Below are 72,089 nucleotides of genomic sequence, written 5' to 3'. Positions count from 1 at the left end.
CTCTTGTACTTAAGTCGGCATTGTGCCTTTTGCATTAAATTCGGATGCAATTTCTGTGCTTCATCGTCAATAAGAATGTCCAAGGGATTAAGGAAACCTGAAGTGAAGCATCGGAATCTGACACTGGACTCACAGGAGAGTTTCAAATCATAGAAAGTTAGAGTGCCTGTCCTCTTGTACTTCAGTCGGCATTGTGCCATTTGTTTTAAATTCGGATGCTATTTCGGTGTTTCATCGTCAATAACAAGGTCCAAGGGATACAGTAAACTTCAAGTGAAGCTTCGGAATCTAAAACTGGACTCACAGGAGAGGTTCAAATCATAGAAAGTGAGAGTGTCAGTCCTCTTGTACTTAAGTCGGCATTTTGCCTTTTGTATTAAATTCGGATGCAATTTCTGTGTTTCATCGTCAATAAGAAGTCCAAGGGATACAGTAAACGTGAAGTGAAGCATCGGAATCTAAAACTGGACTCACAGGAGAGGTTCACATCATAGAAAGTGAGAGTGTCAGTCGTCTTGTACTTAAGTCGGCATTGTGCTTTTTGTATTAAATTCGGATGCAATTTCTGTGTCTCATCGTCAATAGGAAGGTCGAAGGTATACAGTAAACCTGAACTGAAGCATCGGAAATTTAAAACTGGGCTCACAGGAGAGGTTCAAATCATAGCAAGTTATAGTGTCAGTCGTCTTGTACTTAAGTCGGCATTGTGCCTTTTGTATTATATTCCGATGCAATTTCTGTGTCTCATCGTCAATACGAAGGTACAAGGGATACAGTAAACCTGAAGTGAAGCATCGGAATCTAAAAGTGGACTCACAGGAGAGGTTCAAATCATAGAACGTGAGAGTGTCAGTCCTCTTGTACTTAAGTCGGCATTGTGCCTTTTGTATTAGATTCGGATGCAATTTCTGTGTTTCATCGTCAATAAGAAGGTCCAAGGGATACAGTAAACTTGAAGTGAAGCATCGGAATCTAAAACTGGACTCACAGGAGAGGTTCATATCATAGAAAGTGAGAGTGTCAGTCGTCTTGTAGTTTAGTCGGCATTGTGCCTTTCGTATTAAATTCGGATGCAATTTCTGTGTTTCATCGTCAATAAGAAGGTCCAAGGGATTAAGGAAACCTGAAGTAAAGCATCGGAATCTAAAACTCCACTCACAGGAAAGGTTCATATCATAGAAAGTGAGAATGTCAGTCCTCTTGTACTTAAGTCGGCATTGTGCCTTTTGTATTAAATTCCGATGCAATTTCTGTGTCTCATCGTCAATACGAATGTCCAAGGTATACAGTAAACCTGAAGTGAAGCATCGGAATCTAAAACTGGACTCACAGAAGAGGTTCAAATCATAGAAAGTATGAGTGTCAGTCCTGTTGTATTTAAGTCGGCATTGTTTCTTTTGAATTTAATTCCGATGCAATTTCTGTGTTTTATCGTCAATAAGAAGGTATAAGGTATACAGTAAAGCTGAAGTGAAGCATCGGAATATAAAACTGGACTCACAGGAGAGGTTCAAATCATAGAAATTTAGAGTGTCTGTCCTCTTATACTTAAGTCGGCATTGTGCCATTTGTATTAAATTCGGATGCAATTTCTTTGTCTCATCGTCAATAAGAAGGTCCAAGGGATACAGTAAACCTGAAGTGAAGCATCGAAATCTAAAACTGGACTCAAAGGAGAGGATCAAATTATAGAAAGTGAGAGTAACAGTCGTCTTGAACTTAAGTCGGCATTCTGCCTTTTGTATTAAATTCGGATGCAATTTCTGTGTTTCATCGTCAATAGGAAGGTCGAAGGTATACAAAAAACCTGAAGTGAAGCATCGGAATCTAAATCTGGACTCACAGGAGAGGTTCAAATCAGAGAAAGTTAGAGTGTCAGTCATCTTGTACTTAGGTCGGCATTGTTTCTTTTGAATTTAATTCCGATGCAATTTCTGTGTTTCATCGTCGATAAGAAGGTCCAAGGTATACAGTAAAGCTGAAGTGAAGCATCGGAATATAAAACTGGACTCGCAGGAGAGGTTCAAATCATAGAACGTTAGAGTGTCAGTCCTCTTGTACCTAAGTCGGCATTGTGCCTTTTGTATTGAATTCGGATGCAATTCCTTTGTTTCATCGTCAATAAGAAGGTACAAGGGATACAGTAACCCTGAAGTGAAGCATCGGAATCTAAAACTGGACTCACAGGAGAGGTTCAAATCATAGAAAGTGAGAGTGTCAGTCCTCTCGTACTTAAGTCGGCATTCTTCCTTTTGTATTAAATTCGGATGCAATTTCTGTGTTTCATCGTCAATAGGAAGGTCCAAGGTATACAGTAAACTTGAAGTGAAGCATCGGAATCTAATACTGGACTCACAGGAATGGTTCAAATCATAGAAAGTTGGTCAGTCTTCATGTACTTAAGTCGGCATTGTGCTTTTTGAATTCAATTGCGATGCAATTTCTGTGCCTCATCGTCAATTAGAAGGTCCAAGGTACACAGTAAACATGAAGTGAAGCATCGGAATCTAAAACTGGACTCACGTGAGAGGTTCAAATCGTAGAAAGTTAGAGTGTCAGTCCTCTTGTACTTAGGTCGGCATTGTTTCTTTTGAATTTAATTCCGATGCAATTTCTGTGTTTCATCGTCGATAAGAAGGTCCAAGGTATACAGTAAAGCTGAAGTGAAGCATCGGAATATAAAACTGGACTCGCAGGAGAGGTTCAAATCATAGAACGTTAGAGTGTCAGTCCTCTTGTACCTAAGTCGGCATTGTGCCTTTTGTATTGAATTCGGATGCAATTCCTTTGTTTCATCGTCAATAAGAAGGTACAAGGGATACAGTAACCCTGAAGTGAAGCATCGGAATCTAAAACTGGACTCACAGGAGAGGTTCAAATCATAGAAAGTGAGAGTGTCAGTCCTCTCGTACTTAAGTCGGCATTGTGCCTTTTGTATTAAATTCGGATGCAATTTCTGTGTTTCATCGTCAATTAGAAGGTCCAAGGGATACAGTAAACCAGAAGTGAACCATCGGAATCTAAAACTGGACTCACGGGATGGGTTCAAATCATAGAAAGATAAAGTGTCAGTCCTCTTGTACTTAAGTCGGCATTGTGCCTTTTGTATTAAATTCGGATGCAACTTCTGTGCTTCATCGTCAATAAGAAGGTCCAAGGGATTAAGGAAACCTGAAGTGAAGCATCGGAATCTGACACTGGACTCACAGGAGAGGTTCAAATCATAGAAAGTTAGAATGTCAGGCCTCTTATACTTAAGTCGGCATTGTGCCATTTGTATTAAATTCGGATGCAATTTCTGTGTTTCATCGTCAATCAGATAGTCCAAGGGTTACAGTAAACCAAGAAGTGAAGCATCGGAATCTAAAACTGGACTCAAAGGAGAGGATCAAATTATAGAATGTGAGAGTGTCAGTCGTCTTGAACTTAAGTCGGCATTGTGCCTTTTGTATTAAATTCGGATGCAATTTCTGTGTTTCATCGTCAATAGGAAGGTCGAAGGTATACAGTAAACCTGAAGTGAAGCATCGGAATCTAAATCTGGACTCACAGGAGAGGTTCAAATCATAGAAAGTTAGAGTGTCAGTCCTCTTGTACTTCAGTCGGCATTGTGCCTTTTGGATTAAATTCCGATGCAATTTCTGTGTTTCATCGTCAATAAGAAGGTCCAAGGTATACAGTAAACCTGAAGTGAAGCATCGAAATCTAAAACTGGACTCACAGGAGAGGTTCAAATAATAGAAACTGAGAGTGTCAGTCCTCTTGTACTTCAGTCGGCATTGTGCCTTTTGTAATAAATTCGGATGCAATTTCTGTGTTTCATCGTCAATAAGAAGGTGCAAGGGATACAGTAAACCTGAAGTGAAGCATCGGTATCTAAGACTGGACTCACAGGAGAGGTTCAAAACAAAAAAGTGAGAGTGTCAGTCCTCTTGTACATAAGTCGGCATTGTGCCTTTTGAATTAAATTCGGATATAATTTCTATGTTTCATCGTCAACAAGAAGGTCCAAGGGATACAGTAAACATGAAGTGAAGCATCTGAATTTAAAACTGCACTCACAGGAGAGGTTCAACTCATAGAAAATTAGAGTGTCAGTCCTCTTGTACTTAAGTCGGTATTGTGCCTTTTGTATTAAATTCGGATGCAATTTCTGTGCTTCATCGTCAATAAGAAGGTCCAAGGGATTAAGGAAACCCGAAGTAAAGCATCGGATTCTGACACTGGACTCACAGGAGAGGTTCAAATCATAGAAAGTGAGAGTGTCAGTCCTCTTGTACTTAAGTCGGCATTGTGCATTTTGTATTAAATTCGGATGCAATTTCTGTGTTTCATCGTCAATAGGAAATTCGAAGGTATACAGTAAACCTGAACTGAAGCATCGGAATATAAAACTGGGCTCACAGGAGAGGTTCAAATCATAGAAAGTTATAGTGTCAGTCCTCTTTTACGTAAGTCGGCATTGTGCCTTTTGTATTAAATTCCGATGCACTTTCTGTGTCTCATCGTCAATACGAAGGTCCAAGGTATTCAGTAAACCTGAAGTGAAGCATCGGAATCTAAAACTGGACTCACAGGAGAGGTTCAAATCATGGAAAGTGAGAGTGTCAGTAATCTTGTACTTAAGTCAGCATTGTGCCTTTTGTATTAAATTCGGATGCAATTTCTGTGTTTCATCGTCAATAAGAAGGTACAAGGGATAGAGTAAACCTGAAGTGAAGCATCGGAATCTAAAAGTGGACTCACAGGAGAGGTTCAAATCATAGGAAGTGAGAGTGTCAGTCCTCTTGTACTTATGTCGGCATTGTGCCTTTTGTATTAAATTCGGATGCAAATTCTGTGTTTCATCGTCAATAAGAAGGTCCAAGGGATACAGTAAACTTGAAGTGAAGCATCGGAATCTAAAACTGGACTCACAGGAGAGGTTCATATCATAGAAAGTGAGAGTGTCAGTCGTCTTGTAGTTTAGTCGGCATTGTGCCTTTCGTATTAAATTCGGATGCAATTTCTGTGTTTCATCGTCAATAGGAAGGTCGAAGGTATACAGTAAACCTGAACTGAAGCAACGGAATCTAAAACTGGACTCACAGGAGAGGTTCAAATCATTGAAAGTTATTGTGTCAGTCCTCTTGTACTTAAGTCGGCATTGTGCCTTTTGTATTAAATTCCGATGCAATTTCTGTGTCTCACGTCAATACGAAGGTCCAAGGTATACAGTAAACCTGAAGTGAAGCATCGGAATCTATAACTGGACTAACTGGAGAGGTTCAAATCATAGAAAGTGAGAGTGTCAGTCCTCTTGTACTTCAGTCGGCATTGTTTCTTTTGTATTAAATTGGGATGCAATATCTGTCTTTCATCGTCAATAAGATGGTCCAAGGGATACAGTAAACATCAAGTGAAGCATCGGAATCTAAAACTTGACTCACAGGAAAGGTTCATATCATAGAAAGTGAGAGTGTCAGTCGTCTTGTACTTAAGTAGGCATTGTGCCTTTTGTATTAAATTCGGATGCAATTTCTGTGTTTCATCGTCAATAAGAAGGTACAAGGCATACAGTAAACCTGAAGTGAAGCATCGGAATCCAAAACTGGACTCACAGGAGAGGTTCAAATCATAGAAAGTTAGAGTGTCAGTCCTCTTGTACTTAAGTCGGCATTGTTTCTTTTGAATTTAATTCCGATGCAATTTCTGTGTTTCATCGTCAACAAGAAGGTCCAAGGTATACAGTAAAGCTGAAGTGAAGCATCGGAATATAAAACTGGACTCACAGGAGAGGTTCAAATCATAGAACGTTAGAGTGTCAGTCCTCTTGTACTTAAGTCGGCATTGTGCCTTTTGTATTACATTCGGATGCAATTTCTTTGTTTCATCGTCAATAAGAAGGTACAAGGGATACAGTAACCCTGAAGTGAAGCATCGGAATCTAAAACTGGACTCACAGGAGAGGTTCAAATCATAGAAAGTGAGAGTGTCAGTCCTCTTGTACTTAAGTCGGCATTTTGCCTTTTGTATTAAATTCGGATGAAATTTCTGTGTTTCATCGTCAATTAGAAGGTCCAAGGGATACAGTAAACCTGAAGTGAAGCATCGGAATCTAAAACTGGACTCACGGGAGATGTTCATATAATGGAAAGTGAGAGTGTCAGTCCTCTTGTACTTAAGTCGGCATTGTGCCTTTTGTATTAAATTCGGATGCAATTTCTGTGTTTCATCGTCAATAAGAAGGTGCAAGGGATACAGTAAACCTGAAGTGAAGCATCGGAATCTAAGACTGGACTCACAGGAGAGGTTCAAAACATAGAAAGTGAGAGTGTCAGTCCTCTTGTACTCAAGTCGGCATTGTGCCTATTGTATTAAATTCGGATGCAATTTCTGTGTTTCATCGTCAATAAGAACGTCCAAGGGATACAGTAAACCTGAAGTGAAGCGTCGGAATCTAAAACTGGACTCACGGGAGAGGTTCAAATCATAGAAAGTGAGAGTGTCAGTCCTCTTGTACATAAGTCGGCATTGTGCCTTTTGTATTACATTCGGATGCAATTTCTGTGCTTCATCGTCAATAAGAAGGTCCAAGGGATTAAGGAAACTTGAGGTGAAGCATCGCAATCTAAAACTGGACTTACAGGAGAGGTTCAAATCATAGAAAGTGAGAGTGTCAGTCCTCTTGTACTTAAGTCGTCATTGTGCTTTTTGTATTAAATTCGGATGCAATTTCGGTGTTTCATCGTCAATAACAAGGTCCAAGGGATACAGTAAACTTGAAGTTAAGCATCGCAATCTAAAACTGGACTTACAGGAGAGGTTCAAATCATAGAAAGTGATAGTGTCAGTCCTCTTGTACTTAAGTCGACATTGTGCTTTTTGTATTAAATTCGGATGCAATTTCTGTGTTTCATCGTCAATAGGAAGGTCGAAGGTATACAGTAAACCTGAACTGAAGCATCGGAATATAAAACTGGGCTCACTGGAGAGGTTCAAATCATAGGAATTTATAGTGTCAGTCCTCTTTTACTTACGTTGTCATTGTGCCTTTTGTATTAAATTCCGATGCAATTTCTGTGTCTCATCGTCAATACGAAGGTCCAAGGTATTCAGTAAACCTGAAGTGAAGCATCGGAATCTAAAACTGGACTCACAGGAGAGGTTCAAATCATGGAAAGTGAGAGTGTCAGTAATCTTGTACTTAAGTCAGCATTGTGCCTTTTGTATTAAATTCGGATGCAATTTCTGTGTTTCATCGTCAATAAGAAGGTACAAGGGATACAGTAAACCTGAAGTGAAGCATCGGAATCTAAAAGTGGACTCACAGGAGAGGTTCAAATCATAGAAAGTGAGAGTGTCAGTCCTCTTGTACTTAAGTCGGCATTGTGCCTTTTGTATTAAATTCGGATGCAAATTCTGTGTTTCATCGTCAATAAGAAGGTCCAAGGGATAAAGTAAACTTGAAGTGAAGCATCGGAATCTAAAACTGGACTCACAGGAGAGGGTCATATCATAGAAAGTGAGAGTGTCAGTCGTCTTGTAGTTTAGTCGGCATTGTGCCTTTCGTATTAAATTCGGATGCAATTTCTGTGTTTCATCATCAATAGGAAGGTCGAAGGTATACAGTAAACCTGAACTGAAGCATCGGAATCTAAAACTGGACTCACAGGAGAGGTTCAAATCATAGAAAGTTATTGTGTCAGTCCTCTTGTACTTAAGTCGGCATCGTGCCTTTTGTATTACATTCCGATGCAATTTCTGTGTCTCATCGTCAATACGAAGGTCCAAGGTATACAGTAAACCTGAAGTGAAGCATCGGAATCTAAAGCTGGACTCACAGGAGAGGTTCAAATCATAGAAAGTGAGAGTGTCAGTCCTCTTGTACTTCAGTCGGCATTGTTTCTTTTGTATTAAATTCGGGTGCAATATCTGTCTTTCATCGTCAATAAGATGGTCCAAGGGATACAGTAAACTTGAAGTGAAGCATCGGAATCTAAAACTTCACTCACAGGAAAGGTTCATATCATAGAAAGTGAGAGTGTCAGTCGTCTTGTACTTAAGTCGGCATTGTGCCTTTTGTATTAAATTCGGATGCAATTTCTTTGTTTCATCGTCAATAAGAAGGTACAAGGGATACAGTAACCCTGAAGTGAAGCATCGGAATCTAAAACTGGACTCACAGGAGAGGTTCAAATCATAGAAAGTGAGAGTGTCAGTCCTCTTGTACTTAAGTCGGCATTTTGCCTTTTGTATTAAATTCGGATGCAATTTCTGTGTTTCATCGTCAATTAGAAGGTCCAAGGGATAAAGTAAACCTGAAGTGAAGCATCGGAATCTAAAACTGGACTCACGGGATAGGTTCAAATCATAGAAAGTTAAAGTGTCAGTCCTCTTGTACTTAAGTCGGCATTGTGCCATTTGTATTAAATTCTGATGCAATTTCTGTGTTTCATCGTCAATCAGATGGTCCAAGGGTTACAGTAAACCTGAAGTGAAGGATCGGAATCTAAAACTGGACTCAAAGGAAAGGATCAAATTATAGAAAGTGAGAGTGTCAGTCGTCTTGAACTTAAGTCGGCATTGTGCCTTTTGTATTTAATTCGGATGAAATTTCTGAGTTTCACCGCCTATAAGAAGGTCCAAGGGATGCAGTAAACTTGAAGTGAAGCATCGGAATCTAAAACTGGACTCACAGGAGAGGTTCATATCATAGAAAGTGAGAGTGTCAGTCGTCTTGTACTTAAGTCGGCATTGTGCCTTTTCTATTAAATTGGGATGCAATTTCTGTGTTTCATCGTCAATAGGAAGGTCGAAGGTATACAGTAAACCTGAACTGAAGCATCGGAATCTAAAACTGGACTCACAGGAGAGGTTCAGATCATAGAAAGTTATAGTGTCAGTCCTCTTGTATTTAAGTCGGCATTCTGCCTTTTGTATTAAATTCCGATGCAATTTCTGTGACTCATCGTCAATAAGAAGGTCCAAGGTATACAGTAAACCTGAAGTGAAGAAACGGAATCTAAAACTGGACTCACAGGAGAGGTTCATATAATGGAAAGTGAGAGTGTCAGTCCTCTTGTACTTAAGTCGGCATTGTGTCTTTTGTATTAAATTCGGATGCAATTTCTGTGTTTCATCGTCAATAAGAAGGTGCAAGGGATACAGAAAACCTGAAGTGAAGCATCGGAATCTAAGACTGGACTCACAGGAGAGGTTCAAAACATAGTAAGTGAGAGTGTCAGTCCTCTTGTACTCAAGTCGGCATTGTGCCTTTTGTATTAAATTCGGATGCAATTTCTGTGTTTCATCGTCAATAAGAAGGTCCAAGGGATACAGTAAAGATGAAGTGAAGTGTCGGAATCTAAAACTGGACTCACGGGAGAGGTTCAAATCATAGAAAGTGAGAGTGTCAATCCTCTTGTACATAAGTCTGCATTGTGCCTTTTGTATTAAATTCGGATGCAATTTCTATGCTTCATCGTCAATAAGAAGGTCCGAGGGATTAAGGAAACCTGAAGTGAAGCATCGGAATCTGACACTGGACTCACAGAAAGGTTCAAATCATAGAAAGTTAGAGTGTCTGTCCTCTTATTCTTAAGACGGCATTGTGAAATTTGTATTAAATTCGGATGCAATTTCTGTGTTTCATCGTCAATAAGAAGGTCCAAGGAATACAGTAAACCTGAAGCGAAGCATCGGAATCTAAAACTGGACTCAAAGGAGAGGATCAAATTATAGAAAGTGAGAGTGTCAGTCGTCTTGAACTTAAGTCGGCATTCTGCCATTTGTATTAAATTCGGATGCAATTTCTGTGTTTCATCTTCAATAGGAAGGTCGAAGGTATACAGTAAACCTGAAGTGAAGCATCGGAATCTAAATCTGGACTAACAGGAGAGGTTCAAATCAAAGAAAGTTAGAGTGTCAGTCCTCTTGTACTTAAGTCGGCATTGTGCCTTTTGTATTAAATTCGGATGCAATTTCTGTGTTTCATCGTCAATAAGAAGGTCCAAGGTATACAGTAAGCCTGAAGTGAAGCATCGGAATCTAAAACTGGACTCACAGGAGAGGTTCAAATCATAGAAGGAGAGAGTGGCAATCCTCTTGTACTTCGGTCGACATTGTGCCTTTTGTATTAAATTCGGATGCTATTTCTGTGTTTCATCGTCAATAAGTAGGTCCAAGGGATACAGTAAACGTGAAGTGTAGCATCGGAATCTAAAACTGGACTCACAGGAGAGGTTCATATCATAGAAAGTGAGAGTGTCAGTCGTCTTGTACTTAAGTCGGCATTGTGCTTTTTGTATTAAATTCGGATGCAATTTCTGTGTTTCATCGTCAATAGGAAGGTCGAAGGTATACAGTAAACCTGAACTGAAGCATCGGAATTTAAAACTGGACTCACAATAGAGGTTCAAATCATAGAAAGTTATAGTGTCAGTCCTCTTGTACTTAAGTCGGCATTGTGCCTTTTGTATTAAATTGCGATGCAATTTCAGTGTCTCATCGTCAATACGAAGGTCCAAGGTATTCAGTAAACCTGAAGTGAAGCATCGGAATCTAAAACTGGACTCACAGGAGAGGTTCAAATCATGGAAAGTGAGAGTGTCAGTAATCTTGTACTTAAGTCGGCATTGTGCCTTTTGTATTAAATTCGGATGCAATTTCTGTGTTTCATCGTCAATTAGAAGGTACAAGGGATACAGTAAACCTGAATTGAAGCATCGGAATCTAAAAGTGGCCTCACAGGAGAGGTTCAAATCATAGAAAGTGAGAGTGTCAGTCCTCTTGTACTTAAGTCGGCATTGTGCCTTTTGTATTAAATTCGGATGCAATTTCTGTGTTTCATCGTCAATAAGAAGGTCCACGGGATACAGTAGACCTGAAGAGAAGCGTCGGAATCTAAAACTGGACTCACAGGAGAGGTTCAAATCATTGAAAGTGCGAGTGTCAGTCCTCTTGTACTTAAGGCGGCATTGTGCCTTTTGTATTAAATTCGGATGCAATTTCTGTGTTTCATCGTCAATAAGAAGGTCCAAGGGATACAGTAGACCTGAAGAGAAGCGTCGGAATCTAAAACTGGACTCACAGGAGAGGTTCAAATCATTGAAAGTGCGAGTGTCAGTCCTCTTGTACTTAAGGCGGCATTGTGCCTTTTCTATTAAATTGGGATGCAATTTCTGTGTTTCATCGTCAATAGGAAGGTCGAAGGTATACAGTAAACCTGAACTGAAGCATCGGAATCTAAAACTGGACTCACAGGAGAGGTTCAGATCATAGAAAGTTATAGTGTCAGTCCTCTTGTATTTAAGTCGGCATTCTGCCTTTTGTATTAAATTCCGATGCAATTTCTGTGACTCATCGTCAATAAGAAGGTCCAAGGTATACAGTAAACCTGAAGTGAAGAAACGGAATCTAAAACTGGACTCACAGGAGAGGTTCATATAATGGAAAGTGAGAGTGTCAGTCCTCTTGTACTTAAGTCGGCATTGTGCCTTTTGTATTAAATTCGGATGCAATTTCTGTGTTTCATCGTCAATAAGAAGGTGCAAGGGATACAGTAAACCTGAAGTGAGGCATCGGAATCTAAGACTGGACTCACAGGAGAGGTTCAAAACATAGTAAGTGAGAGTGTCAGTCCTCTTGTACTCAAGTCGGCATTGTGCCTTTTGTATTAAATTCGGATGCAATTTCTGTGTTTCATCGTCAATAAGAAGGTCCAAGGGATACAGTAAACCTGAAGTGAAGCGTCGGAATCTAAAACTGGACTCACGGGAGAGGTTCAAATCATAGAAAGTGAGAGTGTCAATCCTCTTGTACATAAGTCTGCATTGTGCCTTTTGTATTAAATTCGGATGCAATTTCTATGCTTCATCGTCAATAAGAAGGTCCAAGGGATTAATGAAACCTGAAGTGAAGCATCGGAATCTGACACTGGACTCACAGAAAGGTTCAAATCATAGAAAGTTAGAGTGTCTGTCCTCTTATTCTTAAGACGGCATTGTGAAATTTGTATTAAATTCGGATGCAATTTCTGTGTTTCATCGTCATTAAGAAGGTCCAAGGAATACAGTAAACCTGAAGCGAAGCATCGGAATCTAAAACTGGACTCAAAGGAGAGGATCAAATTATAGAAAGTGAGAGTGTCAGTCGTCTTGAACTTAAGTCGGCATTCTGCCATTTGTATTAAATTCGGATGCAATTTCTGTGTTTCATCTTCAATAGGAAGGTCGAAGGTATACAGTAAACCTGAAGTGAAGCATCGGAATCTAAATCTGGACTAACAGGAGAGGTTCAAATCATAGAAAGATAGAGTGTCAGTCCTCTTGTACTTAAATCGGCATTGTGCCTTTTGTATTAAATTCGGATGCAATTTCTGTGTTTCATCGTCAATAAGAAGGTCCAAGGTATACAGTAAGCCTGAAGTGAAGCATCGGAATCTAAAACTGGACTCACAGGAGAGGTTGAAATCATAGAAGGAGAGAGTGGCAATCCTCTTGTACTTCGGTCGACATTGTGCCTTTTGTATTAAATTCGGATGCTATTTCTGTGTTTCATCGTCAATAAGTAGGTCCAAGGGATACAGTAAACTTGAAGTGAAGCATCGGAATCTAAAACTGGACTCACAGGAGAGGTTCATATCATAGAAAGTGAGAGTGTCAGTCGTCTTGTACTTAAGTCGGCATTGTGCTTTTTGTATTAAATTCGGATGCAATTTCTGTGTTTCATCGTCAATAGGAAGGTCGAAGGTATACAGTAAACCTGAACTGAAGCATCGGAATTTAAAACTGGACTCACAATAGAGGTTCAAATAATAGAAAGTTATAGTGTCAGTCCTCTTGTACTTAAGTCGGCATTGTGCCTTTTGTATTAAATTGCGATGCAATTTCAGTGTCTCATCGTCAATACGAAGGTCCAAGGTATTCAGTAAACCTGAAGTGAAGCATCGGAATCTAAAACTGGACTCACAGGAGAGGTTCAAATCATGGAAAGTGAGAGTGTCAGTAATCTTGTACTTAAGTCGGCATTGTGCCTTTTGTATTAAATTCGGATGCAATTTCTGTGTTTCATCGTCAATTAGAAGGTACAAGGGATACAGTAAACCTGAATTGAAGCATCGGAATCTAAAAGTGGCCTCACAGGAGAGGTTCAAATCATAGAAAGTGAGAGTGTCAGTCCTCTTGTACTTAAGTCGGCATTGTGCCTTTTGTATTAAATTCGGATGCAATTTCTGTGTTTCATCGTCAATAAGAAGGTCCACGGGATACAGTAGACCTGAAGAGAAGCGTCGGAATCTAAAACTGGACTCACAGGAGAGGTTCAAATCATTGAAAGTGCGAGTGTCAGTCCTCTTGTACTTAAGGCGGCATTGTGCCTTTTGTATTAAATTCGGATGCAATTTCTGTGTTTCATCGTCAATAAGAAGGTCCAAGGGATACAGTAGACCTGAAGAGAAGCGTCGGAATCTAAAACTGGACTCACAGGAGAGGTTCAAATCATTGAAAGTGCGAGTGTCAGTCCTCTTGTACTTAAGTCGGCATTGTGCCTTTTGTATTAAATTCGGATGCAATTTCTGTGTTTCATCGTCAATAAGAAGGTCCAAGGGATACAGTAAACCTGAAGTGAAGCGTCGGAATCTAAAACTGGACTCACAGGAGAGGTTCAAATCATAGAAAGTGAGAGTGTCAGTCCTCTTGTACTTAAGTCGGCATTGTGATTTTTGTATTCAATTCGGATGCAATATCTGTGTTTCATCGTCAATAAGAAGGTCCAAGGGATACAGTAAACCTGAAGTGAAGCATCGGAATCTAACACTGGACTCACAGGAGAGGTTCAAAAATCGTACAAAGTTAGTGTCAGTCCTCTTGTACTTAAGTCGGCTATGTGCCTTTTTATTAAATTCGGATGCAGTTTCTGTGTTTCATCGTCATTAAGAAGGTCCAAGGAATACAGTAAACATGAAGCAGGAATCGGAATCTAAAACTGGTCCCACAGGAGAGGTTCAAATCATAGAAAGTTAGAGTGTCAGTCCTCTTGACTTAAGTCGGCATTGTGAATTTTGTATTAAATTCGGATGCAATTTCTTTGTTTCATCGTCAATAAGAAGGTACAAGGGATACAGTAAACCTGAAGTGAAGCATCGTAATTCAAAACTGGACTCACAGGAGAGGTTCATTTCATAGAAAGTGAGAGTGTCAGTCCTCTTTTACTTAAGTCAGCATTGTGCTTTTTGTATTAAATTAGGATGCAATTTCTGTGTTTAATCGTCAATAAGAAGGTCCAAGGGATACAGTAAACCTGAAGTGAAGCGTCGGAATCTAAAACTGGACTTACCGGAGAGGTTCAAATCATAGAAAGTGAGAGTGTCAGTCCTCTCGTACTTAAGTCGGCATTGTGCCTTTTGTATTAAATTCGGATATAATTTCTGTGTTTCATCGTCAACAAGAAGGTCCAAGGGATACAGTTAACCTAAAGTGAAGCATCGGAATTTAAAACTGGACTCACAGGAGCTATTCAAATCATAGAAAATTAGAGTGTCACTCCTCTTGTATTTAAGACGGCATTGTGCCTTTTGAATTTAATTCCGATGCAATTTCCGTGTTTCATCGTCAATAAGAAGTTCCGAGGTATACAGTAAATCTGAAGTGAAGCATCGGAAACTAAAACTGGACTCACTGGAGCGGTTCAAATCATAGAAAGCTAGAGTGTCAGTCCTCTTGACTTAAGTCGGCATTGTGAATTTTGTATTAAATTCGGATGCAATCTCTGTGTTTCATCGTCAATAAGAAGGCCCAATGGATACAGTAACCCTGAAGTGAAGCATTGGAATCTGAAACTGGACTCACAGGAGAGGTTCAAATCATAGAAAGTGAGAGTGTCAGTCCTCTTGCACTTTAGTCGGCATTGTGCCTTTTGTATTTAATTCGGATGCCATTTCTGTGTTTCATCGTCAATAAGAAGGTCCAAGGGCTACAGTAAACCTGAAGTGAAGCATCGGAATCTAAAACTGGACTCACAGGAAAGGTTCAAATCATAGAAACTTAGAGTGTCAGTCTTCTTGTACTTAAGTCGGCATTGTGCCTTTTGAATTCAATTGCGATGCAATTTCTGCGCCTCATCGTCAATAAGAAGGTCCAAGGTACACAGTAAACCCACAGTGATGCATCGGAATCTAAAACTAGTCTCAAAGGAGAGGTTCAAATCATAGAAAGTTAGAGTGTCAGTCCTCTTGTACTTAAGTCGACATTGTGTCTTTTGAATTTAATTCCGATGCAATTTCTGTGTTTCATCGTCAACAAGAAGGTCCTAGGTATACTGTAAACACGTAGTGAAGCATCGGAATCTAAAACTGGACTCACAGGAGAGGTTCATATCACAGAATGTTAGAGTGTCAGTCCTCTTGTACTTAAGTCGGCATTGTGCCTATTGTATTAAATAAGGATGCAATTTCTTTGTTTCATCGCCCGCATCTCGTGGTCGTGCGGTGGCGTTCTCGCTTCCCACACCCGGGTTCCCTGGTTCGATTCCCGGCGGGGTCAGGGATTTTCTCTGCCTCGTGATGGCTGGGGGTTGTGTGATGTCCTTAGGTTAGTTAGGTTTAAGTAGTTCTAAGTTCTAGGGGACTGATGACCACAGATGTTAAGTCGCATAGTGCTCAGAGCCATTTTTTTTTTGTTTCATCGTCAATAAGAAGGTACAAGGGACACAGTAAACCTGAAGTGAAGCATCGGATTCTAAAACTGGACTCACAGGAGAAGTTCAAATCATAGAAAGTTAGAGTGTCAGTCCTCTTGTACTTAAGTCGGCGTTGTGCCTTTTGCATTAAATTCGTATGCAATTTCTGTGTTTCTTCGTCAATAAGAAGTTCCAGGGGATACAGTAAACCTAAAGTGAAGCATCGGAATCTACAACTGGACTCACAGGAGAGGTTCAAATCATAGATAGTTAGAGTGTCGGTCCTCTTGTACTTAAGTCTGCATTGTGCTTTTTGTATTAAATTCGGATGCTTTTTCTGTGTTTCATCGTCAATAAGGTCAAAGGGATACAGTAAACCAGAAGTGAAGCATCGGAATCTAACACTGGACTCACAGGAGAGGTACAAATCATAGAAAGTTAGAGTGTCAGTCCTCTTGTACTTAAGTCGGCATTGTGCCTTTTGTATTAAATTCGGATGCAATATCTGTCTTTCATCGTCAATAAGAAGGTCCAAGGGATACAGTAAACCTGAAGTGAGGCATCGGAATCCATACTGGTCCCACAGGAGAGGTTCACATCATAGAAAGTTAGAGTGTCAGTCCTATTGTACTTAAGACGGCATTGTGAATTTTGTATTAAATTCGGATGCAATTTCTGTGTTTCATCGTCAATAAGAAGGTCCAAGGTATACAGTAAACCTGAAGTGAAGCTTCGGAATCTAAAACTGGACTCACAGAAGAGGTTCAAATCATAGAAAGTGAGAGTGTCAGTCCTCTTGTACTTAAGTCGGCATTGAGCCTCTTGTATTAAATTCGTATGCAATTTTTTTTATTCATCGTCAATAAGAAGGTCCAAGGTACACAGTAAACCTGAAGTGAAGCATCGGAATGTAAAACTGGACTCACAGGAGAGGTTCAAGTCATAGAAAGCGAGAGTGTCAGTCCACTTGTACTTAAGTCATCATTGTGCCTTTTGTATTAAATTTGGATGCAATTTCTGTGTTTCATCGTCAATAAGAAGGTCCAAGGGATACAGTAAATCGGAAGTGAAGCATCGGAATCTAAAACTGGACTCACAGGAGAGGTTCAAATCATAAACAGTTAGAGTGTCAGTCCTCTTGTACTTAAGTCGGCATTGTGCATTTTGTATTTAATTCCGACGCAATTTCTGTGTTTCATCGTCAATAAGAAGGTCCAAGGAGTACAGTAAACCTGAAGTGAAGCATCGGAATCTAACTCTGGACTCACAGGAGAGATTCAAATGATAGAAAGTTAGAGTGTCAGTACTCTTGTACTTAAGTCGGCATTGTGCCTTTTGTATTAAATTCGGATGCAATTTCTATGTTTCATCGTCAATAAAAAGGTCCAAGGTATACAGTAAACCTGAAGTGAACCATCGGAATCTAAAACTGGACTCACAGGAGAGGTTCAAATCATAGAAGGTAGAAGTGTCAGTCCTCTTGTACTTAAGTCGGCATTGTGAGTTTTGTATTACATTCGGATGCATTTTCTGTGTTTCATCGTCAATAAGAAGGTTCAAGGTATACAGTAAACCTGCTGTGAAGCATCGGAATCTAAAACTGGACTCACAGGAGAGGTCCAAATCATAGAAAGTGAGAGTGTCAGTCCTCTTGTACTTAAGTCGGCATTGTGACTTTTGTATTAAATTCGGATGCAATTTCTGTGTTTCATCGTCAATAAGAAGGTCCAAGGTATAAAGGAAACCTGAAGTGAAGCATCGGAATCTAAAACTGGACTCACAGTAGAGGTTCAAATCATAGAAAGTTAGAGTGTCAATCCTCTTGTACTTAAGTCGGCATTGTGCGTTTTGTATTATATTCGGATGCAATTTCTTTGTTTCATCGTCAATAAGAAGGTACAAGGGATACAGTAAACCTGAAGTGAAGCATCGGGATCTAAAACTTGACTCACAGGAGAGGTTCAAAGCATAGAAAGTGAGAGTGTCAGTCCTCTTGTACTTAAGTCGGCATTGTGGCTTTTGTATTAAATTCGGATGCAATTTCTGTGTTTCATCGTCAATAAGAAGGTCCAAGGGATACAGTAAACCTGAAGTGAAGCATCGGAATCTAAAACTGGACTCACAGGAGAGGTTCAAATCATAGATTGTTAGAGTGTCAGTCCTCTTGTACCTAAGTCGGCATTTTGCCTTTTGTATTAAATTCGGATGCAATTTCTGTATTTCATCGTCAATAAGAAGGTCCAAGGGATACAGTACACCTGAAGTGAAGCATCGGAATCTAAAACTGGACTCACAGGAGAGGTTCTAATCAAAAGAAAGTGAAAGGGTCAGTCCTCTTGTACTTAAGTCGGCATTGTGCCTTTTGTATTAAATTCGGATGCAATTTCTGTTTCTCATCGTCAATAAGAAGGTCCAAGTGATACAGTAAACCTGAAGTGAAGCATCGGAATCTAAAACTGGACTCACAGGTTCAAATCATAGAAAGTTAGAGTGTCAGTCCTTTTGTACTTAAGTCGGCGTTGTGCCTTTTGCATTAAATTCGGATGCAATTTCTGTGTTTCATCGTCAATAAGAAGGTCCAGGGGATACAGTAAACCTAAAGTGAAGCATCGGAATCTTAAACTGGACTCACAGGAGAGGTTCAAATCATAGAAAGTTAGAGTGTCAGTCCTCTTGTACTTAAGTCGGCATTGTGTCATTTGAATTTAATTCCGATGCCATTTCTGTGTTTCATCGTCAATAAGAAGGTCCGAGGTATACAGTAAACCTGAAGTGAAGCATCGGAATCTAAAACTGGACTCACAGGAGAGGTTCAAATCATAGAAAGTTAGAGTGTCAGTCCTCTTGTACTTAAGTCCTCATTGTGCCTTTTGTATTGAATTCGGATGCAATTTCTTTCTTTCATCGTCAATAAGAAAGTCCAAGGGATACAGAAACCTGAAGTGAAGCATCGGAATCTACCACCGGACTCACAGGAGGGGTTCAAATCATCGAAAGTTAGAGTGTCAGTCCTCTTGTACTTAAGTCGGCATTGTGCCTTTTGTATTAAATTCGGATGCAATTTCTGTGCTTCATCGTCAATAAGAAGGTCCAAGGGATACATTAAACCTGAAGTGAGGCATCGGAATCTAAAACTGGTCCCACAGGAGAGGTTCAAATCTTACAAAGTTAGAGTGTCAGTACTCTTATACTTAAGACGGCATTGTGCCTTTTGTATTAAATTCAGATATAATTTCTGTGTTTCATCATCAATAAGAAGGTCCAAGGGATACAGTAAACCTGAAGTGAAGCATCAGAATCTAAAACAGGACTCACAGGATAGGTTTAAATCTTAGAAAGTTAGATTGTCAGTCCTCTTGTACTTAAGTCGGCATTGTGCTTTTTGTAATAAATTCGGATGCAATTTCTGTGTTTCATCGACAATAACAAGGTCCAAGGTATAGAGTAAAGCTGAAGTGAAGCATCGGAATCTAAAAATGGACTCACAGGAGAGGTTCAAATCATAGGAAGTGAGAGTGTCAGTCCTCTTGTACTTAATTCGGCATTGTGCCTTTTGTATTAAATTCGCATGCATTTTCTATGTGTCATCGTCAATAAGAAGGTCCAAGGGATACAGTAAACCTGAAGTGAAGCATCGAAATCTAAAACTGGACTCACAGGAGAGGTTCAAATCATAGCGAGTGAGGGTGTCAGTCCTCTAGTACTTAAGTCGGCATTGTGCCTTTTGTATTAAATTCGGATGCAATTTTTGTTATTCATCGTCAACAAGAAGGTCCAAGGGATACAATAAACCTGAACTGAATCATTGGAATCTATAACTGGACTCACAGGAGAGGTTCAAATCATAGAAAGTTAGAGTGTCAGTCCTCTTGTACTTAAGTCGGCATTGTGCCTTTTGTATTGAATTCGGATGCAATTTCTATGTTTCATCGTCAATAAGAAGGTCCAAGGGATACATTAAACCTGAAGTGAGGCATCGGAATCTAAGACTGGTCCCACGGGAGAGGTTCAAATCATACAATGTTAGAGTGTCAGTCCTCTTATACTTAAGACGGCATTGTGCGTTTTGTATTAAATTCGGATGCAATTTCTGTGTTTCATCGTCAATAAGAAGGTCCAAGGTGTACAGTAAACCTGAAGTGAAGCATCGGAATCTAAAACTGGACTCACAGGAGAGGTTCAAATCATAGAAAGTGAGAGTGTCAGTCCGCTTGTACTTCAGTCGGCATTGTGCCATTTGTATTAAATTCCGTTGCAATTTCTGTGTTGCATCGTCAATAAGAGGGTCCAAGGGATACAGTAAACCTGAAGTGAAGCATCGGAATCTAAATCTGGACTCACAAGAGAGGTTCAATTCATAGAAAGTTAAAGTGTCAGTCCTCTTGTACTTAAGTCGGCATTGTGCCTTTTGTATTAAATTCAGATACTATTTCTGTGTTTCATCATCAATAAGAAGGTCCAAGGGATACAGTAAACCTGAAGTGAAGCATCAGAATCTAAAACAGGACTCACAGGATAGGCTTAAATCATAGAAAGTTAGATTGTCAGTCCTCTTGTACTTAAGTCGGCATTGTGCTTTTTGTAATAAATTCGGATGCAATTTCTGTGTTTCATCGTCAATAAGAAGGTCCAAGGTATAGAGTAAACCTGAAGTGAAGCATCGAAATCTAAAACTGGACTCCCAGGAGACGTTCAAATCATAGAGAGTGAGAGTATCAGTCTTCTTGTACTTACGTCGGCATTGTGCCTTTTGTATTATATTCGGATGCAATTTCTTTGTTTCATCGACATAAAAAAGTTACAAGGGACACAGTAAACCTGAAGCGAAGCATCGTAATCTAAATCTGGACTCACAGGAGAGGTTCAAATCATAGAAAGTGAGAGTGTCAGTCCGCTTGTACTTCAGTCGGCATTGTGCCATTTGTATTAAATTCCGTTGCAATTTCTGTGTTGCATCGTCAATAAGAGGGTCCAAGGGATACAGTAAACCTGAAGTGAAGCATCGGAATCTATAACTGGACTCACAGGACAGGATCAAATCATTGAAAGTTATAGTGTCAGTCCTCTAGTACTTAAGTCGGCATAGTGCCTTTTGAATTTAATTGCGATGTAATTTCTGTTTTTCATCGTCAATAAGATGTTCCGAGGTATACAGTAAACCTGAAGTGAAGCATCGGAATCTAAAATTGGACTCACAGGAAAGGTTCAAATCATAGGAAGTGAGAGTGTCAGTCCACTTGTACTTAAGTCAGCATTGTGCCTTTTGTATTAAATTCGGATGCAATTTCTGTGTTTCATCGTCAATAAGAAGGTCCATGGGAGACAGTAAACCTGAAGTGAAGCACGGAATCTAAAAGTGGACTCACAGGAGAGGTTCAAATCACAGAAAGTTAGAGTGTCAGTCCTCTTGTACTTCAGTCGGCATTATGCCTTTTGAATTTAATTCCGATGCAATTTCTGTGTTTCATCGTCAATAAGAAGTTCCGAGGTATACAGTAACCCTGAAGTGAAGCATCAAAATCTAAAACTGGACTCACAGGAGAGGTTCAAATCATAGAATGTTAGAGTGTCAGTCCTCTTGTACTTAAGTCGGCATTGTGCCTTTTGTGTTAAATACGGATACATTTTCTGTGTTTCATCGTCAATAAGAAGTTCCAAGGGATACAGTAAACCTGAAGTGAAGCATCGGAATCTAAAACTGGACTCATAGGAGAGGTTCAAATCATAGAAAGTGAGAGTGTCAGTCCTCTTGTACTTAAGTCAGCATTGTGCCTTTTGTATTAAATTCGGATGCTATTTCTGTGTTTCATCGTAAATAAGAAGGTCCAAGGGAAACAGTAAACCTGAAGTCAAGCATCGGAATCTAAAACTGGACTCACAGGAGAGGTTCAAATCATAGAAAGTTAGAGTGTCAGTCCTTTTGTACTTAAGTCGGCATTATGCCTTTTGAATTTAATTCCGATGCAATTCCTGTGTTTCATCGTCAATAAGAAGTTCCGAGGTATACAGTAACACTGAAGTGAAGCATCAAAATCTAAAACTGAACCCACAGGAGTGGTTCAACTCATAGAAAGTGAGAGTGACAGTCCTCTTGTACTTAAGTCGGCATTGTGCCCTTTGTATTAAATTCGGATGCAATTTCTGTGTTTCATCGTCAATAAGAAGGTCCAAGGGATACAGTAAACCTGAAGTGAAGCATCGGATTCTAATTCTAGACTCACAGGAGAGGTTCAAATCATAGAAAGCTAAGTGTCAGTCCTCTTGTACTTAAGTCGGCATTGTGCCTTTTGTATTAAATTCAGATACAATTTCTGTGTTTCATCGTCAATAAGAAAGTCCAAGGTATACAGTAAACCTCAAGTGAAGCATCGGAATCTAAAAATGGACTCACAGGAGAGGTTCAAATCATAGAAAGTGAGAGTGTCAGTCCTCTTGTACTTAAGTCAGCATTGTGCCTTTAGTATTAAATTCGGATGCATTTTCTTTGTTCCATCGTCAATAAGAAGGTCCAAGGGATACAGTAAACCTGAAGTGAAGCATCGAAATCTAAAACTGGACTCACAGGCGAGGTTCAAATCATAGAGAGTGAGAGTGTCAGTCCTCTTGTACTTAAGTCGGCATTGTGCCTTTTGTATTAAATTTGGATGCAATTTTTGTTATTCATCGTCAATAAGAAGTTCTGAGGTATACAGTAACCCTGAACAGAAGCATCAAAATCTAAATCTGGACTCACAGGAGAGGTTCAAATCATAGAAAGTTAGAGTTCAGTCCTCTTGTACTTAAGTCGGCATTGTGCATTTTGTATTTAATTCCGATGCAATTTCTGTGTTTCATCGTCAATAAGAAGGTCCAAGGAGTACAGTAAACCTGAAGTGAAGCATCGGAATCAAACTCTGGACTCACAGGAGAGGTTCAAATCATAGAAAGTTAGAGTGTTAGTCCTCTTGTACTAAAGACGGCATTGTGCCTTTTGTATTAAATTCGGATGCAATTTCTGTGTTTCATCGTCAATAAGAAGGTCCAAGGGATACAGTAAACCTGAAGTGAGGCATCGGAATCTAAAACTGGTCCCACAGGAGAGGTTCAAATCATAGGTGGTTAGAGTGTCAGTCCTGTTGTACTTAAGTCGGCATTGTGCCTTTTGTATTAAATTCGGATGCAATTTCTATGTTTCATCGCCAATAAAAAGGTCCAAGGTATACAGTAAACCTGAAGTGAAGCATCGGAATCTAAAACTGGACTCACAGGAGAGGTTCAAATCATAGAAAGTTAGAGTGTCAGTCCTCTTGTACTTAAGTCGGCATTGTGCCTTTTGTATTAAATTCGGATGCAATTCCTGTGTTTCATCGTCATTAAGAAGGTCCAAGGGATACAGTAAACCTGAAGTGAGGCATCGGAATCTAAAACTGGTCCCACAGGAGAGGTTCAAATCATAGGTGGTTAGAGTGTCAGTCCTGTTGTACTTAAGTCGGCATTGTGCCTTTTGTATTAAATTCGGATGCAATTTCTGTGTTTCATCGTCAATAAAAAGGTCCATGGGAGACAGTAAACCTGAAGTGAAGCACGGAATCTAAAACTGGACTCACAGGAGAGGTTCAAATCACAGAAAGTTAGAGTGTCAGTCCTCTTGTACTTAAGTCGGCATTATGCCTAATGAATTTAATTCCGATGCAATTTCTGTGTTTCATCGTCAATAAGAAGTTCCGAGGTAAACAGTAACCCTAAAGTGAAGCATCAAAATCTAAAACCGGACTCACAGGAGAGGTTCAAATCATAGAATGTTAGAGTGTCAGTCCTCTTGTACTTAAGTCGGCATTGTGCCTTTTGTGTTAAATTCGGATACATTTTCTGTGTTTCATCGTCAATAAGAAGTTCCAAGGGATACAGTAAACCTGAAGTGAAGCATCGGAATCTAAAACTGGTCTCATAGGAGAGGTTCAAATCATAGAAAGTGAGAGTGTCAGTCCACTTGTACTTAAGTCAGCATTCTGCCTTTTGTATTAAATTCGGATGCTATTTCTGTGTTTCATCGTAAATAAGAAGGTCCAAGAGAAGCAGTAAACCTGAAGTGAAGCATCGGAATCTAAAACTGGACTCACAGGAGAGGTTCAAATCATAGAAAGTTAGAGTGTCAGTCCTTTTGTACTGAAGTCGGCATTATGCCTTTTGAATTTAATTCCGATGCAATTCCTGTGTTTCATCGTCAATAAGAAGTTCCGAGGTATACAGTAACACTGAAGTGAAGCATCAAAATCTAAAACTGAACTCACAGGAGTGGTTCAACTCATAGAAAGTGAGAGTGACAGTCCTCTTGTACTTAAGTCGGCATTGTGCCCTTTGTATTAAATTCGGATGCAATTTCTGTGTTTCATCGTCAATAAGAAGGTCCAAGGGATACAGTAAACCTGAAGTGAAGCATCGAAATCTAAAACTGGACTCACAGGCGAGGTTCAAATCATAGAGAGTGAGAGTGTCAGTCCTCTTGTACTTAAGTCGGCATTGTGCCTTTTGTATTAAATTTGGATGCAATTTTTGTTATTCATCGTCAATAAGAAGTTCTGAGGTATACAGTAACCCTGAACAGAAGCATCAAAATCTAAATCTGGACTCACAGGAGAGGTTCAAATCATAGAAAGTTAGAGTTCAGTCCTCTTGTACTTAAGTCGGCATTGTGCATTTTGTATTTAATTCCGATGCAATTTCTGTGTTTCATCGTCAATAAGAAGGTCCAAGGAGTACAGTAAACCTGAAGTGAAGCATCGGAATCAAACTCTGGACTCACAGGAGAGGTTCAAATCATAGAAAGTTAGAGTGTTAGTCCTCTTGTACTAAAGACGGCATTGTGCCTTTTGTATTAAATTCGGATGCAATTTCTGTGTTTCATCGTCAATAAGAAGGTCCAAGGGATACAGTAAACCTGAAGTGAGGCATCGGAATCTAAAACTGGTCCCACAGGAGAGGTTCAAATCATAGGTGGTTAGAGTGTCAGTCCTGTTGTACTTAAGTCGGCATTGTGCCTTTTGTATTATATTCGGATGCAATTTCTATGTTTCATCGCCAATAAAAAGGTCCAAGGTATACAGTAAACCTGAAGTGAAGCATCGGAATCTAAAACTGGACTCACAGGAGAGGTTCAAATCATAGAAAGTTAGAGTGTCAGTCCTCTTGTACTTAAGTCGGCATTGTGCCTTTTGTATTAAATTCGGATGCAATTTTTGTGTTTCATCGTCAATAAGAAGGTCCAAGGGATACAGTAAACCTGAAGTGAGGCATCGGAATCTAAAACTGGTCCCACAGGAGAGGTTCAAATCATAGGTGGTTAGAGTGTCAGTCCTGTTGTACTTAAGTCGGCATTGTGCCTTTTGTATTAAATTCGGATGCAATTTCTGTGTTTCATCGTCAATAAGAAGGTCCATGGGAGACAGTAAACCTGAAGTGAAGCACGGAATCTAAAACTGGACTCACAGGAGAGGTTCAAATCACAGAAAGTTAGAGTGTCAGTCCTCTTGTACTTAAGTCGGCATTATGCCTAATGAATTTAATTCCGATGCAATTTCTGTGTTTCATCGTCAATAAGAAGTTCCGAGGTAAACAGTAACCCTAAAGTGAAGCATCAAAATCTAAAACCGGACTCACAGGAGAGGTTCAAATCATAGAATGTTAGAGTGTCAGTCCTCTTGTACTTAAGTCGGCATTGTGCCTTTTGTGTTAAATTCGGATACATTTTCTGTGTTTCATCGTCAATAAGAAGTTCCAAGGGATACAGTAAACCTGAAGTGAAGCATCGGAATCTAAAACTGGTCTCATAGGAGAGGTTCAAATCATAGAAAGTGAGAGTGTCAGTCCACTTGTACTTAAGTCAGCATTCTGCCTTTTGTATTAAATTCGGATGCTATTTCTGTGTTTCATCGTAAATAAGAAGGTCCAAGAGAAGCAGTAAACCTGAAGTGAAGCATCGGAATCTAAAACTGGACTCACAGGAGAGGTTCAAATCATAGAAAGTTAGAGTGTCAGTCCTTTTGTACTTAAGTCGGCATTATGCCTTTTGAATTTAATTCCGATGCAATTCCTGTGTTTCATCGTCAATAAGAAGTTCCGAGGTATACAGTAACACTGAAGTGAAGCATCAAAATCTAAAACTGAACTCACAGGAGTGGTTCAACTCATAGAAAGTTAGAGTGACAGTCCTCTTGTACTTAAGTCGGCATTGTGCCCTTTGTATTAAATTCGGATGCAATTTCTGTGTTTCATCGTCAATAAGAAGGTCCAAGGTATACAGTAAACCTGAAGTGAAGCATCGGAATCTAAATCTAGACTCACAGGAGAGGTTCAAATCATAGAAAGCTAAGTGTCAGTCCTCTTGTACTTAAGTCGGCATTGTGCCTTTTGTATTAAATTCAGATACAATTTCTGTGTTTCATCGTCAATAAGAAGGTCCAAGGTATACAGTAAACCTGAAGTGAAGCATCGGAATCTAAAAATGGACTCACAGGAGAGGTTCAAATCATAGAAAGTGAGAGTGTCAGTCCTCTTGTACTTAAGTCGGCATTGTGCCTTTTGTATTAAATTCGGATGCATTTTCTATGTTTCATCGTCAATAAGAAGGTCCAAGGGATACAGTAAACCTGAATCGAAAAATCGAAATCTAAAACTGGACTCACAGGAGAGGTTCAAATCATAGAGAGTGAGAGTGTCAGTCCTCTTGTACTTAAGTCGGCATTATGCCTTTTGCATCAAATGTGAATGCAATTTTTGTTATTCATCGTCAATAAGAAGTTCTGAGGTATACAGTAACCCTGAACGGAAGCATCAAAATCTAAAACTGGACTCACAGGAGAGGTTCAAATCATAGAAAGTTAGAGTGTCAGTCCTCTTGTACTTAAGTCGGCATTGTGCATTTTGTATTTAATTCCGATGCAATTTCAGTGTTTCATCGTCAATAAGAAGGTCCAAGGAGTACTGTAAACCTGAAGTGAAGCATCGGAATCTAACTCTGGACTCACAGGAGAGGTTCAAATCATAGAAAGTTAGAGTGTCAGTCCTCTTGTACTTAAGTCGGCATTGTGCCTTTTGTATTAAATTCGGATGCAATTATGTGTTTCATCGTCAATAAGAACGTCCAAGGTATACAGTAAACCTGAAGTGAGGCATCGGAATCTAAAACTGGTCCCACAGGAGAGGTTCAAATCATAGGTGGTTAGAGTGTCAGTCCTGCTGTACTTAAGTCGGCATTGTGCCTTTTGTATTAAATTCGGATGCAATTTCTATGTTTCATCGTCAATAAAAAGGTCCAAGGTATACAGTAAACCTGAAGTGAAGCATCGGAATCTAAAACCGGACTGACAGGAGAGGTTCTAATCATGGAAAGTAGGAGTGTCAGTCCTCTTGTACTTAAGTCGGCATTGTGGCTTTTGTATTAAATTCGGATGCATTTTCTGTGTTTCATCGTCAATAAGAAGGCTCAAGGTATACAGTAAACCTGAAGTGAAGCATCGGAATCTAAAACTGGACTCACAGGAGAGGTTCAAATCATAGAAAGTGAGAGTGTCAGTCCTCTTGTACTTAAGTCAGCATTGTGCCTTTTGTATTAAATTCGAATGCAATTTCTGTGTTTCATCGTCAATAAGAAGGTCCAAGGTATAAAGGAAACCTGAAGTGAAGCATCGGAATCTAAAACTGGACTCACAGTAGAGGTTCAAATCATAGAAAGTTAGAGTGTCAATCCTCTTGTACTTAAGTCGGCATTGTGCCTTCTGTATTATATTCGGATGCAATTTCTTTGTTTCATCGTCAATAAGAATGTACAAGGGATACAGTAAACCTGAAGTGAAGCATCGGAATCTAAAACTGGACTCACAGGAGAGGTTCAAAACATAGAAAGTGAGAGTGTCAGTCCTCTGGTACTTAAGTCGGATTGTGCCATTTGTATTACATTCGGATGCAATTACTGTGTTTCATCGTCAATATGGAGGTCCAAGGGATATAGTAAACCTGAAGTGAAGCATCGAAATCTATAACTGGACTCACAGGAGAGGTTCAAATCAAAGAAAGTGAGAGTGTCAGTCCTCTTGTACTTAAGTCGGCATTGTGCATTTTGTATTAAATTCGGATGCAATTTCTGTGTTTCATCGTCAATAAGAAGGTCCAAGGTGTACAGTAAACCTGAAGTGAAGCATCGGAATCTAAAACTGGACTCACAGGAGAGGTTCAAATCATAGAAAGTTAGAGTGTCAGTCCTCTTGTACTTAAGTCGGCATTGTGCCTATTGTATTAAATGCGGATGCAATTTTTGTATTTCACCGTCAATAAGAAGGTCCAAGGTACACAGTAAACCTGAAGTGAATCATCGGAATCTAAAACTGGACTCACAGGAGAGGTTCAAATCATAGTAAGTGAGAGTGTCAGTCCACTTGTACTTAAGTCAGCATTGTGCCCTTTGTATTAAATTCGGATGCATTTTCTGTGTTTCATCGTCAATAAGAAGGTCCAAGGGATACAGTAAACCTGATGTGAAGCATCGGAATCTAAAACTGGACTCACAGGAGAGGTTCAAATCATAGTAAGTTAGAGTGTCTGTCCTCTTGTACTTAAGTCAGCATTGTGCCTTTTGTATTAAATTCGGATGCTATTTCTGTGTTTCATCGTAAATAAGAAGGTCCAAGGGAAACAGTAAACCTGAAGTCAAGCATCGGAATCTAAAACTGGACTCACAGGAGAGGTTCAAATCATAGAAAGTTAGAGTGTCAGTCCTTTTGTACTTAAGTCGGCATTATGCCTTTTGAATTTAATTCCGATGCAATTCCTGTGTTTCATCGTCAATAAGAAGTTCCGAGGTATACAGTAACACTGAAGTGAAGCATCAAAATCTAAAACTGAACTCACAGGAGTGGTTCAACTCATAGAAAGTGAGAGTGACAGTCCTCTTGTACTTAAGTCGGCATTGTGCCCTTTGTATTAAATTCGGATGCAATTTCTGTGTTTCATCGTCAATAAGAAGGTCCAAGGGATACAGTAAACCTGAAGTGAAGCATCGGATTCTAATTCTAGACTCACAGGAGAGGTTCAAATCATAGAAAGCTAAGTGTCAGTCCTCTTGTACTTAAGTCGGCATTGTGCCTTTTGTATTAAATTCAGATACAATTTCTGTGTTTCATCGTCAATAAGAAAGTCCAAGGTATACAGTAAACCTCAAGTGAAGCATCGGAATCTAAAAATGGACTCACAGGAGAGGTTCAAATCATAGAAAGTGAGAGTGTCAGTCCTCTTGTACTTAAGTCAGCATTGTGCCTTTAGTATTAAATTCGGATGCATTTTCTTTGTTCCATCGTCAATAAGAAGGTCCAAGGGATACAGTAAACCTGAAGTGAAGCATCGAAATCTAAAACTGGACTCACAGGCGAGGTTCAAATCATAGAGAGTGAGAGTGTCAGTCCTCTTGTACTTAAGTCGGCATTGTGCCTTTTGTATTAAATTTGGATGCAATTTTTGTTATTCATCGTCAATAAGAAGTTCTGAGGTATACAGTAACCCTGAACAGAAGCATCAAAATCTAAATCTGGACTCACAGGAGAGGTTCAAATCATAGAAAGTTAGAGTTCAGTCCTCTTGTACTTAAGTCGGCATTGTGCATTTTGTATTTAATTCCGATGCAATTTCTGTGTTTCATCGTCAATAAGAAGGTCCAAGGAGTACAGTAAACCTGAAGTGAAGCATCGGAATCAAACTCTGGACTCACAGGAGAGGTTCAAATCATAGAAAGTTAGAGTGTTAGTCCTCTTGTACTAAAGACGGCATTGTGCCTTTTGTATTAAATTCGGATGCAATTTCTGTGTTTCATCGTCAATAAGAAGGTCCAAGGGATACAGTAAACCTGAAGTGAGGCATCGGAATCTAAAACTGGTCCCACAGGAGAGGTTCAAATCATAGGTGGTTAGAGTGTCAGTCCTGTTGTACTTAAGTCGGCATTGTGCCTTTTGTATTAAATTCGGATGCAATTTCTATGTTTGATCGCCAATAAAAAGGTCCAAGGTATACAGTAAACCTGAAGTGAAGCATCGGAATCTAAAACTGGACTCACAGGAGAGGTTCAAATCATAGAAAGTTAGAGTGTCAGTCCTCTTGTACTTAAGTCGGCATTGTGCCTTTTGTATTAAATTCGGATGCAATTCCTGTGTTTCATCGTCATTAAGAAGGTCCAAGGGATACAGTAAACCTGAAGTGAGGCATCGGAATCTAAAACTGGTCCCACAGGAGAGGTTCAAATCATAGGTGGTTAGAGTGTCAGTCCTGTTGTACTTAAGTCGGCATTGTGCCTTTTGTATTAAATTCGGATGCAATTTCTGTGTTTCATCGTCAATAAAAAGGTCCATGGGAGACAGTAAACCTGAAGTGAAGCACGGAATCTAAAACTGGACTCACAGGAGAGGTTCAAATCACAGAAAGTTAGAGTGTCAGTCCTCTTGTACTTAAGTCGGCATTATGCCTAATGAATTTAATTCCGATGCAATTTCTGTGTTTCATCGTCAATAAGAAGTTCCGAGGTAAACAGTAACCCTAAAGTGAAGCATCAAAATCTAAAACCGGACTCACAGGAGAGGTTCAAATCATAGAATGTTAGAGTGTCAGTCCTCTTGTACTTAAGTCGGCATTGTGCCTTTTGTGTTAAATTCGGATACATTTTCTGTGTTTCATCGTCAATAAGAAGTTCCAAGGGATACAGTAAACCTGAAGTGAAGCATCGGAATCTAAAACTGGTCTCATAGGAGAGGTTCAAATCATAGAAAGTGAGAGTGTCAGTCCACTTGTACTTAAGTCAGCATTCTGCCTTTTGTATTAAATTCGGATGCTATTTCTGTGTTTCATCGTAAATAAGAAGGTCCAAGAGAAGCAGTAAACCTGAAGTGAAGCATCGGAATCTAAAACTGGACTCACAGGAGAGGTTCAAATCATAGAAAGTTAGAGTGTCAGTCCTTTTGTACTGAAGTCGGCATTATGCCTTTTGAATTTAATTCCGATGCAATTCCTGTGTTTCATCGTCAATAAGAAGTTCCGAGGTATACAGTAACACTGAAGTGAAGCATCAAAATCTAAAACTGAACTCACAGGAGTGGTTCAACTCATAGTAAGTGAGAGTGACAGTCCTCTTGTACTTAAGTCGGCATTGTGCCCTTTGTATTAAATTCGGATGCAATTTCTGTGTTTCATCGTCAATAAGAAGGTCCAAGGGATACAGTAAACCTGAAGTGAAGCATCGAAATCTAAAACTGGACTCACAGGCGAGGTTCAAATCATAGAGAGTGAGAGTGTCAGTCCTCTTGTACTTAAGTCGGCATTGTGCCTTTTGTATTAAATTTGGATGCAATTTTTGTTATTCATCGTCAATAAGAAGTTCTGAGGTATACAGTAACCCTGAACAGAAGCATCAAAATCTAAATCTGGACTCACAGGAGAGGTTCAAATCATAGAAAGTTAGAGTTCAGTCCTCTTGTACTTAAGTCGGCATTGTGCATTTTGTATTTAATTCCGATGCAATTTCTGTGTTTCATCGTCAATAAGAAGGTCCAAGGAGTACAGTAAACCTGAAGTGAAGCATCGGAATCAAACTCTGGACTCACAGGAGAGGTTCAAATCATAGAAAGTTAGAGTGTTAGTCCTCTTGTACTAAAGACGGCATTGTGCCTTTTGTATTAAATTCGGATGCAATTTCTGTGTTTCATCGTCAATAAGAAGGTCCAAGGGATACAGTAAACCTGAAGTGAGGCATCGGAATCTAAAACTGGTCCCACAGGAGAGGTTCAAATCATAGGTGGTTAGAGTGTCAGTCCTGTTGTACTTAAGTCGGCATTGTGCCTTTTGTATTATATTCGGATGCAATTTCTATGTTTCATCGCCAATAAAAAGGTCCAAGGTATACAGTAAACCTGAAGTGAAGCATCGGAATCTAAAACTGGACTCACAGGAGAGGTTCAAATCATAGAAAGTTAGAGTGTCAGTCCTCTTGTACTTAAGTCGGCATTGTGCCTTTTGTATTAAATTCGGATGCAATTTCTGTGTTTCATCGTCAATAAGAAGGTCCAAGGGATACAGTAAACCTGAAGTGAGGCATCGGAATCTAAAACTGGTCCCACAGGAGAGGTTCAAATCATAGGTGGTTAGAGTGTCAGTCCTGTTGTACTTAAGTCGGCATTGTGCCTTTTGTATTAAATTCGGATGCAATTTCTGTGTTTCATCGTCAATAAGAAGGTCCATGGGAGACAGTAAACCTGAAGTGAAGCACGGAATCTAAAACTGGACTCACAGGAGAGGTTCAAATCACAGAAAGTTAGAGTGTCAGTCCTCTTGTACTTAAGTCGGCATTATGCCTAATGAATTTAATTCCGATGCAATTTCTGTGTTTCATCGTCAATAAGAAGTTCCGAGGTAAACAGTAACCCTAAAGTGAAGCATCAAAATCTAAAACCGGACTCACAGGAGAGGTTCAAATCATAGAATGTTAGAGTGTCAGTCCTCTTGTACTTAAGTCGGCATTGTGCCTTTTGTGTTAAATTCGGATACATTTTCTGTGTTTCATCGTCAATAAGAAGTTCCAAGGGATACAGTAAACCTGAAGTGAAGCATCGGAATCTAAAACTGGTCTCATAGGAGAGGTTCAAATCATAGAAAGTGAGAGTGTCAGTCCACTTGTACTTAAGTCAGCATTCTGCCTTTTGTATTAAATTCGGATGCTATTTCTGTGTTTCATCGTAAATAAGAAGGTCCAAGAGAAGCAGTAAACCTGAAGTGAAGCATCGGAATCTAAAACTGGACTCACAGGAGAGGTTCAAATCATAGAAAGTTAGAGTGTCAGTCCTTTTGTACTTAAGTCGGCATTATGCCTTTTGAATTTAATTCCGATGCAATTCCTGTGTTTCATCGTCAATAAGAAGTTCCGAGGTATACAGTAACACTGAAGTGAAGCATCAAAATCTAAAACTGAACTCACAGGAGTGGTTCAACTCATAGAAAGTTAGAGTGACAGTCCTCTTGTACTTAAGTCGGCATTGTGCCCTTTGTATTAAATTCGGATGCAATTTCTGTGTTTCATCGTCAATAAGAAGGTCCAAGGTATACAGTAAACCTGAAGTGAAGCATCGGAATCTAAATCTAGACTCACAGGAGAGGTTCAAATCATAGAAAGCTAAGTGTCAGTCCTCTTGTACTTAAGTCGGCATTGTGCCTTTTGTATTAAATTCAGATACAATTTCTGTGTTTCATCGTCAATAAGAAGGTCCAAGGTATACAGTAAACCTGAAGTGAAGCATCGGAATCTAAAAATGGACTCACAGGAGAGGTTCAAATCATAGAAAGTGAGAGTGTCAGTCCTCTTGTACTTAAGTCGGCATTGTGCCTTTTGTATTAAATTCGGATGCATTTTCTATGTTTCATCGTCAATAAGAAGGTCCAAGGGATACAGTAAACCTGAATCGAAAAATCGAAATCTAAAACTGGACTCACAGGAGAGGTTCAAATCATAGAGAGTGAGAGTGTCAGTCCTCTTGTACTTAAGTCGGCATTATGCCTTTTGCATCAAATGTGAATGCAATTTTTGTTATTCATCGTCAATAAGAAGTTCTGAGGTATACAGTAACCCTGAACGGAAGCATCAAAATCTAAAACTGGACTCACAGGAGAGGTTCAAATCATAGAAAGTTAGAGTGTCAGTCCTCTTGTACTTAAGTCGGCATTGTGCATTTTGTATTTAATTCCGATGCAATTTCAGTGTTTCATCGTCAATAAGAAGGTCCAAGGAGTACTGTAAACCTGAAGTGAAGCATCGGAATCTAACTCTGGACTCACAGGAGAGGTTCAAATCATAGAAAGTTAGAGTGTCAGTCCTCTTGTACTTAAGTCGGCATTGTGCCTTTTGTATTAAATTCGGATGCAATTATGTGTTTCATCGTCAATAAGAACGTCCAAGGTATACAGTAAACCTGAAGTGAGGCATCGGAATCTAAAACTGGTCCCACAGGAGAGGTTCAAATCATAGGTGGTTAGAGTGTCAGTCCTGCTGTACTTAAGTCGGCATTGTGCCTTTTGTATTAAATTCGGATGCAATTTCTATGTTTCATCGTCAATAAAAAGGTCCAAGGTATACAGTAAACCTGAAGTGAAGCATCGGAATCTAAAACCGGACTGACAGGAGAGGTTCTAATCATGGAAAGTAGGAGTGTCAGTCCTCTTGTACTTAAGTCGGCATTGTGGCTTTTGTATTAAATTCGGATGCATTTTCTGTGTTTCATCGTCAATAAGAAGGTTCAAGGTATACAGTAAACCTGAAGTGAAGCATCGGAATCTAAAACTGGACTCACAGGAGAGGTTCAAATCATAGAAAGTGAGAGTGTCAGTCCTCTTGTACTTAAGTCAGCATTGTGCCTTTTGTATTAAATTCGAATGCAATTTCTGTGTTTCATCGTCAATACGAAGGTCCAAGGTATAAAGGAAACCTGAAGTGAAGCATCGGAATCTAAAACTGGACTCACAGTAGAGGTTCAAATCATAGAAAGTTAGAGTGTCAATCCTCTTGTACTTAAGTCGGCATTGTGCCTTCTGTATTATATTCGGATGCAATTTCTTTGTTTCATCGTCAATAAGAATGTACAAGGGATACAGTAAACCTGAAGTGAAGCATCGGAATCTAAAACTGGACTCACAGGAGAGGTTCAAAACATAGAAAGTGAGAGTGTCAGTCCTCTGGTACTTAAGTCGGATTGTGCCATTTGTATTACATTCGGATGCAATTACTGTGTTTCATCGTCAATATGGAGGTCCAAGGGATATAGTAAACCTGAAGTGAAGCATCGAAATCTATAACTGGACTCACAGGAGAGGTTCAAATCAAAGAAAGTGAGAGTGTCAGTCCTCTTGTACTTAAGTCGGCATTGTGCATTTTGTATTAAATTCGGATGCAATTTCTGTGTTTCATCGTCAATAAGAAGGTCCAAGGTGTACAGTAAACCTGAAGTGAAGCATCGGAATCTAAAACTGGACTCACAGGAGAGGTTCAAATCATAGAAAGTTAGAGTGTCAGTCCTCTTGTACTTAAGTCGGCATTGTGCCTATTGTATTAAATGCGGATGCAATTTTTGTATTTCACCGTCAATAAGAAGGTCCAAGGTACACAGTAAACCTGAAGTGAATCATCGGAATCTAAAACTGGACTCACAGGAGAGGTTCAAATCATAGTAAGTGAGAGTGTCAGTCCACTTGTACTTAAGTCAGCATTGTGCCCTTTGTATTAAATTCGGATGCATTTTCTGTGTTTCATCGTCAATAAGAAGGTCCAAGGGATACAGTAAACCTGATGTGAAGCATCGGAATCTAAAACTGGACTCACAGGAGAGTTTCAAATCATAGTAAGTTAGAGTGTCTGTCCTCTTGTACTTAAGGTGACATTATGCCATTTGAATTTAATTCCGATGCAATTTCTGTGTTTCATCGTCAATAAGAGGTTCCGAGGTATACAGTAACCCTGAAGTGAAGCATGAAAATCTAAAACTGGACTCATAGGAGAGGTTCAAATCATAGAAAGTGAGAGTCTCAGTCCACTTGTTCTTAAGTCGGCATTGTGCCTTTTGTATTCAATTCAGATGCAATTTCTGTGTTTCATCGTCAATAAGGAGGTCCAAGGGATACAGTAACCCTGAAGTGAAGGATCGGAATCGAAATCTGGACTCACAGGAGAGGTTCAAATTATAGAAAGTTAGAGTGTCAGTCCTCTTGTACTTAAGTCGGCGTTGTGCCATTTGCATTAAATTCGGATGCAATTTCTGTGTTTCATCGTCAATAAGAAGGTCCAGGGGATACAGTAAACCTAAAGTGAAGCATCGGAATCGAAAACTGGACTCACAGGAGAGGTTCAAATCATAGAAAGTTAGAGTGTCAGTCCTCTTGTGTTTAAGTCGGCATTGTGTCATTTGAATTTAATTCTGATGCCATTTCTGTGTTTCATCGTCAATAAGTAGGTCCGAGGTATACAGTAAACCTGAAGTGAAGCATCGGAATCTAAAACTGGACTCACAGGAGAGGTTCAAATCATAGATAGTTAGAGTGTCTGTCCTCTTGTACTTAAGTCGGCATTGTGCTTTTTGTATTAAATTCGGATGCAATTTCTGTGTTTCATCATCAATAAGAAGGTCCAAGGGATACAGTAAATGTGAAGTGAAGCATCAGAATCTAAAACAGGACTCAAAGAAGGGGTTTAAGTCATAGAAAGTTAGAGTGTCAGTCCTCTTGTACTTAAGTCGGCGTTGTGCTTTATGTAATAAATTCGGATGTAATTCCTGTGTTTCATCGTCAATAAGAGGGTCCAAGGTATACAGTAAACCTGAAGTGAAGCATCGGAATCTAAAAATTGACTCACAGGAGAGGTTCAAATCATAGAAAGTGAGAGTGTCAGTCCTCTTGTACTTCAGTCGGCATTGTGCCTTTTGTATTAAATTCGGATGCATTTTCTATGATTCCCCGTCAATAAGAAGGTCCAAGGGATACAGTAAACCTGAATCGAAGCATCGAAATCTAAAACTGGACTCACAGGAGAGGTTCAAATCATAGAGAGTGAGAGTAACAGTCCTCTTGTACTTAAGTCGGCATTATGCATTTTGTATTAAATGTGAATGCAATTTTAGTTATTCATCGTCAATAAGAAGTTCTGAGGTATACAGTAACCCTGAACGGAAGCATCAAAATCTAAAACTGGACTCACAGGAGAGGTTCAAATCATAGAAAGTTATAGTGTCAGTCCTCTTGTACTTAAGTCGGCATTGTGCATTTTGTATTTAATTCCGATGCAATTTCTGTGTTTCATCGTCAATAAGAAGGTCCAAGGAGTACAGTAAACCTGAAGTGAGGCATCGGAATCTAAAACTGGTCCCACAGGAGAGGTTCAAATCATAGGTGGTTAGAGTGTCAGTCCTGTTGTACTTAAGTCGGCATTGTGCCTTTTGTATTAAATTCGGATGCAATTTCTATGTTTCATCGTCAATAAAAAGGTCCAAGGTATACAGTAAACCTGAAGTGAAGCATCGGAATCTAAAACCGGACTGACAGGAGAGGTTCAAATCATGGAAAGTAGGAGTGTCAGTCCTCTTGTACTTAAGTCGGCATTGTGCCTTTTGTATTAAATTCGGATGCATTTTCTGTGTTTCATCGTCAATAAGAAGGTTCAAGGTATACAGTAAACCTGAAGTGAAGCATCGGAATCTAAAACTGGACTCACAGGAGAGGTTCAAATCATAGAAAGTGAGAGTGTCAGTCCTCTTGTACTTAAGTCAGCATTGTGCCTTTTGTATTAAATTCGAATGCAATTTCTGTGTTTCATCGTCAATAAGAAGGTCCAAGTTATAAAGGAAACCTAAAGTGAAGCATCGGAATCTAAATCTGGACTCACAGTAGAGGTTCAAATCATAGAAAGTTAGAGTGTCAATCCTCTTGTACTTAAGTCGGCATTGTGCCTTTTGTATTATATTCGGATGCAATTTCTTTGTTTCATCGTCAATAAGAATGTACAAGGGCTACAGTAAACCTGAAGTGAAGCATCGGAATCTAAAACTGGACTCACAGGAGAGGTTCAAAACATAGAAAGTGAGAGTGTCAGTCCTCTGGTACTTAAGTCGGATTGTGCCTTTTGTATTAAATTCGAATGCAATTACTGTGTTTCATCGTCAATATGGAGGTCCAGGGGATATAGTAAACCTGAAGTGAAGCATCGAAATCTATAACTGGACTCACAGGAGAGGTTCAAATCAAAGAAAGTGAGAGTGTCAGTCCTCTTGTACTTAAGTCGGCATTGTGCATTTTGTATTAAATTCGGATGCAATTTCTGTGTTTCATCGTCAATAAGAAGGTCCAAGGGATACAGTAAACCTGAAGTGAAGCATCGGAATCTAAAACTGGACTCACAGGAGAGGTTCAAATCATTGATAGTTAGAGTGTCAGTCCTCTTGTACTTAAGTCGGCATTGTGCCTTTTGTATTAAATTCCGATGCAATTTCTATGTTTCATCGTCAATAAGAAGGTCCAAGGGATACAGTAAACCTGAAGTGAAGCATCGGAATCTAAAACTGGACTCACAGGAGAGGTTCAAATCAAAAGAAAGTGTGAGTGTCAGTCCTCTTGTACTTAAGACGGCATTGTGCCTTTTGTATTAAATTAGGATGCAATTTCTGTGTTTCATCGTCAATAAGAAGGTCCAAGGTGTACAGTAAACCTGAAGTAAAGCATCGGAATCTAAAACTGGACTCACAGGAGAGGTTCAAATCATAGAAAGTTAGAGTGTCAGTCCTCTTGTACTTAAGTCGGCATTGTGCCTATTGTATTAAATGCGGATGCAATTTTTGTATTTCATCGTCAATAAGAAGGTCCAAGGTACACAGTAAACCTGAAGTGAATCATCGGAATCTAAAACTGGACTCACAGGAGAGGTTCAAATCATAGAAAGTGAGAGTGTCAGTCCACTTGTACTTAAGTCAGCATTGTGCCCTTTGTATTAAATTCGGATGCATTTTCTGTGTTTCATCGTCAATAAGAATGTCCAAGGGATACAGTAGCCCTGATGTGAAGCATCGGAATCTAAAACTGGACTCACAGGAGAGGTTCAAATCATAGTAAGTTAGAGTGTCTGTCCTCTTGTACTTAAGTCGACATTATGCCATTTGAATTTAATTCCGATGCAATTTCTGTGTTTCATCGTCAATAAGAGGTTCCGAGGTATACAGTAACCCTGAAGTGAAGCATGAAAATCTAAAACTGGACTCATAGGAGAGGTTCAAATCATAGAAAGTGAGAGTGTCAGTCCACTTGTACTTAAGTCGGCATTGTGCCTTTTGTATTCAATTCGGATGCAATTTCTGTGTTTCATCGTCAATAAGGAGGTCCAAGGGATACAGTAAACCTGAAGTGAAGCATCGGAATCGAAATCTGGACACACAGGAGAGGTTCAAATCATAGAAAGTTAGAGTGTCAGTCCTCTTGTGTTTAAGTCGGCATTGTGTCATTTGAATTTAATTCTGATGCCATTTCTGTGTTTCATCGTCAATAAGTAGGTCCGAGGTATACAGTAAACCTGAAGTGAAGCATCGGAATCTAAAACTGGACTCACAGGAGAGGTTCAAATCAAAGATAGTTAGAGTGTCTGTCCTCTTGTACTTAAGTCGGCATTGTGCTTTTTGTATTAAATTCGGATGCAATTTCTGTGTTTCATCATCAATAAGAAGGTCCAAGGGATACAGTAAATCTGAAGAGAAGCATCAGAATCTAAAACAGGACTCAAAGAAGGGGTTTAAGTCATAGAAAGTTAGAGTGTCAGTCCTCTTGTACTTAAGTCGGCGTTGTGCTTTTTGTAATAAATTCGGATGCAATTCCTGTGTTTCATCGTCAATAAGAGGGTCCAAGGTATACAGTAAACCTGAAGTGAAGCATCGAAATCTAAAAATGGACTCACAGGAGAGGTTCAAATCATAGAAAGTGAGAGTGTCAGTCCTCTTGTACTTCAGTCGGCATTGTGCCTTTTGTATTGAATTCGGATGTATTTTCTATGTTTCATCGTCAATAAGAAGGTCCAAGGGATACAGTAAACCTGAAGTGAAGCATCGAAATCTAAAACTGGTCCCACAGGAGAGGTTCAAATCATAGATGGTTAGAGTGTCAGTCCTGTTGTACTTAAGTCGGCATTGTGCATTTTGTATTTAATTCCGATGCAATTTCTGTGTTTCATCGTCAATAAGAAGGTCCAAGGAGTACAGTAAACCTGAAGTGAAGCATCGGAATCGAAATCTGGACTCACAGGAGAGGTTCAAATCATAGAGAGTGAGAGTGTCAGTCCTCTTGTACTTAAGCCGGCATTGTGCCTTTTGTATTAAATTTGGATGCAATTTTTGTTATTCATCGTCAATAAGAAGTTCCAAGGTATACAGTAACCCTGAACAGAAGCATCAAAATCTAAAACTGGACTCACAGGAGAGGTTCAAATCATAGAAAGTTAGAGTGTCAGTCCTCTTGTACTTTAGTCGGCATTGTGCCTTTTGTATTAAATTCGGATGCAATTTCTATGTTTCATCGTCAATAAAAAGGTCCAAGGTATAAAGGAAACCTAAAGTGAAGCATCGGAATCTAAAACTGGACTCACAATAGAGGTTCAAATCATAGAAAGTTAGAGTGTCAATCCTCTTGTACTTAAGTCGGCATTGTGCCTTTTGTATTATATTCGGATGCAGTTTCTATGTTTCATCGTCAATAAGAAGGTCCAAGGGATACAGTAAACCTGAAGTGAAGCATCTTAATCTAAAACTGGACTCACAGGAGAGGTTCAAATCATTGAAAGTGAGAGTATCAGCCCTCTTGTACTTAAGTCGGCATTGTGCCTTTTGTATTAAATTCCGATGCAATTTCTGTGTTTCATCGTCAATAAGAAGGTCCAAGGGATACAGTAAACCTGAAGTGAAGCATCGGAATCTAAAACTGGACCCACAGGAGAGGTTCAAATCATAGATTGTTAGAGTGTCAGTCCTCTTATACCTAAGTCGGCACTTTGCCTTTTGTATTAAATTCGGATGCAATTTCTGTATTTCATCGTCAATAAGAAGGTCCAAGGGATACAGTACACCTGAAGTGAAGCATCGGAATCTAAAACTGGACTCACAGGAGAGGTTCAAATCAAAAGAAAGTGAGAGTGTCAGTCCTCTTGTACTTAAGTCAGCATTGTGCCATTTGTATTGAATTCGGATGCAATTCCTTTGTTTCATCGTCAATACGAAGGTCCAAGGGATACAGAAAACCTGAAGTGAAGCATCGGAATCTAACACTGGACTCACAGGAGAGGTTCAAATCATAGAAAGTTAGAGTGTCAGTACTCTCTTACTTAAGTCGGCATTGTGCCTTTTGTATTAAATTCGGATGCAATTTTTGTGCTTCATCGTCAATAAGAAGGTCCAAGGGATACATTAAACCTGAAGTGAGGCATCGGAATCGAAAACTGGTCCCACGGGAGAGGTACAAATCATACAAAGTTAGAGTGTCAGTCCTCTTGTACTTAAGACGGCATTGTGCCTTTGTATTAAATTCGGATTCAATTTCTGTGTTTCATCGTCAATAAGAAGGTCCAAGGTGTACAGTAAACCTGAAGTGAAGCATCAGAATCTAAAACTGGACTCACAGGAGATGTTCAAATCATAGAAAGTTAGAGTGTCAGTCCTCTTGTACTTAAGTCGGCATTGTGCCTTTTGTATTAAATTCGGATGCAATATTTGTATTTCATCGTCAATAAGAATGTCCAAGGTACACAGTAAACCTGAAGTGAAGCATCGGAATCTAAAACTGGACTCACAGAAGAGGTTCAAATTATAGGAAGTTAGAGTGTCTGTCCCCTTGTACTTAAGTCGGCATTATGCCATTTGAATTTAATTCCGATGCAATTACTGTGTTTCATCGTCAATAAGAAGTTCCGAGGTATACAGTAACCCTGAAGTGAAGCATGAAAATCTAAAACTGGACTCACAGGAGGGGTTCAAATCATAGAAAGTGAGAGTGTCAGTCCTCTTGTACTTAAGTCGGCATTGTGCCTTTTGTATTCAATTCGGATGCAATATCTGCGTTCCTTCGTCAATAAGGAGGTCCAAGGGATACAGTAAACCTGAAGTGAAGCATCGGAATCGAAATCTGGACTCACAGGAGAGGTTCAAATCATAGAAAGTTAGAGTGTCAGTCCTCTTGTACTTAAGTCGGCATTGTGTCATTTGAATTTAATTCCGATGCCATTTCTGTCTTTCATCGTCAATAAGAAGGTCCGAGGTATACAGTAAACCTGAAGTGAAGCATCGGAATCTAAAAATGGACTCACAGGAGAGGTTCAAATCACAACAAGTTAGAGTGTCAGTCCTCTTGTACTTAAGTCGGCGTTGTGCCTTTTGCATTAAATTCGAATGCAATTTCTGTGTTTCTTCGTCAATAAGAAGGTCCAGGGGATACAGTAAACCTAAAGTGAAGCATCGGAATCTAAAACTGGACTCACAGGAGCGGTTCAAATCATAGATAGTTAGAGTGTCTGTCCTCTTGTACTTAAGTCTGCATTGTGCTTTTTGTATTAAATTCGGATGCTTTTTCTGTGTTTCATCGTCAATAAGAAGGTCCAAGGGATACAGTAAACCTGAAGTGAAGCATCGGAATCTAACACTGGACTCACAGGAGAGGTACAAATCTTAGAAAGTTAGAGTGTCAGTCCTCTTGTACTTAAGTCGGCATTGTGCCTTTTGTATTAAATTCGGATGCAATATCTGTCTTTCATCGTCAATAAGAAGGTCCAAGGGATACAGTAAACCTGAAGTGAGGCATAGGAATCTATACTGGTCCCACAGGAGAGGTTCACATCATAGAAAGTTAGAGTGTCAGTCCTCTTGTACTTAAGACGGCATTGTGCCTTTTGTATTAAATTCGGATGCAATTTCTGTGTTTCATCGTCAATAAGAAGGTCCAAGGTATACAGTAAACCTGAAGTGAAGCATCGGAATCTAAAACTGGACTCACAGAAGAGGTTCAAATCATTGAAAGTGAGAGTGTCTGTCCTCTTGTACTTAAGTCGGCATTGAGCCTCTTGTATTAAATTCGGATGCAATTTTTGTTATTCATCGTCAATAAGAAGATCCAAGGTACACAGTAAACCTGAAGTGAAGCATCGGAATCTAAAACAGGACTCACAGGAGAGGTTCAAATCACAGAAAGCGAGAGTGTCAGTCCACTTGTACTTAATTCAGCATTGTGCCTTTTGTATTAAATTCGGATGCAATTTCTGTGTTTCATCGTCAATAAGAAGGTCCAAGGGATTCAGTAAATCGGAAGTGATGCATCGGAATCTAAAACTGGACTCACAGGAGAGGTTCAAATCATAGAAAGTTAGAGTGTCAGTCCTCTTGTACTTAAGTCGGCATTGTGCCTTTTGTATTAAATTCGGATGCATTTTCTGTGTTTCATCGTCAATACGAAGGCTCAAGGTATACAGTAAACCTGAAGTGAAGCATCGGAATCTAAAACTGGACTCACAGGAGAGGTTCAAATCATAGAAAGTGAGAGTGTCAGTCCTCTTGTACTTAAGTCGGCAATGTGCCTTTTGTATTAAATTCGGATGCAATATTTGTATTTCATCGTCAATAAGAATGTCCAAGGTACACAGTAAACCTGAAGTGAAGCATCGGAATCTAAAACTGGACTCACAGAAGAGGTTCAAATTATAGGAAGTTAGAGTGTCTGTCCCCTTGTACTTAAGTCGGCATTATGCCATTTGAATTTAATTCCGATGCAATTACTGTGTTTCATCGTCAATAAGAAGTTCCGAGGTATACAGTAACCCTGAAGTGAAGCATGAAAATCTAAAACTGGACTCACAGGAGGGGTTCAAATCATAGAAAGTGAGAGTGTCAGTCCTCTTGTACTTAAGTCGGCATTGTGCCTTTTGTATTCAATTCGGATGCAATATCTGCGTTCCTTCGTCAATAAGGAGGTCCAAGGGATACAGTAAACCTGAAGTGAAGCATCGGAATCGAAATCTGGACTCACAGGAGAGGTTCAAATCATAGAAAGTTAGAGTGTCAGTCCTCTTGTACTTAAGTCGGCATTGTGTCATTTGAATTTAATTCCGATGCCATTTCTGTCTTTCATCGTCAATAAGAAGGTCCGAGGTATACAGTAAACCTGAAGTGAAGCATCGGAATCTAAAAATGGACTCACAGGAGAGGTTCAAATCATAACAAGTTAGAGTGTCAGTCCTCTTGTACTTAAGTCGGCGTTGTGCCTTTTGCATTAAATTCGAATGCAATTTCTGTGTTTCTTCGTCAATAAGAAGGTCCAGGGGATACAGTAAACCTAAAGTGAAGCATCGGAATCTAAAACTGGACTCACAGGAGCGGTTCAAATCATAGATAGTTAGAGTGTCTGTCCTCTTGTACTTAAGTCTGCATTGTGCTTTTTGTATTAAATTCGGATGCTTTTTCTGTGTTTCATCGTCAATAAGAAGGTCCAAGGGATACAGTAAACCTGAAGTGAAGCATCGGAATCTAACACTGGACTCACAGGAGAGGTACAAATCTTAGAAAGTTAGAGTGTCAGTCCTCTTGTACTTAAGTCGGCATTGTGCCTTTTGTATTAAATTCGGATGCAATATCTGTCTTTCATCGTCAATAAGAAGGTCCAAGGGATACAGTAAACCTGAAGTGAGGCATAGGAATCTATACTGGTCCCACAGGAGAGGTTCACATCATAGAAAGTTAGAGTGTCAGTCCTCTTGTACTTAAGACGGCATTGTGCCTTTTGTATTAAATTCGGATGCAATTTCTGTGTTTCATCGTCAATAAGAAGGTCCAAGGTATACAGTAAACCTGAAGTGAAGCATCGGAATCTAAAACTGGACTCACAGAAGAGGTTCAAATCATTGAAAGTGAGAGTGTCTGTCCTCTTGTACTTAAGTCGGCATTGAGCCTCTTGTATTAAATTCGGATGCAATTTTTGTTATTCATCGTCAATAAGAAGATCCAAGGTACACAGTAAACCTGAAGTGAAGCATCGGAATCTAAAACAGGACTCACAGGAGAGGTTCAAATCACAGAAAGCGAGAGTGTCAGTCCACTTGTACTTAATTCAGCATTGTGCCTTTTGTATTAAATTCGGATGCAATTTCTGTGTTTCATCGTCAATAAGAAGGTCCAAGGGATTCAGTAAATCGGAAGTGATGCATCGGAATCTAAAACTGGACTCGCAGGAGAGGTTCAAATCATAGAAAGTTAGAGTGTCAGTCCTCTTGTACTTAAGTCGGCATTGTGCCTTTTGTATTAAATTCGGATGCATTTTCTGTGTTTCATCGTCAATACGAAGGCTCAAGGTATACAGTAAACCTGAAGTGAAGCATCGGAATCTAAAACTGGACTCACAGGAGAGGTTCAAATCATAGAAATTGAGAGTGTCAGTCCTCTTGTACTTAAGTCGGCATTGTGCCTTTTGTATTAAATTCGGATGCAATTTCTGTGTTTCATCGTCAATAAGAAGGTCCAAGGTATAAAGGAAACCTGAAGTGAAGCATCGGAATCTAAAACTGGACTCACAGTAGAGGTTCAAATCATAGAAAGTTAGAGTGTCAATCCTCTTGTACTTAAGACGGCATTGTGCCTTTTGTATTATATTCGGATGCAATTTCTTTGTTTCATCGTCAATAAGAAGGTACAAGGCATACAGTAAACCTGAAGTGAAGCATCGGGATCTAAAACTGGACTCACAGGAGAGGTTCAAAGCATAGAAAGTGAGAGTGTCAGTCCTCTTGTACTTAAGTCGGCATTGTGCCTTTTGTATTAAATTCCGATGCAATTTCTGTGTTTCATCGTCAATAAGAAGGTCCAAGGGATACAGTAAACCTGAAGTGAAGCATCGGAATCTAAAACTGGACTCACAGGAGAGGTTCAAATCATAGTTTGTTAGAGTGTCAGTCCTCTTATACCTAAGTCGGCATTTTGCCTGTTGTATTAAATTGGGATGCAATTTCTGTATTTCATCGTCAACAAGAAGGTCCAAGGGATACAGTACACCTGAAGTGAAGCATCGGAATGTAAAACTGGACTCACAGGAGAGGTTCAAATCAAAAGAAAGTGAGAGTGTCAGTCCTCTTGTACTAAAGGCGGCATTGTGCCTTTTGTATTAAATTCGGATGCAATTTCTGTGTTTCATCGTCAATAAGAAGGTCCAAGGGATACAGTAAATTTGAAGTGAAGGATTGGAATCTAAAACTGGACTCACAGGAGAGGTTCAAATCATAGAAAGTTAGAGTGTCAGTCCTCTTGTACTTAAGTCGGCATTGTGCCTTTTGTATTGAATTCGGATGCAATTCCTTTGTTTCATCGTCAATAAGAAGGTCCAAGGGATACAGAAAACCTGAAGTGAAGCATTGGAATCTAACACTGGACTCACAGGAGAGGTTCAAATCATAGAAAATTAGAGTGTCAGTACTCTCTTACTTAAGTCGGCATTGTGCTTTTTGTATTAAATTCGGATGCAATTTTTGTGCTTCATCGTCAATAAGAAGGTCCAAGGGATACATTAAACCTGAAGTGAGGCATCGGAATCGAAAACTGGTCCCACAGGAGAGGTATAAATCATACAAAGTTAGAGTGTCAGTCCTCTTGTACTTAAGACGGCATTGTGCCTTTTGTATTAAATTCGGATGCAATTTCTGTGTTTCATCGTCAATAAGAAGGTCCAAGGTGTACAGTAAACCTGAAGTGAAGCATCAGAATCTAAAACTGGACTCACAGGAGAGGTTCAAATCATAGAAAGTTAGAGTGTCAGTCCTCTTGTACTTAAGTCGGCATTGTGCCTTATGTATTAGATTCGGTTGCAATTTTTGTATTTCATCGTCAATAAGAAGGTCCAAGGTACACAGTAAACCTGAAGTGAAGCATCGGAATCTAAAACTGGACTCACAGGAGAGGTTCAAATCATAGAAAGTGAGCGTGTCAGTCCACTTGTACTTAAGTCAGCATTGTGCCCTTTGTATTAAACTCGGATCCATTTTCTGTGTTTCATCGTCAATAAGAAGGTCCAAGGGATACAGTAAACCTGAAGTGAAGCATCGGAATCTAAAACTGGACTCACAGAAGAGGTTCAAATCATAGGAAGTTAGAGTGTCTGTCCTCTTGTACTTAAGTCGGCATTATGCCATTTGAATTTAATTCCGATGCAATTTCTGTGTTTCATCGTCAATAAGAAGTTCCGAGGTATACAGTAACCCTGAAGTGAAGCATGAAAATCTAAAACTGGACTCACAGGAGGGGTTCAAATCATAGAAAGTGAGAGTGTCAGTCCTCTTGTACTTAAGTCGGCATTGTGCATTTTGTATTCAATTCGGATGCAATATCTGTGTTTTATCGTCAATAAGGAGGTCCAAGGGATACAGTAAACCTGCAGTGAAGCATCGGAATCGAAATCTGGACTCACAGGAGAGGTTCAAATCATAGATAGTTAGAGTGTCTGTCCTCTTGTACTTTAGTCTGCATTGTGCTTTTTGTATTAAATTCGGATGCTTTTTCTGTGTTTCATCGTCAATAAGAAGGTCCAAGGTACACAGTAAACCTGAGGTGAAGCATCGGAATCTAAAACTGGACTCACAGGAGAGGTTCAAATCATAGAAAGCGAGAGTGTCAGTCCACTTGTACTTAAGTCAGCATTGTGCCTTTTTTATTAAATTTGGATGCAATTTCTGTGTTTCATCGTCAATAAGAAGGTCCAAGGGATACAGTAAATCGGAAGTGAAGCATCGGAATCTAAAACTGGACTCACAGGAGAGGTTCAAATCATAGAACGTTAGAGTGTCAGTCCTCTTGTACTTAAGTAGGAATTGTGCATTTTGTATTCAATTCCGACGCAATTTCTGTGTTTCATCGTCAATAAGAAGGTCCAAGGAGTACAGTAAACCTGAAGTGAAGCATCGGAATCTAAAACTGGACTCACAGGAGAGGTTCAAATCATAGAAAGTAGAAGTGTCAGTCCTCTTGTACTTAAGTCGGCATTGTGCCTTTTGTATTAAATTCGAATGCATTTTCTGTGTTTCATCGTCAATAAGAAGGTTCAAGGTATACAGTAAACCTGAAGTGAAGCATCGGAATCTAAAACTGGACTCACAGGAGAGGTTCAAATCATAGAAAGTGAGAGTGTCAGTCCTCTTGTACTTAAGTCGGCTTTGTGCCTTTTGTATTAAATTCGGATGCAATTTCTGTGTTTCATCGTCAATAAGAAGGTCCAAGGTATAAAGGAAACCTGAAATGAAGCATCGGAATCTAAAACTGGACTCACAGTAGAGGTTCAAATCATAGAAAGTTAGAGTGTCAATCCTCTTGTACTTAAGTCGGCATTGTGCCTTTTGTATTATATTCGGATGCAATTTCTTTGTTTCGTCGTCAATAAGAAGGTACAAGGGATACAGTAAACCTGAAGTGAAGCATCGGGATCTAAAACTGGACTCACAGGAGAGGTTCAAAGCATAGAAAGTGAGAGTGTCAGTCCTCTTGTACTTAAGTCGGCATTGTGGCTTTTGTATTAAATTCGGATGCAATTTCTGTGTTTCATCGTCAATAAGAAGGTCCAAGGGATACAGTAAACCTGAAGTGAAGCATCGAAATCTAAAACTGGACTCACAGGAGAGGTTCAAATCATAGAAAGTGAGAGTGTTAGTCCTCTTGTACTTAAGTTGGCATTGTGCATTTTGTATTAAATTCGGATGCAATTTCTGTGTTTCATCGTCAATAAGAAGGTCCAAGGGATACAGTAAACCTGAAGTGAAGCATCGGAATCTAAAACTGGAATCACAGGAGAGGTTCAAATCATTGAAAGTGAGAGTGTCAGTCCTCTTGTACTTAAGTCGGCATTGTGCCTTTTGTATTAAATTCGGATGCAATTTCTGTGTTTCATCGTCAATAAGAAGGTCCAAGGGATACAGTAAACCTGAAGTGAATCATTGGAATCTATAACTGGACTCACAGGAGAGGTTCAAATCATAGAAAGTTAGAGTGTCAGTCCTCTTGTACTTTATTCGGCATTGTGCCTTTTGTATTGAATTCGGATGCAATTTCTTTGTTTCATCGTCAATAAGAAGGTCCAAGGGATACATTAAACCTGAAGTGAGGCATCGGAATCTAAGACTGGTCCCACGGGAGTGGTTCAAATCATACAAAGTTAGAGTGTCAGTCCACTTATACTTAAGACGGCATTGTGCGTTTTGTATTAAATTCGGATGCAATTTCTGTGTTTCATCGTCAATAAGAAGGTCCAAGGTGTACAGTAAACCTGAAGTGAAGCATCGGAATCTAAAACTGGACTCACAGGAGAGGTTCAAATCATAGAAAGTTAGAGTGTCAGTCCTCTTGTACTTACGTCGGCATTGTGCCTTTTGTATTAAATTCGGATGCAATTTTTGTATTTCATCGTCAATAAGAAGGTCCAAGGTACACAGTAAACCTGAAGTGAAGCATCGGAATCTAAAACTGGACTCACAGGAGAGGTTCAAATCATAGAAATTGAGAGTGTCAGTCCACTAGTAGTTAAGTCAGCATTGTGCCATTTGAATTTAATTCTGATGCAATTTCTGTGTTTCATCGTAAATAAGAAGTTCCGAGGTATACAGTAACCCTGAATTGAAGCATGAAAATCTAAAACTGGATTTACAGGAGAGGTTCAAATCATAGAAAGTGAGAGTGTCAGTCCTCTTGTACTTAAGTCGGCATTGTGCCTTTTGTATTCAATTCGGATGCAATATCTGTGTTTCATCGTCAATAAGGAGGTCCAAGGGATACAGTAAACCTGAAGTGAAGCATCGGAATCGAAATCTGGACTCACAAGAGAGGTTCAAATCATAGAAAGTTAGAGTGTCAGTCCTCTTGTACTTAAGTCGGCGTTGTGCCTTTTGCATTAAATTCGGATGCAATTTCTGTGTTTCATCGTCATTAAGAAGGTCCAGGGGATACAGTAAACCTAAAGTGAAGCATCGGAATCTAAAACTGGACTCACAGGAGAGGTTCAAATCATAGAAATTTAGAGTGTCAGTCCTCTTGTACTTAAGTCGGCATTGTGTCATTTGAATTTAATTCCGATGCCATTTCTGTGTTTCATCGTCAATAAGAAGGTCCAAGGGATACAGTAAACCTGAAGTGAAGCATCGAAATCTAAAACTGGACTCACAGGAGAGGTTCAAATCATAGAAAGTGAGAGTGTTAGTCCTCTTGTACTTAAGTTGGCATTGTGCATTTTGTATTAAATTCGGATGCAATTTCTGTGTTTCATCGTCAATAAGAAGGTCCAAGGGATACAGTAAACTTGAAGTGAAGCATCGGAATCTAAAACTGGACTCACAGGAGAGGTTCAAGTCATTGAAAGTGAGAGTGTCAGTCCTCTTGTACTTAAGTCGGCATTGTGCCTTTTGTATTAAATTCGGATGCAATTTCTGTTTCTCATCGTCAATAAGAAGGTCCAAGTGATACAGTAAACCTGAAGTGAAACATCGGAATCTAAAACTGGACTCACAGGTTCAAATCATAGAAAGTTAGAGTGTCAGTCCTCTTGTACTTAAGTCGGCATTGTGCCTTTTGTATTAAATTCGGATGCAATTTCTGTGTTTCATCGTCAATAAGAAGGTCCAAGGGATACAGTGAACCTGAAGTGAATCATTGGAATCTATAACTGGACTCACAGGAGAGGTTCAAATCATAGAAAGTTAGAGTGTCAGACCTCTTGTACTTTATTCGGCATTGTGCCTTTTGTATTGATTTCGGATGCAATTTCTTTGTTTCATCGTCAATAAGAAGGTCCACGGGATACATTTAACCTGAAGTGAGGCATCGGAATCTAAGACTGGTCCCACGGGAGAGGTTCAAATCATACAAAGTTAGAGTGTCAGTCCACTTATACTTAAGACGGCATTGTGCGTTTTGTATTAAATTCGGATGCAATTTCTGTGTTTCATCGTCAATAAGAAGGTCCAAGGTGTACAGTAAACCTGAAGTGAAGCATCGGAATCTAAAACTGGACTCACAGGAGAGGTTCAAATCATAGAAAGTTAGAGTGTCAGTCCTCTTGTACTTACGTCGGCATTGTGCCTTTTGTATTAAATTCGGATGCAATTTTTGTATTTCATCGTCAATAAGAAGGTCCAAGGTACACAGTAAACCTGAAGTGAAGCATCGGAATCTAAAACTGGACTCACAGGAGAGGTTCAAATCATAGAAATTGAGAGTGTCAGTCCACTAGTAGTTAAGTCAGCATTGTGCCATTTGAATTTAATTCTGATGCAATTTCTGTGTTTCATCGTAAATAAGAAGTTCCGAGGTATACAGTAACCCTGAATTGAAGCATGAAAATCTAAAACTGGATTTACAGGAGAGGTTCAAATCATAGAAAGTGAGAGTGTCAGTCCTCTTGTACTTAAGTCGGCATTGTGCCTTTTGTATTCAATTCGGATGCAATATCTGTGTTTCATCGTCAATAAGGAGGTCCAAGGGATACAGTAAACCTGAAGTGAAGCATCGGAATCGAAATCTGGACTCACAGGAGAGGTTCAAATCATAGAAAGTTAGAGTGTCAGTCCTCTTGTACTTAAGTCGGCGTTGTGCCTTTTGCATTAAATTCGGATGCAATTTCTGTGTTTCATCGTCAATAAGAAGGTCCAGGGGATACAGTAAACCTAAAGTGAAGCATCGGAATCTAAAACAGGACTCACAGGAGAGGTTCAAATCATAGAAATTTAGAGTGTCAGTCCTCTTGTACTTAAGTCGGCATTGTGTCATTTGAATTTAATTCCGATGCCATTTCTGTGTTTCATCGTCAATAAGAAGGTCCGAGGTATACAGTAAACCTGAAGTGAAGCATCGGAATCTAAAACTGGACTCACAGGAGAGGTTAAAATCACAGATAGTTAGAGTGTCTGTCCACTTGTACTTAAGTCGGCATTGTGCTTTTTGTATTAAATTCGGATGCATTTTCTGTGTTCCATCGTCAATAAGAAGGTCCAAGGGATACTGTAAAGCTGAAGTGAAGCATCGGAATCTAACACTGGACTCACAGGAGAGGTTCAAATCATAGAAAGTTTGAGTGTCAGTCCTCTTGTACTGAAGTCGGCATTGTGCCTTTTGTATTAAATGCGGATGCAATTTCTGTGTTTCATCGTCAATAAGAAGGTCCAAGGGATACAGTAAACCTGAAGTGAAGCATTGGAATCTAAAACTGGACTCACAGGAGAGGTTCAAATCATAGAAAGTTAGAGTGTCAGTCCTCTTGTACTTAAGTCGTCATTGTGCCTTTTGTTTTGAATTCGGATGCAATTTCTTTCTTTCATTGTCAATAAGAAAGTCCAAGGGATACAGAAAACCTGAAGTGAAGCATCGGAATCTACCACCGGACTCACAGGAGAGGTTCAAATCATCGAAAGTTAGAGTGTCAGTCCTCTTGTACTTAAGTCGGCATTGTGTCATTTGAATTTAATTCCGATGCCATTTCTGTGTTTCATCGTCAATAAGAAGGTCCGAGGTATACAGTAAACCTGAAGTGAAGCATCGGTATCTAAAACTGGACTCACAGGAGAGGTTCAAATCATAGATAGTTAGAGTGTCTGTCCTCTTGTACTTAAGTCGGCATTGTGCTTTTTGTATTAAATTCGGATGCAATTTCTGTGTTTCATCGTCAATAAGAAGGTCCAATTGATACAGTAACCCTGAAGTGAAGCATCGGAATCTAACAATGGACTCAGAGGAGAGGTTCAAATCATAGAAAATTTGAGTGTCAGTCCTGTTGTACTTAAGTCGGCATTGTGCCTTTCGTATTAAATTCGGATGCAATATCAGTCTTTCATCGTCAATAAGAAGGTCCAAACGATACAGTAAATCTGAAGTGAGGCATCGGAATCTAAAACTGGACTCACAGAAGAGGTTCAAATCATTGAAAGTGAGAGTGTCTGTCCTCTTGTACTTAAGTCGGCATTGAGCCTCTTGTATTAAATTCGGATGCAATTTTTGTTATTCATCGTCAATAAGAAGATCCAAGGTACACAGTAAACCTGAAGTGAAGCATCGGAATCTAAAACAGGACTCACAGGAGAGGTTCAAATCACAGAAAGCGAGAGTGTCAGTCCACTTGTACTTAATTCAGCATTGTGCCTTTTGTATTAAATTCGGATGCAATTTCTGTGTTTCATCGTCAATAAGAAGGTCCAAGGGATTCAGTAAATCGGAAGTGATGCATCGGAATCTAAAACTGGACTCGCAGGAGATGTTCAAATCATAGAAAGTTAGAGTGTCAGTCCTCTTGTACTTAAGTCGGCATTGTGCCTTTTGTATTAAATTCGGATGCATTTTCTGTGTTTCATCGTCAATACGAAGGCTCAAGGTATACAGTAAACCTGAAGTGAAGCATCGGAATCTAAAACTGGACTCACAGGAGAGGTTCAAATCATAGAAAGTGAGAGTGTCAGTCCTCTTGTACTTAAGTCGGCATTGTGCCTTTTGTATTAAATTCGGATGCAATTTCTGTGTTTCATCGTCAATAAGAAGGTCCAAGGTATAAAGGAAACCTGAAGTGAAGCATCGGAATCTAAAACTGGACTCACAGTAGAGGTTCAAATCATAGAAAGTTAGAGTGTCAATCCTCTTGTACTTAAGACGGCATTGTGCCTTTTGTATTATATTCGGATGCAATTTCTTTGTTTCATCGTCAATAAGAAGGTCCAAGGTATAAAGGAAACCTGAAATGAAGCATCGGAATCTAAAACTGGACTCACAGTAGAGGTTCAAATCATAGAAAGTTAGAGTGTCAATCCTCTTGTACTTAAGTCGGCATTGTGCCTTTTGTATTATATTCGGATGCAATTTCTTTGTTTCATCGTCAATAAGAAGGTACAAGGGATACAGTAAACCTGAAGTGAAGCATCGGGATCTAAAACTGGACTCACAGGAGAGGTTCAAAGCATAGAAAGTGAGAGTGTCAGTCCTCTTGTACTTAAGTCGGCATTGTGGCTTTTGTATTAAATTCGGATGCAATTTCTGTGTTTCATCGTCAATAAGAAGGTCCAAGGGATACAGTAAACCTGAAGTGAAGCATCGAAATCTAAAACTGGACTCACAGGAGAGGTTCAAATCATAGAAAGTGAGAGTGTTAGTCCTCTTGTACTTAAGTTGGCATTGTGCATTTTGTATTAAATTCGGATGCAATTTCTGTGTTTCATCGTCAATAAGAAGGTCCAAGGGATACAGTAAACCTGAAGTGAAGCATCGGAATCTAAAACTGGACTCACAGGAGAGGTTCAAATCATTGAAAGTGAGAGTGTCAGTCCTCTTGTACTTAAGTCGGCATTGTGCCTTTTGTATTAAATTCGGATGCAATTTCTGTGTTTCATCGTCAATAAGAAGGTCCAAGGGATACAGTAAACCTGAAGTGAATCATTGGAATCTATAACTGGACTCACAGGAGAGGTTCAAATCATAGAAAGTTAGAGTGTCAGTCCTCTTGTACTTTATTCGGCATTGTGCCATTTGTATTGAATTCGGATGCAATTTCTTTGTTTCATCGTCAATAAGAAGGTCCAAGGGATACATTAAACCTGAAGTGAGGCATCGGAATCTAAGACTGGTCCCACGGGAGTGGTTCAAATCATACAAAGTTAGAGTGTCAGTCCACTTATACTTAAGACGGCATTGTGCGTTTTGTATTAAATTCGGATGCAATTTCTGTGTTTCATCGTCAATAAGAAGGTCCAAGGTGTACAGTAAACCTGAAGTGAAGCATCGGAATCTAAAACTGGACTCACAGGAGAGGTTCAAATCATAGAAAGTTAGAGTGTCAGTCCTCTTGTACTTACGTCGGCATTGTGCCTTTTGTATTAAATTCGGATGCAATTTTTGTATTTCATCGTCAATAAGAAGGTCCAAGGTACACAGTAAACCTGAAGTGAAGCATCGGAATCTAAAACTGGACTCACAGGAGAGGTTCAAATCATAGAAATTGAGAGTGTCAGTCCACTAGTAGTTAAGTCAGCATTGTGCCATTTGAATTTAATTCTGATGCAATTTCTGTGTTTCATCGTAAATAAGAAGTTCCGAGGTATACAGTAACCCTGAATTGAAGCATGAAAATCTAAAACTGGATTTACAGGAGAGGTTCAAATCATAGAAAGTGAGAGTGTCAGTCCTCTTGTACTTAAGTCGGCATTGTGCCTTTTGTATTCAATTCGGATGCAATATCTGTGTTTCATCGTCAATAAGGAGGTCCAAGGGATACAGTAAACCTGAAGTGAAGCATCGGAATCGAAATCTGGACTCACAGGAGAGGTTCAAATCATAGAAAGTTAGAGTGTCAGTCCTCTTGTACTTAAGTCGGCGTTGTGCCTTTTGCATTAAATTCGGATGCAATTTCTGTGTTTCATCGTCATTAAGAAGGTCCAGGGGATACAGTAAACCTAAAGTGAAGCATCGGAATCTAAAACTGGACTCACAGGAGAGGTTCAAATCATAGAAATTTAGAGTGTCAGTCCTCTTGTACTTAAGTCGGCATTGTGTCATTTGAATTTAATTCCGATGCCATTTCTGTGTTTCATCGTCAATAAGAAGGTCCAAGGGATACAGTAAACCTGAAGTGAAGCATCGAAATCTAAAACTGGACTCACAGGAGAGGTTCAAATCATAGAAAGTGAGAGTGTTAGTCCTCTTGTACTTAAGTTGGCATTGTGCATTTTGTATTAAATTCGGATGCAATTTCTGTGTTTCATCGTCAATAAGAAGGTCCAAGGGATACAGTAAACTTGAAGTGAAGCATCGGAATCTAAAACTGGACTCACAGGAGAGGTTCAAATCATTGAAAGTGAGAGTGTCAGTCCTCTTGTACTTAAGTCGGCATTGTGCCTTTTGTATTAAATTCGGATGCAATTTCTGTTTCTCATCGTCAATAAGAAGGTCCAAGTGATACAGTAAACCTGAAGTGAAACATCGGAATCTAAAACTGGACTCACAGGTTCAAATCATAGAAAGTTAGAGTGTCAGTCCTCTTGTACTTAAGTCGGCATTGTGCCTTTTGTATTAAATTCGGATGCAATTTCTGTGTTTCATCGTCAATAAGAAGGTCCAAGGGATACAGTAAACCTGAAGTGAATCATTGGAATCTATAACTGGACTCACAGGAGAGGTTCAAATCATAGAAAGTTAGAGTGTCAGTCCTCTTGTACTTTATTCGGCATTGTGCCTTTTGTATTGATTTCGGATGCAATTTCTTTGTTTCATCGTCAATAAGAAGGTCCACGGGATACATTTAACCTGAAGTGAGGCATCGGAATCTAAGACTGGTCCCACGGGAGAGGTTCAAATCATACAAAGTTAGAGTGTCAGTCCACTTATACTTAAGACGGCATTGTGCGTTTTGTATTAAATTCGGATGCAATTTCTGTGTTTCATCGTCAATAAGAAGGTCCAAGGTGTACAGTAAACCTGAAGTGAAGCATCGGAATCTAAAACTGGACTCACAGGAGAGGTTCAAATCATAGAAAGTTAGAGTGTCAGTCCTCTTGTACTTACGTCGGCATTGTGCCTTTTGTATTAAATTCGGATGCAATTTTTGTATTTCATCGTCAATAAGAAGGTCCAAGGTACACAGTAAACCTGAAGTGAAGCATCGGAATCTAAAACTGGACTCACAGGAGAGGTTCAAATCATAGAAATTGAGAGTGTCAGTCCACTAGTAGTTAAGTCAGCATTGTGCCATTTGAATTTAATTCTGATGCAATTTCTGTGTTTCATCGTAAATAAGAAGTTCCGAGGTATACAGTAACCCTGAATTGAAGCATGAAAATCTAAAACTGGATTTACAGGAGAGGTTCAAATCATAGAAAGTGAGAGTGTCAGTCCTCTTGTACTTAAGTCGGCATTGTGCCTTTTGTATTCAATTCGGATGCAATATCTGTGTTTCATCGTCAATAAGGAGGTCCAAGGGATACAGTAAACCTGAAGTGAAGCATCGGAATCGAAATCTGGACTCACAGGAGAGGTTCAAATCATAGAAAGTTAGAGTGTCAGTCCTCTTGTACTTAAGTCGGCGTTGTGCCTTTTGCATTAAATTCGGATGCAATTTCTGTGTTTCATCGTCAATAAGAAGGTCCAGGGGATACAGTAAACCTAAAGTGAAGCATCGGAATCTAAAACTGGACTCACAGGAGAGGTTCAAATCATAGAAATTTAGAGTGTCAGTCCTCTTGTACTTAAGTCGGCATTGTGTCATTTGAATTTAATTCCGATGCCATTTCTGTGTTTCATCGTCAATAAGAAGGTCCGAGGTATACAGTAAACCTGAAGTGAAGCATCGGAATCTAAAACTGGACTCACAGGAGAGGTTAAAATCACAGATAGTTAGAGTGTCTGTCCACTTGTACTTAAGTCGGCATTGTGCTTTTTGTATTAAATTCGGATGCATTTTCTGTGTTCCATCGTCAATAAGAAGGTCCAAGGGATACAGTAAAGCTGAAGTGAAGCATCGGAATCTAACACTGGACTCACAGGAGAGGTTCAAATCATAGAAAGTTTGAGTGTCAGTCCTCTTGTACTGAAGTCGGCATTGTGCCTTTTGTATTAAATGCGGATGCAATTTCTGTGTTTCATCGTCAATAAGAAGGTCCAAGGGATACAGTAAACCTGAAGTGAAGCATTGGAATCTAAAACTGGACTCACAGGAGAGGTTCAAATCATAGAAAGTTAGAGTGTCAGTCCTCTTGTACTTAAGTCGTCATTGTGCCTTTTGTTTTGAATTCGGATGCAATTTCTTTCTTTCATTGTCAATAAGAAAGTCCAAGGGATACAGAAAACCTGAAGTGAAGCATCGGAATCTACCACCGGACTCACAGGAGAGGTTCAAATCATCGAAAGTTAGAGTGTCAGTCCTCTTGTACTTAAGTCGGCATTGTGTCATTTGAATTTAATTCCGATGCCATTTCTGTGTTTCATCGTCAATAAGAAGGTCCGAGGTATACAGTAAACCTGAAGTGAAGCATCGGTATCTAAAACTGGACTCACAGGAGAGGTTCAAATCATAGATAGTTAGAGTGTCTGTCCTCTTGTACTTAAGTCGGCATTGTGCTTTTTGTATTAAATTCGGATGCAATTTCTGTGTTTCATCGTCAATAAGAAGGTCCAATTGATACAGTAACCCTGAAGTGAAGCATCGGAATCTAACAATGGACTCAGAGGAGAGGTTCAAATCATAGAAAATTTGAGTGTCAGTCCTGTTGTACTTAAGTCGGCATTGTGCCTTTCGTATTAAATTCGGATGCAATATCAGTCTTTCATCGTCAATAAGAAGGTCCAAACGATACAGTAAATCTGAAGTGAGGCATCGGAATCTAAAACTGGTCCCACAGGAAAGGTTCACATCATAGAAAGTTAGAGTGTCAGTCCTCTTGTACCTAAGACGGCATTGTGCCTTTTGTATTAAATTTGGATGCAATTTCTGTGTTTCATCGTCAATAAGAAGGTCCAAGGTATACAGTAAACCTGAAGTGAAGCATCGGAATCTAAAACTGGACTCACAGGAGAGGTTCAAATCATAGATAGTGAGAGTGTCAGTCCTCTTGTACTTAAGTCGGCATTATGCCTTTTGAATTTGATTCCGATGCAATTTCTGTGTTTCATAGTCAATAAGAAGTTCCGAGGTATACAGTACACCTGAAGTGAAGCATCGGATTCTAAAACTGGACTCACAGGAGAAGTTCAAATCATAGAAAGTGAGAGTGTCAGTCCTCTTGTACTTAAGTCGGCATTGTGCCTTTTGTATTAAATTCGGGTGCAAAATCTGTCTTTTATCGTCAATAAGAGGGTCCAAGAGATACAGTAAACCTGAAGTGAGGCATCGGAATCTATACTGGTCCCACAGGAGAGGTTCACATCATAGAAAGTTAGAGTGTCAGTCCTCTTGTACTTAAGACGGCATTATGCCTTTTGTATTAAATTCGGATGCAATTTCTGTGTTTCATCGTCAATAAGAAGGTCCAAGGTATACAGTAAACGTGAAGTGAAGCGTTGGAATCTAAAACTGGACTCACAGAAGAGGTTCAAATCATAGAAAGTGAGAGTGTCAGTCCACTTGTACTTAAGTCGGCATAGAGCCTCTTGTATTAAATTCGGATGCAATTTTTGTTATTCATCGTCAATAAGAAGGTCCAAGGTACACAGTAAACCTGAGGTGAAGCATCGGAATCTAAAACTGGACTCACAGGAGAGGTTCAAATCATAGAAAGTGAGAGTGTCAGTCCTCTTGTACTTAAGTCGGCATTGTGGCTTTTGTATTAAATTCGGATGCAATTTCTGTGTTTCATCGTCAATAAGAAGGTCCAAGGGATACAGTAAACCTGAAGTGAAGCATCGAAATCTAAAACTGGACTCACAGGAGAGGTTCAAATCATAGAACGTTAGAGTGTCAGTCCTCTTGTACTTAAGTCGGCATTGTGCATTTTGTATTTAATTCCGACGCAATTTCTGTGTTTCATCGTCAATAAGAAGGTCCAAGGAGTACAGTAAACCTGAAGTGAAGCATCGGAATCTAACTCTGGACTCACAGGAGAGATTCAAATCATAGAAAGTTAGAGTGTCAGTCCTCTTGTACTTAAGTCGGCATTGTGCCTTTTGTATTAAATTCGGATGCAATTTCTATGTTTCATCGTCAATAAAAAGGTCCAAGGTATACAGTAAACCTGAAGTGAACCATCGGAATCTAAAACTGGACTCACAGGAGAGGTTTAAATCATAGAAAGTAGAAGTGTCAGTCCGCTTGTACTTAAGTCGGCATTGTGCCTTTTGTATTAAATTCGGATGCATTTTCTGTGTTTCATCGTCAATAAGAAGGTTCAAGGTATACAGTAAACCTGAAGTGAAGCATCGGAATCTAAAACTGGACTCACAGGAGAGGTTCAAATCATAGAAAGGGAGAGTGTCAGTCCTCTTGTACTTAAGTCGGCTTTGTGCCTTTTGTATTAAATTCGGATGCAATTTATGTGTTTCATCGTCAATAAGAAGGTCCAAGGTATAAAGGAAACCTGAAGTGAAGCATCGGAATCTAAAACTGGACTTACAGTAGAGGTTCAAATCATAGAAAGTTAGAGTGTCAATCCTCTTGTACTTAAGTCGGCATTGTGCCTTTTGTATTATATTCGGATGCAATTTCTTTGTTTCATCGTCAATAAGAAGGTACAAGGGATACAGTAAACCTGAAGTGAAGCATCGGGATCTAAAACTGGACTCACAGGAGAGGTTCAAAGCATAGAAAGTGAGAGTGTCAGTCCTCTTGTACTTAAGTCGGCATTGTGGCTTTTGTATTAAATTCGGATGCAATTTCTGTGTTTCATCGTCAATAAGAAGGTCCAAGGGATACAGTAAACCTGAAGTGAAGCATCGAAATCTAAAACTGGACTCACAGGAGAGGTTCAAATCATAGAAAGTGAGAGTGTTAGTCCTCTTGTACTTAAGTTGGCATTGTGCATTTTGTATTAAATTCGGATGCAATTTCTGTGTTTCATCGTCAATAAGAAGGTCCAAGGGATACAGTAAACCTGAAGTGAAGCATCGGAATCTAAAACTGGACTCACAGGAGAGGTTCAAATCATTGAAAGTGAGAGTGTCAGTCCTCTTGTACTTAAGTCGGCATTGTGCCTTTTGTATTAAATTCGGATGCAATTTCTGTTTCTCATCGTCAATAAGAAGGTCCAAGTGATACAGTAAACCTGAAGTGAAGCATCGGAATCTAAAACTGGACTCACAGGTTCAAATCATAGAAAGTTAGAGTGTCAGTCCTCTTGTACTTAAGTCGGCATTGTGCCTTTTGAATTAAATTCGGATGCAATTTCTGTGTTTCATCGTCAATAAGAAGGTCCAAGGGATACAGTAAACCTGAAGTGAATCATTGGAATCTATAACTGGACTCACAGGAGAGGTTCAAATCATAGAAAGTTAGAGTGTCAATCCTCTTGTACTTTATTCGGCATTGTGCCTTTTGTATTGAATTCGGATGCAATTTCTTTGTTTCATTGTCAATAAGAAGGTCCAAGGGATACATTAAACCTGAAGTGAGGCATCGGAATCTAAGACTGGTCCCACGGGAGAGGTTCAAATCATACAAAGTTAGAGTGTCAGTCCACTTATACTTAAGACGGCATTGTGCGTTTTGTATTAAATTCGGATGCAATTTCTGTGTTTCATCGTCAATAAGAAGGTCCAAGGTGTACAGTAAACCTGAAGTGAAGCATCGGAATCTAAAACTGGACTCACAGGAGAGGTTCAAATCATAGAAAGTTAGTGTGTCAGTCCTCTTGTACTTACGTTGGCATTGTGCCTTTTGTATTAAATTCGGATGCAATTTTTGTATTTCATCGTCAATAAGAAGGTCCAAGGTACACACTAAACCTGAAGTGAAGCATCGGAATCTAAAACTGGACTCACAGTAGAGGTTCAAATCATAGAAATTGAGAGTGTCAGTCCACTAGTAGTTAAGTCAGCATTGTGCCATTTGAATTTAATTCTGATGCAATTTCTGTGTTTCATCGTAAATAAGAAGTTCCGAGGTATACAGTAACCCTGAATTGAAGCATGAAAATCTAAAACTGGATTTACAGGAGAGGTTCAAATCATAGAAAGTGAGAGTGTCAGTCCTCTTGTACTTAAGTCGGCATTGTGCCTTTTGTATTCAATTCGGATGCAATATCTGTGTTTCATCGTCAATAAGGAGGTCCAAGGGATACAGTAAACCTGAAGTGAAGCATCGGAATCGAAATCTGGACTCACAGGAGAGGTTCAAATCATAGAAAGTTAGAGTGTCAGTCCTCTTGTACTTAAGTCGGCGTTGTGCCTTTTGCATTAAATTCGGATGCTATTTCTGTGTTTCATCGTCAATAAGAAGGTCCAGGGGATACAGTAAACCTAAAGTGAAGCATCGGAATCAAAAACTGGACTCACAGGAGAGGTTCAAATCATAGAAATTTAGAGTGTCAGTCCTCTTGTACTTAAGTCGGCATTGTGTCATTTGAATTTAATTCCGATGCCATTTCTGTGTTCCATCGTCAATAAGAAGGTCCGAGGTATACAGTAAACCTGAAGTGAAGCATCGGAATCGAAATCTGGACTCACAGGAGAGGTTCAAATCATAGAAAGTTAGAGTGTCAGTCCTCTTGTACTTAAGTCGGCGTTGTGCCTTTTGCATTAAATTCGGATGCAATTTCTGTGTTTCATCGTCAATAAGAAGGTCCAAGGGATACAGTAAACCTGAAGTGAAGCATTGGAATCTAAAACTGGACTCACAGGAGAGGTTCAAATCATAGAAAGTTAGAGTGTCAGTCCTCTTGTACTTAAGTCGTCATTGTGCCTTTTGTATTGAATTCGGATGCAATTTCTTTCTTTCATTGTCAATAAGAAAGTCCAAGGGATACAGAAAACCTGAAGTGAAGCATCGGAATCTACCACCGGACTAACACGAGAGGTTCAAATCATCGAAAGTTAGAGTGTCAGTCCTCTTGTACTTAAGTCGGCATTGTGCGTTTTGTATTAAATTCGGATGCAATTTCTGTGCTTCATCGTCAATAAGAAGGTCCAAGGGATACATTAAACCTGAAGTGAGGCATCGGAATCTAAAACTGGTCCCACAGGAGAGGTTCAAATCATACAAAGTTAGAGTGTCAGTCCTCTTGTACTTAAGTCGGCATTGTGCCTTTTGTATTCAATTCGGATGCAATATCTGTGTTTCATCGTCAATAAGGAGGTCCAAGGGATACAGTAAACCTGAAGTGAAGCATCGGAATCGAAATCTGGACTCACAGGAGAGGTTCAAATCATAGAAAGTTAGAGTGTCAGTCCTCTTGTACTTAAGTCGGCGTTGTGCCTTTTGCATTAAATTCGGATGCAATTTCTGTGTTTCATCGTCAATAAGAAGGTCCAGGGGATACAGTAAACCTAAAGTGAAGCATCGGAATCTAAAACTGGACTCACAGGAGAGGTTCAAATCATAGAAATTTAGAGTGTCAGTCCTCTTGTACTTAAGTCGGCATTGTGTCATTTGAATTTAATTCCGATGCCATTTCTGTGTTTCATCGTCAATAAGAAGGTCCGAGGTATACAGTAAACCCGAAGTGAAGCATCGGAATCTAAAACTGGACTCACAGGAGAGGTTAAAATCACAGATAGTTAGAGTGTCTGTCCACTTGTACTTAAGTCGGCATTGTGCTTTTTGTATTAAATTCGGATGCATTTTCTGTGTTCCATCGTCAATAAGAAGGTCCAAGGGATACAGTAAAGCTGAAGTGAAGCATCGGAATCTAACACTGGACTCACAGGAGAGGTTCAAATCATAGAAAGTTTGAGTGTCAGTCCTCTTGTACTGAAGTCGGCATTGTGCCTTTTGTATTAAATGCGGATGCAATTTCTGTGTTTCATCGTCAATAAGAAGGTCCAAGGGATACAGTAAACCTGAAGTGAAGCATTGGAATCTAAAACTGGACTCACAGGAGAGGTTCAAATCATAGAAAGTTAGAGTGTCAGTCCTCTTGTACTTAAGTCGTCATTGTGCCTTTTGTTTTGAATTCGGATGCAATTTCTTTCTTTCATTGTCAATAAGAAAGTCCAAGGGATACAGAAAACCTGAAGTGAAGCATCGGAATCTACCACCGGACTCACAGGAGAGGTTCAAATCATCGAAAGTTAGAGTGTCAGTCCTCTTGTACTTAAGTCGGCATTGTGTCATTTGAATTTAATTCCGATGCCATTTCTGTGTTTCATCGTCAATAAGAAGGTCCGAGGTATACAGTAAACCTGAAGTGAAGCATCGGTATCTAAAACTGGACTCACAGGAGAGGTTCAAATCATAGATAGTTAGAGTGTCTGTCCTCTTGTACTTAAGTCGGCATTGTGCTTTTTGTATTAAATTCGGATGCAATTTCTGTGTTTCATCGTCAATAAGAAGGTCCAATTGATACAGTAACCCTGAAGTGAAGCATCGGAATCTAACAATGGACTCAGAGGAGAGGTTCAAATCATAGAAAATTTGAGTGTCAGTCCTGTTGTACTTAAGTCGGCATTGTGCCTTTCGTATTAAATTCGGATGCAATATCAGTCTTTCATCGTCAATAAGAAGGTCCAAACGATACAGTAAATCTGAAGTGAGGCATCGGAATCTAAAACTGGTCCCACAGGAAAGGTTCACATCATAGAAAGTTAGAGTGTCAGTCCTCTTGTACCTAAGACGGCATTGTGCCTTTTGTATTAAATTTGGATGCAATTTCTGTGTTTCATCGTCAATAAGAAGGTCCAAGGTATACAGTAAACCTGAAGTGAAGCATCGGAATCTAAAACTGGACTCACAGGAGAGGTTCAAATCATAGATAGTGAGAGTGTCAGTCCTCTTGTACTTAAGTCGGCATTATGCCTTTTGAATTTGATTCCGATGCAATTTCTGTGTTTCATAGTCAATAAGAAGTTCCGAGGTATACAGTACACCTGAAGTGAAGCATCGGATTCTAAAACTGGACTCACAGGAGAAGTTCAAATCATAGAAAGTGAGAGTGTCAGTCCTCTTGTACTTAAGTCGGCATTGTGCCTTTTGTATTAAATTCGGGTGCAAAATCTGTCTTTTATCGTCAATAAGAAGGTCCAAGAGATACAGTAAACCTGAAGTGAGGCATCGGAATCTATACTGGTCCCACAGGAGAGGTTCACATCATAGAAAGTTAGAGTGTCAGTCCTCTTGTACTTAAGACGGCATTATGCCTTTTGTATTAAATTCGGATGCAATTTCTGTGTTTCATCGTCAATAAGAAGGTCCAAGGTATACAGTAAACGTGAAGTGAAGCATTGGAATCTAAAACTGGACTCACAGAAGAGGTTCAAATCATAGAAAGTGAGAGTGTCAGTCCACTTGTACTTAAGTCGGCATAGAGCCTCTTGTATTAAATTCGGATGCAATTTTTGTTATTCATCGTCAATAAGAAGGTCCAAGGTACACAGTAAACCTGAGGTGAAGCATCGGAATCTAAAACTGGACTCACAGGAGAGGTTCAAATCATAGAAAGTGAGAGTGTCAGTCCTCTTGTACTTAAGTCGGCATTGTGGCTTTTGTATTAAATTCGGATGCAATTTCTGTGTTTCATCGTCAATAAGAAGGTCCAAGGGATACAGTAAACCTGAAGTGAAGCATCGAAATCTAAAACTGGACTCACAGGAGAGGTTCAAATCATAGAACGTTAGAGTGTCAGTCCTCTTGTACTTAAGTCGGCATTGTGCATTTTGTATTTAATTCCGACGCAATTTCTGTGTTTCATCGTCAATAAGAAGGTCCAAGGAGTACAGTAAACCTGAAGTGAAGCATCGGAATCTAACTCTGGACTCACAGGAGAGATTCAAATCATAGAAAGTTAGAGTGTCAGTCCTCTTGTACTTAAGTTGGCATTGTGCCTTTTGTATTAAATTCGGATGCAATTTCTATGTTTCATCGTCAATAAAAAGGTCCAAGGTATACAGTAAACCTGAAGTGAACCATCGGAATCTAAAACTGGACTCACAGGAGAGGTTTAAATCATAGAAAGTAGAAGTGTCAGTCCGCTTGTACTTAAGTCGGCATTGTGCCTTTTGTATTAAATTCGGATGCATTTTCTGTGTTTCATCGTCAATAAGAAGGTTCAAGGTATACAGTAAACCTGAAGTGAAGCATCGGAATCTAAAACTGGACTCACAGGAGAGGTTCAAATCATAGAAAGGGAGAGTGTCAGTCCTCTTGTACTTAAGTCGGCTTTGTGCCTTTTGTATTAAATTCGGATGCAATTTCTGTGTTTCATCGTCAATAAGAAGGTCCAAGGTATAAAGGAAACCTGAAGTGAAGCATCGGAATCTAAAACTGGACTTACAGTAGAGGTTCAAATCATAGAAAGTTAGAGTGTCAATCCTCTTGTACTTAAGTCGGCATTGTGCCTTTTGTATTATATTCGGATGCAATTTCTTTGTTTCATCGTCAATAAGAAGGTACAAGGGATACAGTAAACCTGAAGTGAAGCATCGGGATCTAAAACTGGACTCACAGGAGAGGTTCAAAGCATAGAAAGTGAGAGTGTCAGTCCTCTTGTACTTAAGTCGGCATTGTGGCTTTTGTATTAAATTCGGATGCAATTTCTGTGTTTCATAGTCAATAAGAAGGTCCAAGGGATACAGTAAACCTGAAGTGAAGCATCGAAATCTAAAACTGGACTCACAGGAGAGGTTCAAATCATAGAAAGTGAGAGTGTTAGTCCTCTTGTACTTAAGTTGGCATTGTGCATTTTGTATTAAATTCGGATGCAATTTCTGTGTTTCATCGTCAATAAGAAGGTCCAAGGGATACAGTAAACCTGAAGTGAAGCATCGGAATCTAAAACTGGACTCACAGGAGAGGTTCAAATCATTGAAAGTGAGAGTGTCAGTCCTCTTGTACTTAAGTCGGCATTGTGCCTTTTGTATTAAATTCGGATGCAATTTCTGTTTCTCATCGTCAATAAGAAGGTCCAAGTGATACAGTAAACCTGAAGTGAAGCATCGGAATCTAAAACTGGACTCACAGGTTCAAATCATAGAAAGTTAGAGTGTCAGTCCTCTTGTACTTAAGTCGGCATTGTGCCTTTTGTATTAAATTCGGATGCAATTTCTGTGTTTCATCGTCAATAAGAAGGTCCAAGGGATACAGTAAACCTGAAGTGAATCATTGGAATCTATAACTGGACTCACAGGAGAGGTTCAAATCATAGAAAGTTAGAGTGTCAATCCTCTTGTACTTTATTCGGCATTGTGCCTTTTGTATTGAATTCGGATGCAATTTCTTTGTTTCATTGTCAATAAGAAGGTCCAAGGGATACATTAAACCTGAAGTGAGGCATCGGAATCTAAGACTGGTCCCACGGGAGAGGTTCAAATCATACAAAGTTAGAGTGTCAGTCCACTTATACTTAAGACGGCATTGTGCGTTTTGTATTAAATTCGGATGCAATTTCTGTGTTTCATCGTCAATAAGAAGGTCCAAGGTGTACAGTAAACCTGAAGTGAAGCATCGGAATCTAAAACTGGACTCACAGGAGAGGTTCAAATCATAGAAAGTTAGTGTGTCAGTCCTCTTGTACTTACGTTGGCATTGTGCCTTTTGTATTAAATTCGGATGCAATTTTTGTATTTCATCGTCAATAAGAAGGTCCAAGGTACACACTAAACCTGAAGTGAAGCATCGGAATCTAAAACTGGACTCACAGTAGAGGTTCAAATCATAGAAATTGAGAGTGTCAGTCCACTAGTAGTTAAGTCAGCATTGTGCCATTTGAATTTAATTCTGATGCAATTTCTGTGTTTCATCGTAAATAAGAAGTTCCGAGGTATACAGTAACCCTGAATTGAAGCATGAAAATCTAAAACTGGATTTACAGGAGAGGTTCAAATCATAGAAAGTGAGAGTGTCAGTCCTCTTGTACTTAAGTCGGCATTGTGCCTTTTGTATTCAATTCGGATGCAATATCTGTGTTTCATCGTCAATAAGGAGGTCCAAGGGATACAGTAAACCTGAAGTGAAGCATCGGAATCGAAATCTGGACTCACAGGAGAGGTTCAAATCATAGAAAGTTAGAGTGTCAGTCCTCTTGTACTTAAGTCGGCGTTGTGCCTTTTGCATTAAATTCGGATGCTATTTCTGTGTTTCATCGTCAATAAGAAGGTCCAGGGGATACAGTAAACCTAAAGTGAAGCATCGGAATCAAAAACTGGACTCACAGGAGAGGTTCAAATCATAGAAATTTAGAGTGTCAGTCCTCTTGTACTTAAGTCGGCATTGTGTCATTTGAATTTAATTCCGATGCCATTTCTGTGTTCCATCGTCAATAAGAAGGTCCGAGGTATACAGTAAACCTGAAGTGAAGCATCGGAATCGAAATCTGGACTCACAGGAGAGGTTCAAATCATAGAAAGTTAGAGTGTCAGTCCTCTTGTACTTAAGTCGGCGTTGTGCCTTTTGCATTAAATTCGGATGCAATTTCTGTGTTTCATCGTCAATAAGAAGGTCCAAGGGATACAGTAAACCTGAAGTGAAGCATTGGAATCTAAAACTGGACTCACAGGAGAGGTTCAAATCATAGAAAGTTAGAGTGTCAGTCCTCTTGTACTTAAGTCGTCATTGTGCCTTTTGTATTGAATTCGGATGCAATTTCTTTCTTTCATTGTCAATAAGAAAGTCCAAGGGATACAGAAAACCTGAAGTGAAGCATCGGAATCTACCACCGGACTAATACGAGAGGTTCAAATCATCGAAAGTTAGAGTGTCAGTCCTCTTGTACTTAAGTCGGCATTGTGCGTTTTGTATTAAATTCGGATGCAATTTCTGTGCTTCATCGTCAATAAGAAGGTCCAAGGGATACATTAAACCTGAAGTGAGGCATCGGAATCTAAAACTGGTCCCACAGGAGAGGTTCAAATCATACAAAGTTAGAGTGTCAGTCTTCTTGTACTTAAGTCGGCATTGTGCCTTTTGTATTAAATTCGGATGCAATTTTTGTATTTCATCGTCAATAAGAAGGTCCAAGGTACACAGTAAACCTGAAGCAAAGCATCGGAATCTAAAACAAGACTCACAGGAGAGGTTCAAATCATAGAAAGTGAGAGTGTCAGTCCACTAGTACTTAAGTCAGCATTGTGCCCTTTGTATTAAATTCGGATGCATTTTCTGTGTTTCATCATCAATAAGAAGGTCCAAGGGATACAGTAAACCTGAAGTGAAGCATCGGAATCTAAAACTGTACTCACAGGAGAGGTTCAAATCATAGGAAGTTAGAGTGTCTGTCCTCTTGTACTTAAGTCGGCATTATGCCATTTGAATTTAATTCCGATGCAATTTCTGTGTTTCATCGTCAATAAGAAGTTCCGAGGTATACAGTAACCCTGAAGTGAAGCATGAAAATCTAAAACAGGACTCACAGGAGAGGTTCAAATCATAGAAAGTGAGACTGTTAGTCCTCTTGTACTTAAGTCGGCATTGTGCCTTTTGCATTCGATTCAGATGCAATTTCTGTGTTTCATCATCAATAAGAAGGTCCAGGGGATACAGTAAACCTAAAGTGAAGCATCGGAATCTAAAACTGGACTCACAGGAGAGGTTCAAATCATAGAAAGTTGGAGTGTCAGTCCTCTTGTACTTAAGTCGGCATTGTGTCATTTGAATTTAATTCCGATGCCATTTCTGTGTTTCATCGTCAATAAGAAGGTCCGAGGTATACAGTAAACCTGAAGTGAAGCATCGGTATCTAAAACTGGACTCACAGGAGAGTTTCAAATCATAGATAGTTAGAGTGTCTGTCCTCTTGTACTTAAGTCGGCATTGTGCATTTTGTATTAAATTCGGATGCAATTTCTGTGTTTCATCGTCAATAAGAAGGTCCAATTGATACAGTAAACCTGAAGTGAAGCATCGGAATCTAACAATGGACTCAGAGGAGAGGTTCAAATCATAGAAAATTTGAGTGTCAGTCCTGTTGTACTTAAGTCGGCATTGTGCCTTTTGTATTAAATTCGGATGCAATATCTGTCTTTCATCGTCAATAAGAAGGTCCAAACGATACAGTAAATCTGAAGTGAGGCATCGGAATCTAAAACTGGTCCCACAGGAGAGGTTCACATCATAGAAAGTTAGAGTGTCAGTCCTCTTGTACTTAAGACGGCATTGTGCCTTTTGTATTAAATTTGGATGCAATTTCTGTGTTTCATCGTCAATAAGAAGGTCCAAGGTATACAGTAAACCTGAAGTGAAGCATCGGAATCTAAAACTGGACTCACAGGAGAGGTTCAAATCATAGATAGTGAGAGTGTCAGTCCTCTTGTACTTAAGTCGGCATTATGCCTTTTGAATTTGATTCCGATGCAATTTCTGTGTTTCATAGTCAATAAGAAGTTCCGAGGTATACAGTAAACCTGAAGTGAAGCATCGGATTCTAAAACTGGACTCACAGGAGAGGTTCAAATCATAGAAAGTGAGAGTGTCAGTCCTCTTGTACTTAAGTCAGCATTGTGCCTTTTGTATTAAATTCAGATGCAATTTTTGTTATTCATCGTCAATAAGGATGTCCAAGGTACACAGTAAAATTGAAGTAAAGCATCGGAATCTAAAAGTGGACTCACAGGAGGGGTTCAAATCATAGAAAGTGAGAGTGTCAGTCCACTTGTACTTAAGTCAGCATTGTGCCTTTTGTATTAAATTCGGATGCAATATCTGTGTTTCATCGTCAATAAGAAGGTCGAAGGGATACAGTAAATCTGAAGTGAAGCATCGGATTCTTGAACTGGACTCACAGGAGACGTTGAACTCATAGGAAATTAGAGTGTCAGTCCTCTTGTACTTAAGTCGGTCTTATGCCTTTTGAATTTAATTCCGATGCAATTTCTGTGTTTCATCGTCAAATAGAAGTTCCGAGGTATACAGTAACCCTGAAGTGAAGCATCACAATCTAAAACTGGACTCACAGGAGTGGTTCAAATCATAGAAAGTGAGAGTGTCAGTCCTCTTGTACTTAGGTCGGTATTGTGCCTTTTGTATTCAATTCGGATGCAATTGCTGTGTTTCATCGTCAATAAGAAGGTCCAAGGGATACAGTAAACCTGAAGTGAAGCATCGGAATCTAAATCTGGACACACAGGAGAGGTTCAAATCATAGAAAGTTAGAGTGCCAGTCCTCTTGTACTTAAGTCGGCATTGTGCCTTTTGTACTAAATTCGGATGCAATTTCTGTGTTTCATCGTCAATAAGAAGGTCCAGGGGATACAGTGAACCTGAAGTGAAGTATCGGAATCTAAAACTGGACTCACAGGAGAGGTTCAAATCATAGAAAGTTAGAGTGTCAGTCCTGTTGTACTTAAGTCGGCATTTTTTTTTTGAATTTCATTCCAATGCAATTTCTGTGTTTCATCGTCAATACGAAGGTCCAAGGTATACAGTAAACCTGAAGTGAAGCATCGGAATCTAAAACTGGACCCACAGGAGAGGTTCAAATCATAGATAGTTAGAGTGTCAGTCCTCTTGTACTTAAGTCGGCATTCTGCTTTTTGTATTAAATTCGGATGCAATTTCTGTGTTTCATCGTCAATAAGAAGGTCCAAGATACACAGTAAACCTGAAGTGAAGCATCGGAATCTAAAACTGAACTCACAGGAGAGTTTCAAATCATAAAAAGTGAGAGTGTCAGTCCACTTGTACTTAAGTCAGCATTGTGCCTTTTGTGTTAAATTCGGATGCAATTTCTGTGTTTCATGCTCAATAAGAAGGTCCAAGGGATACAGTAAATCTTAAGTGAAGCATCGGAATCTAAAACTGAACTCACAGGAGAGTTTCAAATCATAGGAAGTTAGAGTGTCAGTCCTCTTGTACTTAAGTCGGCATTATGCCTTTTGAATTTGATTCTGATGCAATTTCTGTGTTTCATCGTCAATAAGAAGTTCCGAGGTATACAGCAAACCTGAAGTGAAGCATCAGAATCTAAAACTGGACTCACAGGAGAGGTTCAAATCATAGAAAGTTAGAGTGTCAGTCCTCTTGTACTTAAGTCGGCATTGTGTCTTTTAAATTTAATTCCGATGCAATTACTGTGTTTCATCGTCAATAAGAAGGTCCAAGGTATACAGTAAACCTGAAGTGAAGCATCGGAATCTAAAACTGGACTCACAGGAGAGGTTCAATTCATAGATAGTTAGAGTGCCAGTCCTCTTGTACTTAAGTTGGCATTGTGCTTTTTGTATTAAATTCGGATACAATTTCTGTGTTTCATCGTCAATAAGAAGGTCCAAGGTATAAAGGAAACCTGAAGTGAAGCATCGGAATCTAAAACTGGACTCACAGGGGAAGTTCAAATGATAGTAAAATAGAGTGTCATTCCTCTAGTACTTAAGTCGACATTGTGCCTTTTGTATTAAATTCGGATGCAATTTCTGTGTTTCATCGTCAATAAGAAGGTCCAAGGTATAAAGGAAACCTGAAATGAAGCATCGGAATCTAAAACTGGACTCACAGGAGGGGTTCAAATCATAGAAAGTTAGAATGTCAGTCCTCTTGTACTTAATACGGCATTGTGCCTTTTGTATTACATTCTGATCCAATTTCTGTGTTTCATCGTCAATAAGAAGGTCCAAGGTATACAGTAAACCTGATGTGAAGCATCGGAACCTAAAACTGGACTCACAGGAGAGGTTCAAATCATTGAAAGTTAGAGTGTCAGTCCTGTTGTACTTAAGTCGGCATTGTGCCTTTTGTATTAAATTCGGATGCAATTTTTGTTATTCAACGTCAATAAGAAGGTCCGAGGTACACTGTAAACCTGAAGTGAAGCATCGGAATCTAAAACTGGACTCACAGGAGAGGTTCAAATCATAGAAAGTGAGAGTGTCAGTCCACTTGTACTTAAGTCAGCATTGTGCCTTTTGTATTAAATTCGGATGCAATTTCTGTGTCTCATCGTCAATAAGAAGGTCCAAGGGATACAGTAAATCTGAAGTGAAGCATCGGAATCTAAAACAGGACTCACAGGAGAGGTTCAACTCATAGGAAGTTAGAGTGTCAGTCCTCTTGTACTTAAATCGGCATTATGCCTTTAGAATTTAATTCCGATGCAATTTCTGTGTTTCATCGTCAATAAGAAGTTCCGAGGTATACAGTAACCCTGAAGTGAGGCATCAAAATCTGAAACAGGACTCACAGGAGTTGTTCAAGTCATAGAAAGTGAGAGTGTCAGTCCTGTTGTACTTAAGTCGGCATTGTGCCTTTTGTACTAAATTCGGATGCAGTTTCTGTGTTTCATCGTCAATAAGAAGGTCCAGGGGATACAGTGATTCTGAAGTGAAGGA

Source organism: Schistocerca americana, chromosome 3 (assembly GCF_021461395.2).
Source record: "Schistocerca americana isolate TAMUIC-IGC-003095 chromosome 3, iqSchAmer2.1, whole genome shotgun sequence".
Classification (NCBI taxonomy): domain Eukaryota; kingdom Metazoa; phylum Arthropoda; class Insecta; order Orthoptera; family Acrididae; genus Schistocerca; species Schistocerca americana.
The sequence above is the reverse complement of the archived record's forward strand: the minus strand, read 5'-3'. Positions refer to the sequence as shown.